General features: G+C 43.4%; 1 protein-coding gene across 3 annotated transcripts; it reads right to left on the bottom strand.

Moving 5' to 3' along the window:
- Positions 1-18529: 18529 nt before the first annotated feature.
- LOC147436905 (bifunctional protein FolD 2-like) lies at positions 18530-66288 on the bottom strand. Of its 3 annotated transcripts, XM_086486294.1 has the most exons (7): positions 66153-66179; positions 65974-66053; positions 65743-65846; positions 19767-20092; positions 19451-19687; positions 19199-19366; positions 18530-19116 (listed from the first exon to the last, which is right to left on the bottom strand). In XM_086486294.1, exons 1-7 carry the CDS (start codon positions 66162-66164, stop codon positions 18943-18945), a joined length of 1101 nt encoding a protein of 366 aa, XP_086342420.1. In that variant the 5' UTR covers positions 66165-66179; the 3' UTR covers positions 18530-18942. The 3 variants fall into 3 exon arrangements, with proteins under 3 accessions (XP_086342420.1, XP_086342418.1, XP_086342417.1); XM_086486292.1 differs by having other exon boundaries at positions 65743-66053; positions 66153-66288; XM_086486291.1 differs by having other exon boundaries at positions 65743-66268.
- Between the last annotated feature and the right edge of the window lie 5801 nt (positions 66289-72089).

Here is a 72089-nt window from a genome sequence, read left to right as displayed (position 1 = left end):
ATGACCATGGAATGCATAGAAGAGAGAGTGGGCATGCTCATGCATAGAGTAATGCAAGCACCATACACATAAATATAGTTATTATATAGTAAAGAAATTAGTACAAAATTAGAAGAAGGACAGAGCCACCATAGCCAAGCTCCAAGATTTTCTTCTCCAAAAGCTTTTCTTTTCACCGTATGAAGAGGGTAGTTCATCTATGTCAATGGAAGAGTGATGATATGTGCAACCAGAGGCACCAATTATGAAGCCTTTCTATTATGCATAGCCAAAGGCTACCCTAGTGTATTTCATTGCAAATCAGGGGGCTTAACAACCAATGGTAAGGCAACAACCATAGCCTAGGTAGAGGCTTGGGACTGCCAATTGTCATAACTGTGTAATGGATGACCATTGGAAGAATAGATATCCTCATTTTGATAAAACTTACTGCCACCAAAAGTCTATTGCTATGATTTTTGCAAGAAGGATGGACACTTTCTAGATAAATGTCCTAAATACCCAAATAATAAGGGTTATACTGTTGGCATTAGGAAGAGGGTAGGATTTATAAGGGCCTCTTTATTTTCTATGAGATTATTGAGTTAATTAACATTTTGACAAATAGGTGCATGTCATGTGTGCAAGAATGGTGGGTGTGTAAGAGAAGTGTAAGAGTGGTCAAAGGATGGACTTTCCCCCCAAAAATGAGGTGAAAATTTTTATGATTTTTGATCTTCCATAACTCCTACATATGATCTCCAATTTGATCAAATATTATAGATCTGCAATCTACATGTGGAGCTCTTTCCATAAATATGCTATATGATATGGTCTTACATGTTAGGTTTTAAATTTTATTTTTGGGGAAAAAAATTGAACTCAATTAAAGTAGGTGTTTTTTCTATTTGAATCAAGTAATCCTTTCATTGCTTTCTTAATACTAGATGTTTGACTCAAATTACCGAAAAATAAAGAGACCCTCCTAGAGCCCATTCTCTTCCTAATGGGAGTGACTCCATTAGTTCATCAGATAGTGAAATAATTGATGAATTGATTTCTACACTTCCTTGGTGGCAATGGTAATTCCAACCCCACTGTCTAGTATAGGCATGGATTTTTCCCAAGTATACTCCACACATAGGGTGGTGTTTCCCTCTTCACCTTCACAATAGTCCCCTACCTTGTTCACTAGAACAGCTTCTCCAATTTTTCTTGGAGACTATTCTTGTTTTAGTTACTCAACATGTTCTTAAGTTAGACACTTGATTCCCAATTTCTCTAGACTTTTATGAAAGCCACTCCATAGGTTAGGTTGAAGGTTTGACGGTTCTCCCCAAGTTGATGTACATTTTATTTCAGCAAACATTTTTAAATGCAAGTTTTTAATATACAAAGTCTCCTTGGATTTCTTCACTTTTATTGTCTTCTACACAAGAATTTTCTTCAACCCAAGTATTATGGTAGGGTTTTAAGAATATTTTCTTTTGGTCCCTAATGTTTTCAAACGCATATTGCATGTCCACTTCCATGGGTAGATGTTCTAAACACAACTCTTCAAATGGTGTAGATCCTAGAGTCTTACTACCATCATTTGCCTCTCTTACATTATCCCATAGATGATTAGGCTAGTCTTCTAGTACACGTGGATTTTTTTCTAAACCATCATCTATATCTAGCATAATAAGAGTTGGTTCTCTCTTAAGCTCAGGTCCTTTATCTTTTACTCCATCCACTTTTTCACTAGTGTCTAATGTATTGGTTTAGTTTCAACTAATGTAGGGGTACCTTTCTTTTGCATGTCTAAAAGTTCTTGACTTGGGTAAGTTTCAAGAGTCTTGTTTCCTTTTCCTCCATGATGGTTTTCTTTTTTGGCTTCTTTTATTTTGAGATGATTGTTTCCCTTTATCCAATTTTTTAGCAATTCTTGCCATTGAAGCTTAGCTTGAGATCTTTCTATACTTTAATGGCATTCTTGGGGTATAATTTCTATTAGAAATACCATTATGAAGTTTCAATTTGCAGATGGACATGTGGAAAGACCATTGGGGTTGCTTAAAGGTGTTATGGTCAATTTGTGTGGCATTGACTACCAGCGCACTTTTGCAATAGTGGATTTTGAAAATTTGGCTGTGATGTCAAATTAGGAAGACCATTCATGAGACAATTGCAAATGATTTAAGATTGGGGATATAATTGTATATACAATTAGGAAGACCATTCATGAGACAATTGCAAATGATTTAAGATTGGGGATATAATTGCAAATGATTTAAGATTGGGTATATACCTCCGACAAGTAGGATCAATCACAAGATTAAATTTAGAAGATCATTCTAACAAGGATGTGTCAAAGACTCCTATTTAGGAATTTGATTTGGTATCCAGAGAAAATATTAAGTTATTATCATGATTGAATGCAAACCACCACTTTGGATGTGTAGTACTTCATAACATAGTAGTTTAATGAGAGAAGATTGTATCTTGGATTGGGAAGTCAAGCATAAAGATTACATTCTAGAGTCATTCCTTGAGCACTATTTGAGCCATTTGAATTGACTTATATTTTAGCAGCAATGGATACATGTGTAGATAAATCCACACCCACTAGATTTTGCAACAAAGAGGGTTATGATATCATCCCAATTCACATGGTGTCCATAGCGAGTGATATCCCAACTAACTAACAATGAACATGATATCAATATCTAAGATACAAGAATCTCCATCAATGAATTGTCTTAGAAGGAACAACAATCTGAAGTTAACTTTTATAATATTGTAGACAAGGTAGTATCCAATCACTTCTAGTGGCTTAAATTAAGAAAAAGAGCAACTGAGAGTGCCCTTGTTGGCAAGGAATGGGGAAGAAAAGATTTTTGACTTTCCAAACAGATGATGTAGTTGACAAAAACACTACAAAAAGAAACAAAAGGTTAAATAAACAAGAACACATTCAATGCCTACTATGAGGGGCAAAACACGTTACTTGATGTTGGTAAGAATAGAGGATTGGGTTAAGGACAAAATAGCGGGGTGTTATTTATCACAACTGAGAAAACCTTGTAAGAAATCAAACAAGAAAGAAAAGTATTAAAAAAAAACTAAGAGGGCAACTAAGGTTGAAAGTAAACCTAAATTTTCAAAATTTAACGAAGACTAAAGTATAGGGAGTTGAAAAAGACCTTGAAAGAGGTCTGTATACATTAGAATTGGAATCATACAAAGATACATCAAGTGATACAAGTGTACCATCTTATTATAGAAATTATACATTTCAAAAGAGAAGGATTGTTACAAAAGGCTATTCCTGAAATGGCAAACCTCAAGTTTGCACAAATCTCAGAAATGTAAATACAACTAATATTAGGGATAATTATACTCTTCCAATCACATAACTTTTTTTGGAAAGAGTACTAGGCAAAGAAGCGTATAACCATTTTTACGATTTGGGGCATAACCAATCAGCTACACACCCTAAAGATCAATACAAAATAGTTTTTGCTATTGAATGGAACATTTTTTCTTATTGAGGCATGCCCTTCAGGTTGACCAAGACTACTTTCCAAAGAATCATGAGTCATGCTTTCAAAGGACACCTAAGAAATTTATATATAGGATGTTTGTGTACATTCTTCTTTGCAAGGGGATCACTTTGATCATCTGAAAAATTCTTTGAGAAATGATGCCTATATGGAATTTACTTGAATAGTGAGAAGTGTATGATGTCAACAAATTTTGAAACGGTCTAAGCCATCATAGATTTGGCTAGACCTACAATAGATTGAGAACTACATTCTATAGAAGATTTAGGTACATGGCATAGTGTCGATTCATCTCTATGCTTCAATGGACTAATGATTACAACAGGCACACACATTTTTAATGAAGTGATTAAACACCTTCTAGATGAGTTCATGATCATTCATAACAAGCACAGTTTGGTTGTAAAGATCGATGTGTCCGTAGCAATGTTTACTATGTTAATGTCAAGCCAAGGTAAACAAAAGAGATCTCTCTGTCTGTAATCCCAACCCACTGATAAAGTATAGTTATTATTACGTAACCCTGAGATTCTACAGAACCATGTCTAGGTATAGATAATACAAAATCTAACATACTTGCTCTATCTTTAGTATTGAGGATAGCCATGTAGGACAATCTATAGTGCAGAACATAGAAATTTTGCAAGCAAAAAAAGGGACTTGAACCCTCAACTCCAGACTTGGCAAGGCTATACTCTACCATTAAGCTATTTTTTACATGTAACCTTTATCTAGTAAGTGCCAACAAATGTTGTGCTAGGGGCTTTAGCCACTCAACCAAAGGGAAGAGGGATGATGGTTGTTCATTCTTGTAGCAGGCATTGGCTATGAATTAAAGAAGCAAAGCACGCATAGTAGATGATGCAAACCCTCAGCAATCAAAAGGATAATGGCTCAATCAAGCAAGATTTCAACAAGAAAAGCAAAATATACAAGAAATTGAAAAAAGAAAAAGTGATTCTTGAAAAATAAAATTCATTGCCAATGCAATAAAAATAATCGTTACTACAAAAATAACTCAGAAAAGACAATATGCAAATGGGACCTTAACAGTGAAAGAGCCATGTGCCTCGCATGCTCAAGGAGCACTTATTCAGCCAAACTATTCACATAAGTCAAATAGAACAAATAGGATCCATCTTTATGAAATCCAAAGTCACATAAGTTGTACATCAATACGCATGTCGCCTATCACTAAGCGTAGGTAACGTTTGATTAGGAGCCAAGGGGATTTGAGTGATTTGAAACACCTTTACTAGCCTTCTCAATCCTACCTTTAGACATTACTGTACAATTGATCCTCACGTTCTATGAATTTTATCTTTAATAGAAACAACAGAAAAGATGTAAAAAATTGTTGATTAATTCAACTTTTTCTTTTGCTTCTGCTTCTGCTTCTGCTTTTGCTTTTGCTAGATGCAATGAATAAAAGGCTGCTTTAGCTTTAGCAAGGTTGAAATGTTATTGAGTGCAATAACTTAGTAAAAGACAAGGTAACTAACATCATAAGACTAACTACTAGGTACAACGCTCTAAAGCGAGGACAACAAAACTTAAAATCTGCTATTAGCATTTGCAATTATGGGAAGGAGTTTCTTTCAGTCCACCTTTGCAGCTACAAGGCCTTGTACTAGGGATGCCAACTTGCCAATTTGCAATTATGGGAAGGAGTTTCTTTCAGTCCACCTTTGCAGCTACAAGGCCTTGTACTAGGGATACCAACTTGCCAACTGACAGAGAAGCCAACAAGTAAATGCTACGATAGGAATGATGGTAAAAAAACATCTCTTTGGGAAATCTTTTCCCATTCTATCATGGGATATTATAAAATGCTATCCCGCTAATCCTTGCATTTCATACGATTTGAGATGCAGAAGAGCGCCACACAAAAGCAACTGAGAATCAAACTTCAAAGGTCAATTGCAACAAGCTGGAATGAAAACTTAGAGATTTGGATTATTGGACTTACGTAGATGGATAGGGAACAACGAGATCTCACTGACAACAATTGCACCAAAATGGAACTTAATTAAAGGTCAAATCCCAGCTTCTGATTTTTTATCAAGAGAATCTCCCGCGATGAGCAACGTTTTTGCAAATATTCTCGTAGAATAATGAATTTTCTTCAAATGAAAGGTTGCATTCCATTCATAGCGGACTGGAGCACATCGGATTTTGTGTGTGTGACCACAGGGTAGACAGACATGCGAATAACCTCCCAACCATCCTATATATAGGCCCTTGGCCCTCTTCCATATATAGACCCCTTTACTGCATGTGAGTCTGGCACATTGCCAGGGCCGTGCCTGCGTAGTCCTACCCTTGGCATGACATTACTCTCCCCTTGGAGAAGCATTTCTTCCTCAAAAACACTAGTGGTGGTATCTTTATAAGAACACTAATGTTTTCCACCGTGGCATCCCTCATGGATCCAACAGTTCATTGGATCGGAACCCGGTTCAGTGGGAGGTTCAATGAAATCAAGAATAACATCTTGATTTTTCCACGTTGTTGTCCCTGTGCAACCGTCTTGATTAACCAACCCATAACCAACATAGTGTGGAACTCAATTTAGAACTCACTTGAGTATGCTACATGAGTTATCACAACTAAAAGGTGTCTAAATGCATTCCCAGGTTTCAAACTTTCTGAAGGTACTGGAACGTGCAATAAGACCTTTGCTCAACTTTCCATGAAAGCAACATGTTGATATAGTTATCAAGACCAACCAAGTCCATGACTTGCTTTTGTTTCTTGTCAGTAACCAACCTCATCCAAACTGATGGATCAAGGTTGATAACCTGAGAACAATAGGTAGAGACTAAAACTAGTTGCAGCATGCCTTTCATCATGCAAAACAAACTCCCAACCAGAACGGTAATCGATCCGGTTGTGTCGCTTCTTGCTAACATATGCATTTAGCATATCCTTTAGCGTGGTTAACTAACGTATGCACTTAGCATATCCTTTAGTAGTAAATAGAATGCTTGTAAGTTGCCCATCCAATGCAGGATGAATAGCAGAGAATAAGAGTGAGGTGCTTTCCCCAAAGTAAACTCATAGAGTTTAGATCATCCAGTCACCCATACTAAACCATCATTGTGTATGGCCGGGTGTGAACTCATAGTAAATCTGCAAGAGAGAGATTGCACTTGCAGTGCAAAAGGGTGCAAAAAGAGTAAAGTCCAGGAATTTGCATGCTGCTCCAAATAAATATGTGCTAAACACTAGGGCCCATAACACCTAGTGTGCATGCATTTAACACAAACATATCCGAACCGCAATTCCATGACGAGACTTTCCACGGTACGTACGTGAAAGCCTTGCAACGAAAGTTGGACCATAACAGAATGTGAAAACTCGATCACACCTAGGTACCAACCATGAGACATTCTCATTAATATAGCATACTTGGCTATTTGTAGAAACAACCATCTGTTACATGGTGGTTTCATAGCACTTGTAATCGCAACAAGTTTGTACTTAGTACCTGACAATTTTTGGCCACTGAAATTGTTCCTGATATTGTGTGCTCCAAATGGTCTAACAAACCGATGTGACCAGCACCTAGGGACTTCATCACAACACATCATTGAAAATTAGGCGCCCGTGTCAGTCCCAGAGACTCATATTCTTCACATGTGGAATATGTCTCAAATAAGGATGTTTGAAAAAAGGACATCCTTCAAGTACAAGATATACTTGTGTGTGGAGGTAACTGGAAACACTCAACAATGGAGTGAGAGGGATCCTCATTACCATTGCTCCACACTGGCTAAACCGAACTCCTTGCGTTCCTAGACCATGTTGTATCCCATGTGACAACATGTGCCAAATCGAACCCTACAAGTGGGTTCATAACAGCATAATGCAAAAATGTATATTGGACACTACGGCCCAAAATACTTTGTTCCAACATGCCCTTGGCATGGCTTTGAAATCTTCAATCGTATTTATACGACTTGAAAAAAACAAGCAAAGCATACTAAAAAATGGAATAACACCAAATCAATAGATGCGTACCTGGAGATTGAACGTAATGTTCACTCACCCGCCAATCCAAACCCTTTGGTTAGAATCTACGTAGTCAAACCCCTTAGCAAGACCCTTGATAGAAACTGCTCAACTAGCAGGTAACGGTAACTAACATAGTCGATCGCGTACAAAAATGATTGGAATCAACTGGAAAAGTTGAATGTGTCCACTACTGCATGGTAGATTGCGGACTTTTCCTTGAAAGTATAACAATAATAGATCAAACTATGATCCTCAATGCCTATGGGGTGATTTAGTAATCACCCATTGGGTCTTACCCCAAAACTATGCTTTCATAGACACTTGTAGTGCTATAGAGAGAGCGGGAGATCCACACAAGTGAAATGCCTAGTTCTTATGGACAACCATGCCGTTTGAAATTATTGCTGCATCTATACGCCGTGTTATAGATCAGCCTATACGAGTGTAAGTTTATCAAACACTCAGCTCAATCGTCGCATCAAAACATGTAGTGCTAACGAAATACCCATATGTAATGGCAAGACTCTTGCTTGGCCATTAACATCGATTGGGAGTCCACGGGGTAGATCTGTTCAAGCTGGAGAACAATCACCCAAGGAATGCCAACAATTAGGTCTTACCCAAGATCTGACAATGACTTAGCCAGCGTGTGTGGCTCATAGCCCTTATGGCAATTAGTGTTCAATCGATGAACTGATGAATACTAATTTAGATGGCGTCTTGCCCAATTTCTAGCTGAGAGTTAGAGCACCTTGGCTTAGGCTACTCCCAAACAAAACATGTTCAAAAGATTCTTAGAAAGTTTTCATTATTCTTTGAGAGAAATAAGAAAAAGAGAGAAGGAGAGCATGCGGGGCTGAGGAACTTTTCCTAAACTATTATGACTTGTAAAAATGGTGCCCATGCTCGTATGCATCTTATGCCTAGCGTGAAGCTTATTCTATAAACATGCAACAATCTCTCTTGATGATGCTCTCATTGAGAGAGGTAACAAAAATCACATCCATACGCACCTACCTTGTAGGGGTCGTGACTGTACGATGAAGACTTAAATATGGCACTTTGCTTGTGAATTGAGTCGGAGATTTAGGTTTTTTTTAGTGTGGTTGTGCATTGTCAGCAAAACCAGAAAGCATGTTTAAACAATCCAGAACTTTTCTTGTCCTTGATAGAGTGTCTGGTGTTATAGCGGAAGAGTAATCTATGAGGCAGTGAATTTCAGTCCACCTAACCAACATGCCTTGCATGCAAAATTGTAAGCCCTTGGCTACTATGACAGCCTCAAGCGTGAGAGCCGAAACCATAAGTGCCTTGCACAGTCTGCATTGGTAGTGATGCATCATAACGTGATGTCGCCACACATAAAATGGGAGCAAATTTCTAATCGTAACTGTTCTCCAAACTGGCGTGCTAATGCCCTTGATGCCAAGTCAATAGGAAGTATCGTGGCACACGTGTGAAGCCTTGCTTCATGTGAAATTGTCAAAGCACTTTGCTTTATGCGACAGACAACATGTTCCAAAGTAAACATGAAAACATGGAAACCAAACAAATTTAAAATTTGGCTAACGTGGTTATCTCGCTGTAACCAGTCATCTTGAAATTTTGATGGAGAAAAACTCGTTTCAATACGGCTCATAGCCCAGTCTGCTACACGAGAGAGAGTTGCCGCGTGTATCATATACACCCTCTGAAATAACCTATAGGTACATTAGAAATGCCCCAAGTTCGTATGCTCATAACAGAGTCCAAACGTGGGAAAACTCCACACAAAATGCCTAAAGTGAAACCGTGCTTCACATAAATACATCTATCCTCATTGTCAACAAAAGCTATTGTCGACAGATGCCATAGCAAAGAGAGTCAACCTTGTCGATCATGTAAAAAAATTGACCTTGTCACGCAATTTCAACTGAAATTGGCTAGTTTTGTATGTCTAGCATCTTTGCCGACTTGTGGAAGCAGGGGCAAGAAGTCAGCAATGCCGAGCTCTGTGCACCCTTCATTAAGTCGATCCATAGGGTGTGCCAATCTCCTTGAGATTCCATGGGCATCAAATTGTAACCTCAGATATGTGTGTGCTGTCGAGGTACGTTGGAGAAGCCTTACTTCTAATCAACATTGTTTGTACGCAATACGTGCTTGAGTCGGATGTACAACTAACCATTGGCCCTTGCCAAAAATGTATGCAACAAAATTTGAAGGCTTATGTAACTGTCACAAGCCGTGCTCGTGCTTGGAGGGCTCAAAGTACACTCCCCTCTTTTGCATGATAGAACTATGTAGCATGTTGTGAAACATTTGCCAAACAAATGGAAAATAGAAGCATACCGTATTAATCCTACGGCTTGACCTGCCCTGCTGTCAATGTCTGGCAGGATGTAGAAGCATGCATGGCAAGCTTGTCGGATCCTTGTTGATGCCCTGTTGAATCGCAGTCGTGCTCGAGTACTTAGTGTAGTGGGAGACGTAACTGTTGTAACCTTGGCTAGCTATGGTGGGTGGAGCCGGAGGATAGCCATGGTGTGGTGCTGAGCAGCAGATGCGAGAAAGAGAGAGAGAGAGAGAGAGAGAGAGCAAAGATTCAACACAGAGGAAAAATAACACACAACTCTCCTTTTTTTATTAATGGAAGCCTTTACATAGCCTTTGGAAGGTGATGTCTACCTCACCTTTTTTCACATGCAAACTTAACTAACTAATGGTCTGTCTGCATGCCTTGAGACTTGTTCTCACGGGCTGACCAATAAGGGCTTGAACCCAACAGTAACCATGGTCCCTACCATGGTAGGTTGTAGCCTTGCCAACGACATCCTTGTATGTCTGTAACAAGCTTTAAAGCGTTCACATGAGATCAATGCATCGAAGATCCTCAAATCAATGAGCATTATCATCTTTGTCGAGCCACAAACTCTAATTTTGCAGCATCAAAACTCCATGGCGCTGGTGGCATGCAATCCATGCATGCATGTTTGCATGACATGCTACATGGGTCCCTGCCCTTATCCGATGTGGGTGCCCCAAAATAGGGCACATGTTGTAAACTTGAAATGTGAAATACCAACTCACTGTTATCGGCAGCGATCGCAGCCTTGCGCCCATCAGCAAATCGAGGCCTGCGAGGAGTTGGGTTGCTCAACATGGAGCCCCACAGTGACACGAATTGCCCCACACAGCCCTGTGATACCGTAGACACCCGCATCTTCCAGTTTGGTGCAGGTCCGTCGGCGGCCTCCCTTCCCATAAGCAGAGTTTCCCACCAAAAACCATCTCCCTTCGAGTCTTGAGAACACCTCGATTCCGAGAAGGAGAAAGAACACTTCGATTCCGAGAGAAAGAAAGAACACAAAGCTTCTTCTAGAGCTTCGATCTTGCATGCTACTTGTCCCCTTCCTGTCGGAGCTTCCATGAACAGAGAGAGAGAGAGAGAGAGAGAGAGAGAGAGAGAGAGAGAGAGAACTTGCTTTCACGCACGGCCATGCATGCTTCCCTCTCCTTCTCCCCTAGCTCTGATACCAATGTGAGACCGCAGGGTAGACAGACATGTGAATAACCTCCCAACCATCCTATATATAGGCCATTGGCCTTCTATATAGACCCCTTTACTGCATTTATGTCCGGCACATTGCCAGGGCCGTGCCCGCCTAGTCCTACCCTTGGCATGACAGTGCGACCCTTGTTTGTTTGTAGCAGATGTGTCTATTCTATCCTTGCCTTCACATAAGAGGACTTAAACCCCTTGTAGCCCTGTGATATATGCGACTATACCATTTTCAAATCGATGTAGAGAAAATTAGGAAAAGGTATCTTCGCGGAGGGGTTCATATGTTTTGTTTGCATGTCGGGGATGCCTTATGTAATGTCGTAACGTAACTAATGGTCGCATGAGCCAAGGGAAGGGAGTTAGCTCGCTCCCTTCACGAAAAAAGGAATTGGATAAGTGTTGGAAGGGCTGAGAGGGCAGCACAAATAACATCGAGATTTCAAAAGTATGCACTTAAGATAGATCTAAAACAATACCCAAATCCCACCATAAATAGCAAACCCCATTATTCATATAATGAGACAAAGCTAGGAAAAGAAAATTTACTAAGCCCAAAATGAACCAATAGAAATAGTATACGAAGGTAAGGCTATGACAAATAACCTTCCAAAGGAAAATACCAACAAGAAACACAGCAGCTCTAGAGATTCTATAAAAATAGGAAGGGTCAAAATAAGCTGCTGCTTACAAATAGTAAGATAAAGCGGTAACGCGAGAAACCTTTCTACATCACTGGCAATGGTGCTGGCACCGAACTCCGAACGGAGCTCCCTTTTGAGGTTGCATTCTAACGTCAAGGAGTAGGTAAAACTGATCAAGTTTGGGGGCTTCTGGCTTTCAACATGGCCTCTGTTGTCGAAGCGTCATCGAGCCTGTCATGCAGGGTATGCAACATCTTGTAAAAGGGTTGCAGTGTTCTGGTGGTGGATCGGGCAGGGTTTTCCTAGAATGGATGGGTGATGCATGTTCGGTCATGTTGATGCTTCTCATGTGTGTTTGTTGGGCAAATGGAACTTTTGATGGATTGTTTCTCGACTGGTTTTGGCCCTCTTCGACGGTGCGGTGGACGTGCAGGGTGGAGGTGGCATCTTATCTCGTATGGTGGCATCCCCTTGCCGGGTCTCTCTGGACAATAGCGGGCCTCGTGCCTCAGGTGATGGAGTCTGGCTCCCCCTTCTGCGGACTTATGTTTCCCTCTTATGTTTTTGGGTGGCTTCCCGTCTAGCCTTGCTCTTGGTCATGTTGGGTGTATGGTTTGTTCATGTCGAGTGGCTCCCGTTCTTAGCCGATGTTTGATATGATCTCTTGGTGCCCTGGCACGATCTGTGCAAGGTTTCTCTGTATTCTTTTTTAGGATTAATATAATATCACTCATTATTGTGAGTTCTGGAAAAAAAAAGGATGAAGTGGTAACGGTCAATCAATTTACATCTTGTTGACTTTCTTTTATTCAAGAGGCAAGAATGCCTTAGCATGCATCCAAAGGACTTGTGTTGGTTCTACTTTGCTAACACCAACACAAGGTTTGGTTCTTGATATTTATGGATTTGCTTATTAAATAAATGAAAAAAAAACCATGTTTAACACTAACACAAACACAAGATTTTTATTCCTCTTCCTTACGTTTTGTAACATCAACTTATTCTTTTTGAATGTCTTTTCCATGCTTTTTGATTTGCCAAGGTTTTTGTTCTAATTACGAGTTAAATTTTGATTACAAATTCCTTGATTATTCTTTAACACAAATGATTATAGCGCTAAAAATCTTGAATACGATTATCCCATTTACTGGACCAAATCCTTGAAATTAATGAATGAAATGAAAGATATTAAACAATTCCAGGGAGCTATACCATTAAGTCAAACAAATAAGTTTTTTCTATAATTCTTAAAATCCCACACATTATGATGCACATGTTTACTTTTGTAAAACCCGGCTCGAGTTGGATAGTTTGATTGTATCAAAAATGATGGCAAACTATATCAGAAGATTTCAATATTATAATAGAGTCTTTATGAAATTTGAAAAGGATCTTTTTCGTTTGTAGACTATAGATCTTACTGCATTTGCATTCCATAAAGACAAACATAAAACCTTATGTGACGATTTCAGAGAATTTGACAATAGAAAATGTGAATTATTAAAAGTTATTAGTATAGATTACAAGGATTTTTGTAAATTAAATGGCTCTATTGTACCAAAAAAACAAGTAAAAAACTATTTGCAGATAAAAAGTGTTCAACAATATAAAGCCAATTGCTCCCTTAACATGCAAAAGTATTTTTTGGATTAGTCAGTTGTGTTACGGTTAGAGTCTTGCTCCACCAGAGTAAGCACCTTCGGATTCAGACTCTTGCACATTCTTATAATGCAATCTTGGGGTTATCTAGGCAAATGCTTTCATCCAGCATATGATGCAATTGTAGAGAAAAATTTGTGGCCAGGACCTCTCCAACCTTCCTCTCGATCATCGAGGCCTGCAAATCGCTTTAAATAAATAGTGGTGAACTCAATACACCAAGGTTGTTCACTCACCTACCTCATTTTAATAACCAGCATACATGCCTCCCTTTGGATAAGAGTGACTAGTAGGATCATTAACGGTACTAATACGCATACATGGGGGACCTCCATGCCTCCTCGCCAAAGCCTGAGAACGACTGTGTTCTTTGATCAATTTGGAAATCAAAGACATGAACCATGGGTTCCTCTCTAAATGCTTCAAAAATTGCACCATTTGTTGCCATAAATGCAACCTCGATGTATGGCCATATTTTATAAAGTTTCTACATAGCTAACTTTACTTCAATAGCGGGAAATCACCTACAGTTTAATGCCTTGTATATAGTGGACCTAGAGGCATGAAGCCTAACCCTGGTATTGACAAATCGTCTGTTGGTCTGTTTTTACTTGAGATTTGGCTTCCTATATTTTTGAATAAGTGCAAATTATTTGTCAGAGAACCACATGTTTTGTCACTCAGCTTGGTTTGTTTCATGATCCTGTTGGTTTTTTTTTGTGATCTTGGTCTTGTGTGTTAACTACGTTTTGAAATTGGCAAAGAATAAGAGCAGTATTCTAGCTACATTCTATTGACTCTTTCACATATGGAATCAGTGGGTAGGCCTAAATAATTGTCGATAAAGACGATAATTAACCGCTTAAACACTATTTCTCTTTGGCTGCTAACTTAAACCATTGCCTTTCCATCGCATCTTTCTCCATTCCATCTCAATTGGGTAGCACCGCTTCCCTTTCGTAGAGCTTGCTACTTTGGACCACCTTCATGAGTTGCATTTTGCTGCTGGCAATGCCTTCTTTGGTACAGTTAAGCGTTAGGTCATTACTTTAGCCTGCAGCACCCCGCTCTCTACCCTTGACCTCTCCTCCAAGGATCTTTCCGGCAACTTCCCCAGGTTTAGTTCCTTTCTTTACTGCAAGACCCTTACCCACTTTAACCTTTATAAAATTTCAAAGACAAACTACTCCGGCTTGATGCCAATGGCTCCCTTACCGTGCCTTTCGCATAACAACTTCTCTAGCGCTCTCTCCTCCAATGCCTTCCTCCATTGCGACGGCTTCTCATGGCTTGGCGTCTTAAATAACAGCCTTTCAAGTAGCCTCCTCATAGGTATCGGCCAATGCAGGACACTTAAACATCTTAACATTTCCTTTAATCTTATTTCTAGCGAAATCGCTTTGGAAGCCTTCCTCTTCATTATCTACCTCGAACTTCACAACTGCCATAACTGGTAGTTGCTCAGACCTAACTCTGTTAGATCTCTCTAAAAGAATTATGACAAGCCCAATTCCCACATCCCTCAGCTCATGCTAAAGCTTGCACCATGTCAACATCTCCTTGAACTCCTTCATTGGAAATATTCCCACCATCCTCAACCAATTGGTAAGTCTAGAGGTGCTTTCCGTCTCCATAAACAATCTCACGGGCATAATACCACCCGATTTTGAGGATTCTTTACACCAGCTTAAGGAGCTGGACCTTCGACAACAAGAAGAAACAAGATGATCCCAATTTCTGGCTCTGCATAAGCTTGTATTGAGCTTCAACAAGTTCATGGGGCCTCTTCATGCATCCCCCCCCAACTCTAGTAGGTTAAAGGTACTTTACCTTAGTGTAAATGCCTTCACAAGAAGCATTTTCGGCTTTGGGCCACTAAGGTACTTTACCTTAGTGTAAATGCCTTCACAAGAAGCATTTTTGGCTTTGGGCCACAAGGCGGTTAATCCACTAACAAAGCTAGGGAAGGAACAATATGTGGTACACAATGTCAAGCATAGAGCGGAAGAGCAATTACTCTACTATAAATAGGAAATCTACTGATATTAGAATGTTTCTTAGAGTTTGTAGTTAATGAATATCCTTTAAGCGTACCTTGTTCTAAGGAAGTTGTGGGCTTTTTTAACTAGATGTGAATTGAGGGCTAGCAAGGGCGATTGGAGAAAGATGCCATGCTTAGCGATGCTCTGGTCAATACATAGTGCCATTATGGAAGCACAAAAACTTCTTTGATGGACATCCTTTGCAAAATATCCTCCCTGTAATGTGTTGATTGCAGAATATGCCCAACATGACTAGGGTAAGAAGCTTTGATCTCCTTTAATCAGATGTGAAGTGAGGGTTTCTTGCTAAAAAAAGTCTCTTGAAGTGCTCTTATAGGAGGATATGCCCAACGAGGGCTGGCCGAGGCTGTTCCCGATTGCAATCACTTTTCTTAGGGTGCATGTAGTCACTTAGGTCTCCTCACTGACGGCCAAATACAAATTGCTTTTTGATAGCACGAGGGAAATATATGGCATCTTACCAACTGGACAAAGACTTCTACAATTGCATGGTTGACTTTTCACATAGATAAGGCATTTTTACAGATGTTTATCTACCCACGACAAAGAACATCACTTACTGGACCATTTACACATAACCCTTGGAAACAAGTTGGTGAGGCTATGAGAGTAATTCATGTTTGGCCACTCCGCCTTTGGTAGCATGTTCATTTCCAACAATGAGGCCATATAAAAGATTTAACGCAACTTGTGTGCATCAACGGGAGACATTCAATCACGCGGTGAGCAAGCACTACCATCTTCTAATTTTTGACACCGAGAACGTAGTGAATGTACACGCTGGAATTACAGGCTGCCATAGGAATGGTACGTTCCCACGTATTGTAAAATTGGGGAGGGCTTTGCAAAGTCCCCCATACAAGGAGACTTGCATGTTTTTTTTCAAACATAAAAAGAGAAGAACATCCAAAAGAGAACATATTACAAATGATTTGGATCATCGGTTTATATAAATTCCAACCCTTTTTATGGTTCGTTTGAGAGGTAGACCGATCACAATTAGATCATAGCGTACTAAAGATGGTACCATCTAAAAAATAACGTAATATGCTTTGATGAAAGCTAACAAGCTCTCTCTCTCTCTCTCTCTCTCTCTCTCTCTCTCTCTCTCTCTCTCTCTCTCTCTCCATTTTCTTCTTCAAGGATGCATGAACCTTCAAGTGACACAATGTAAACATATTCTTATACAAATGACAAGAATGCACACAATAGAGCAAGATTGAGTCAAAGAATTAATACGATCCAAAAGATGATTGGAAGCACTCTAGTCAGAGATTGTTAAAAGGAAAACGTAGTATTTGGCAATGATTTGGTTGCATATGCTTGCATTTTGAAGGTATCCACCACAATGCGTCATGGCCAAAAAAAAAAATGATAGAAAAGAAACAAGCAATGTTGGGTAATGTTTTGGTCAGCACGTATGCAGATTGCAATAATTTGTTGAAAACAAAACAAATTCTTGGTGCATTTTTTTCTCAAGAAACAATCTCTTGCAATTCAATGAGTGCAACATATGCCTTGAGCTTGTTCATGTAGTAGTTTGTGGAATTGCATTGATTTAGGATACAATCTTGAAAAGAGAGATCAAGAAGACTTGAGTTCTCTTCAACAAATTTAGAGAGCATCGTCTCCAATCAAAAACATACATTAATAATTTGAAGCAAAGTGTGAATAGGCAAGACGTTACACTTATCCTTCTATCTTGACTCAATTCTAATGTAGCTAGCAAAACACCCTAGAAAAGATTTCCTACATTATCAGATTCATGGTGTATAAATAAGATGTTCCTCTCTCACTTATACCTTTGATTGCTTCACTTTCATCCTCTCCCTCTACCTCCACTCCTACTTAGAATGTCAGTTCAAATGCAGCTGCTGAAGAAACACTCTAGTTTTTGTTAAGAGTGTATGTGGAATTCAACCCTCTATGGGCATCCTGAAGGACAGTCATCTTCCACCTAGTCAGTTCCCTTTTGTGATCTCTCTCTCTCTCTCTCTCTCTCTCTCTCTCTCTCTCTCTCTCTCTCTCCGACTCCTTAGAGGGACAAAGGTTTGGATTAGCGAGGAGCTAACAACAAGTCAACTAAAGATCAAAAAGAATGAGCTCAAGAAGATGCACAAAGCTCGCAAGCAAGGTAAATGGGCAATATACCACGGCGGTGAAACCATCGTCCAAGAGTTCCGAGCCCCTCAAAAGGCTCCACGCAACCCTTCTTAGATCCTGTTTCTTTCTTCCTTCTTGTTATCTTGATGATTGGACCCTCAATCCTTAACTGATATGTATGCGATCACGATAAATCAATCTATCTCTCTACACACAGTTTTGAGCATACGCCATCTCGAATGCAGCTATAGCAAGAGAGCTGTTGTGCTGTTGAATTAAGCTCTCTTTCTTGAATTCACACTAGGATCTCTCATTTCCTCCCTCATCAAGAAGATTCTTAAAGCTCTTGAGCACCTGACTATGGCTTGGGTAGATGCTTCTGCCAGCTAGGTCAAACCACCATAACTACGACCAGCAAGCAGCACTACAGCCACACACAAGGAAGTGGGAGCCCTATACATGGCCCTGCCATAGACTGCATATGAAAAATACTCCGGCCCGGTCTGCACCTAGGCGTCCTCACTCTTGTACTTGGATGCCCTCGCCCCTATGCACGATTTCACCATTCCACCAAGCTTCCTTCCGTAGCAATGTTCAAGAATAGTGTCGTCACTTTGTTAAAATAACAACTTCCGAGGCACAAAAGCAGGCCAATTAAATGCAAATGCACTGTCAAAGTCGAGGACATTCTTCAACCAGCTTTACGAAGTCTACCTTTCATAAGTTCAGAATCTTTACACAAGCTCTGCTCACATCAACTCCAGGCTAATGAAAAGATAAACAGTGCAAAAGCACACGTCAAAACTGTTTTCTGCAGTTGCATATGGATCACAATCTTCAAAGCCTTAGCAAGATTTGACAAACTGAAATGCTTGATGGCCGCACCAAATATACCTATCGCCAAATCTGCGAATTCTTAGCTTTTCGCACATCACATCTATTCACAGTCAATAAGTTCAAAATTAGAGGACTCCAATGCATCCAAAGATAAAACTCAATTTGACTGAAACAAGCTCTTGTAAGGCTCAGAAAATATCGAATCTCACAAGCTAAAGGTCAACTCCAAGGCCTATGCTCAGCACAATATATTCATCTTGATCTCCATGCATATATTTCTGATTCCATTTCCAAAACACTGCTTAGCAACTAATGCATTTTAAGCTAATGGCTTGCAATCATCAGCCTGAGCCCAGCTCCAATTTGAAGTGGTTTTTATAAAAATTAGGCATTCTATAACTTCAATATTTTTGCTCAACAATAAATATAATTACAGCCGCAAAGAACACCCAAAAGGTGCTGTGTGGACGAACTTCTCAAGTCCGCTTCCAGGTGGAAATAGAAGCTAGATGCGAGACAAAATTTGATTTGGTTTGACCAGCTGCACCACTATCTCAGTTAATGAGGCCGTATGCCCTCTTCGCAGAGTCCAATGTGTTAGACAAAAGCATGGCTATTGTCATTGGCCCCACACCACCCGGAACTGGAGTGATAGCAGAAGCTTTCATGCATGCCTCCTTAAAACATACATCCCCCACAAGTCTGTATCCCTTCTTTGCGGAAGGATCCTACACATAACAGAAGGGCACAAGGTCCTCGTTACATGAAGTTATCAAGAAAAAGCGTGCACCCACAACTACACAGACCTACCTCAATTGGATTAATCCCGACATCTATCACAACTGCACCAGGCTTAATCCAGTCTCCTCCAACCAAGTGAGCTACACCAACAGCTGCAATCACAATATCTGCTCTTCGTGTAACTTCTGCTGGGTTGGGAGTGTAAGAATGTACTACTGTGACAGTTGCTTGATGGCGCTAAAACACACAACAGATTTTTTATGGTAACTGGCTAAAATGTAATGCTGACTTGATGGGTGCTAACCAAGTAGCGGCACATACCTGAAGCAGCATTGCAGCTGGTGTCCCAACTACATTACTCCGCCCGATGACCACAGCATGCTTGCCTTTGATGTCCACATTTGATCGGAGTAACAGTTCAATGCAACCTTTTGGGGTGCATGGCACAAATAGGGGCGTTCTACCTTGCATAGCAAGCTTCCCAATGTTTAAAGGATGAAATCCATCCACATCTTTCTCAACACTCACAGCAGCCAAAACTTTTTCTTCATTCATATGCTGTAAACAGTAGATTTTCTTCAGTAATGACAATACTATGGCTCGTTCAATTTGGACATGGATAAGCAGAAAGGAATACCTTTGGCAGAGGGAGCTGGATAAGTATCCCATGAACAGATGGGTCCTCATTGAACTTGCGGACAACAGCAAGCACATCCTCTTCACTGGAACTTTCTGGTAAATCTTCTCCAAAGGATGCTATACCTACTTCTTTGCATGCTTTTTTTTTGCTCCGCACATATGTTTCAGAGTCCTTTCGTGACCCCACAAGTACTACAGCCAAGCCAGGGACCTTTCCACCAGTTTGAGACTTCAGTCTCGTAACCTCTTCAGTAACCTCTTGTCGAATCTTTTCAGCAATCATTTTTCCATCAATGATGGCAGCAGTTGGCTCGGTCTTTGTTACTGCAGGCACAAAATGTTTTACTGCTTTTGTTATTTTTAAAAATCAGAAACGTGGGAGCTACTCACAAAATAATTATTAACAGAGGGCAGAATACCCAACCTGGAATCTCAAAAGGCTGTAAACATTGTAAAATGCAATGAAAGCAATTATTCCTGAGCCAAACAGTCTATATCCAGAATAGAACATCTACTGTTACTTTGGACAATATCACGTTTTCAGGCTTAATTTGGGCGCAAGCTGTCAGTGGCACACTTCAGAGTGTTTATGTCCGGCCTTTGTTCATGTTCCAAAGGAGAGGCGGACGAAGTTGGACCCTTCAACACGGATGATCTTTGTTGGCTATTCTCGGGGTTGTTTGGATTCCCGCTTCATGATCAGATACCAGATCCACTATACTAAGTCATGATACTGTCACAAACTGATGATGTGGCATGCCCAACTGGAAGTGAAATGGCCGAGTGGACAAGAGGAACTGAACCTAGAAGATGGGCCAAGGGGCCTAAAGGGGTTTAGGGATTAAAAATCCTAATCCCTGCCAACTTAAAGAACTTATGAGCACCGACCGACGGGCCTAACCCAAAAATACTGAAGGCTTGATCTATGAGTGTCACGTGCACATGGCTCTATGTGCGACGTGGACATGCTTCATTGACTTCTAGAGCCAATTTTCTAGTTTTGGAACCCCTCTTGCATAAATGTTTGTACACGCGTTTTGACAGATGTTACACTATGGTGGGCATTTGGCATGATGTGCATGTAGTTCTAGGTTGGAGGAAGCCAACAAGCTAGTCCCTGCATCGATCGGATTCTCGGATGGGCAGATGTGCAATAGTTTCACCCGAAACTTAGCCTTGGTGTTGGGTTGGTAGACAGTTTGCCCTACCTAGCCCTTAGTAGATTAATAAACAGTGAAAATGTCCTATAAAGGGAACCAAGGAGCAAGCGTTTTGACAAATGTTGTTACACTACAGTGGGCATTTGGCATGACATGCATGTAGTTCTAGGTTAGAGGAATCCAACGAGCCATTCCATGCGTCGGTCGAATTCTCGGATGGGCAAATGTGCGATAGTTTCACCCGAAGGGGTTGGTAGACAATTTTCCCTAGCCCTTGGCAGATTAATAAGCAGTGAAAATGTCCTATAAAGGGAACCAACGAGCAAGAATCTCCTCTGAGAATGCATAGCGCTAGCAAAAGGAGTAGAGCAACCCCAGTGTTGTTGGGTGCTAGTTGTGGTGGGTGATGGCGTGGGCAGGCCATGGTGAGGTGCAGGTGCAAAAATGAGAGAGAGAGAGAGAGAGAGAGAGAGAGAGAGAGTCGATGCTGCAAGAGAGAAAAAGACACGCTATGATTCTTACATTTCTTTGTTAAAAAAAAGATTACAATATAAAAGGTGGCCATGCCATGCAAACTCCATTGAACTAGTGGTTTTAACTGCATGCATTATGAGGGTGTTCCCATAGGCTAGACACCAGACACACTGGACCACAATTGGGCTTGCATACCCAACACCCCTCTCCCCCCTCAAGCGCAAACCACTGACAATGGACTCGAGACAGACCATGGCAGAGTTCAATCACCTGAAACTATGAGTAGAAGCCCCCTCCCCCTTGACAATAACATAGGTGTGTGTGTGTGTACTTCTCTCAAACACCTATCAGTGTGAGACAAACCAGAACTCAGAACCAAACGTCAAAGGGTGGTCTTACCACTGATGTGTGGCAGTGTCTATAACCCGTACATTTTATTGACAAATGACTGACATAAAAGGAAACATAAAACAGAAGAAAAACTACATGACATCACTATCTACGAAAAGTTTTGGTGCTTCATCATCTTCATCACTTTCAACCTTGTTGATTTGTCGCTTATTCTTCTTAAAACATTTATCCGAAGGATGATTGGTCTTTCCACAGTGGATGCAAGGATTTTTGCTAAAACAATCCTTGGTTTTATGATTGCTATGTCCACATATCGCACAAGGTCTAGTGTTGGTAGTAGGCCTGGTTGAAGTTGCAGTCTTGGTTGAATTTGCAATCGAAGTGCAACCACGAGCAAGAGAACACCAAGGAAGCCTCGGGAAGGACTTGGCATGCTTAGACAGGGCTTTGGACACCTAGCAGTGGCAAAACAGGGATTGACAGCACGCTGAAATTCTGTTACAGCTCACCGAAAAGCTTCTAAAATACACGAGAATCTATCCTAGAGGTGTACTTTTGACCTACAAGGACTTTTGCGCCGTGATGCTGCCAAAATCAGGTCGGAAACCTGCGTTTTCAGCCCTTGAGAGCATGGTCACCACCTGAAATGGAAACGACAGAAATGAAAATGGAAAAACCGGTATTTCGGAATTCCGTCCAAGGCAAAAAGGGTCAAGAAACGGCTTTTTAAAAAATATATATATATAAACAATATATTTCATAAAACAAGTAGCCTAGGAGGGGCTATAGGTGTATTCCTAACCGAAACACAACAAAATATAATTGAGAAGTTTGAAAAAACTTAAGGCTTCAAAAAAAGAAACGGTAAACCGTAAACTTACAAGGTACAACTTAATAGACTATTTTCAAAGACTACAATGTCAAACCAAGGTACAACTTACAAGATACATCATACATGTCACAACTCAAAACTGTCCATACACTACAAGAGCCTATCTTTTCGTGTGTGCAGACACTTGTTGTTTGCCCATGAAACTACTCGCAAAAACAGCAATTTGAAAAAAATTTGTGTTTTTCTCTCCAGCTTTACTCTTTAAAAAAAAAGGTTCGTAACGGTGAGGAAACGGCGTTTCCGTTTTGGACCCCCGAAACGCCGTTTCTTGTTACTATGCTTGATAGGTTTGGATAGCTTGGTGAGAGTTTGATCTAAGTGTTTGGACCGTCCATTTTCAATTGAATAAAGAAATACCCATAGGGGCGCCAGTCTTTGGGGTCTACAAGGTGTCGAACTTCGTGTGCGCAGTGACATTCTAGTCGTTGGATGCATCTATGCTCTCTATTTTTCTCAATGCTCTCTGTAAAGTTAGCAGGTAATTGAATTAGTACTACCCTCTACTGTGTACAGGCCGGTTATACATTCTCCTCTTCTCTCTCTTTCTCCCTCTACACATCTCTACCGCAATCTCTCATTCCCTCTCTTCACAGAAAAGTAAAAGAACCTTGGTTTGAGGAGAACTTTATTGTAACTCCAGAGAGGGCATCTCTAGGGACCATTCCAATGCCTTTTCTTTTACCTCCTCCATTATCTCCATTTGCTACATCTATTGCACATTTACGACTTCCTCATTCTTTACCCTTGATTACCCCCACCCAGGGGATCCTGATGGAGGCTACAGGATGTGTAGCATTGCTGGAGTGCTTTAAACTTCCCAGATGGAGTCATGTTGCCGTGTCTTCCCGCAAGGGGAGCTATTTATTTCCAGCCTCTTCTTCAAAGGACCTCTCTTCACCCAGGGGATCCCGATGGAGGCTACACGATGTGTAGCATTGCTGGAGTGCTTTAACTTCCCAGATGGAGTCATGTTGTGTCTTCCCGCAAGGGGAGCTATTTATTTCCAGCCTCTTTTTCAGATAGAAGTGTTTGGACAGCAGTAGGATTTTCTTCAACAGTTCCGGAGTAGGTTTCTATGGCTGTCTTTTCTTGGAGGAGATAGATTGGCAGATTTGTTGTGTGTTTTACAAATGCACGTCTTTCTTTGGAATTGTTGGTGGAGCTACTGTCACAAAGTGATGACGTGTGCCCGAGACCATGCGGGAAACCCTAGCCCTGACTGCTGCTGAAAACCCTAATTCTGCAAACCCTAACCCTAAAACCTGCAAACCCTAAAATCTGCCAAAAATCCTAACCCTAACCCTAAAACCTGTCCTAAACCCTGACCCTAACCCTAGCAGCAGAGGAATTGAATTCCCAGATAATGCGCTGGCATGATGATGTGGCATTGTATGGAATCTCCGGATATTGCGTTGATTTTCAGCTTGAGCGACGCAAATTAACTGCTTTTTCTCTACGCACTTTGAGTGTGTGTGTGTGTGTGTGTGTGTGTGTGTGTGTGTGTGTGTGTGTGTGTGTGTGTGTGTGTGTGTGTGTGAGAGAGAGAGAGAGAGAGAGAGAGAGACATTGATTTATTTTCAATTGAGAGAGAGAGAGAGAGAGAGAGAGAGAGAGAGAGAGAGAGATTGCTTTATTTTCAATTGAGAGAGAGCCTGTGAGAGGAAAAAAAAAGAGTTGCTTTTAATTGGAAGCTTTTGGGGCTCTGCTTTTGGCATCCCTTGTAAACTTTAAATAAGCGGAGAGGGTTCTCACTCTGCAGAGCATCTGGACGCAGAGTCTGAGAGTGAAACCCTAACCGCTCTCTTGTACTTTGAACTGATTAATACATAAAGAAATACCAAAAGGGGCGTCAGTTTTTGGGGCCAATATCTCTAGGCACGGAACTCCGCCAAGCCAATGCAAATCTATTGTGATCTGTGAATTGTTTTGAAGTGGTTATTTGGTGCTGTCGTGATTGATTCTTGACTTGGAGTGTCCAAGTCTATTACAGTGGTATCAGAGCACGGCCGATTTCTCTTCTACGGGAAATCCGATCCCCAATTTTTTTTTCCCACGGCACCTATGGCTTCACACAAGGATCAGTCGACTCCCTCTGCATCTGGAGATACGGGCAGGGATCACAACGAAGATTCCGATAGAGAGTATGGCCCGCCTCGGTCTACTCAAGCGGAGCAAAGAGAGATGAGCATCGTCAATTGATCGGCGATGCAACAAAGATGATGCTCAGTTTTGCGAAGGACCCCAAGTTGGCAAAATATATGAGCGACACTTCTTTTCAGGAAGTGCATGCGCAGTGACACAAAACCACAACACCACCCCCGAAACCCGCTCTCAAGAAACGTTCTGATCACAAACAATATTCAGAGAAGAATTAGAAGAGGTGGTTAATGCACAGATTGATCAGCTTTTTGACGAGCAAAAGAAAGCCAAAAAGCACGCCAAAAATCAGAAGAAGGCACTGACTTCCTCGGTGATTTGGGTCGTCAGTCGACATTTGACCAAGCAAAGAAACAGAAGAAGCGTGTTTACTTTGAAGGAGTACCCAGTTCTTCTTCTTCTTCTTCTTCTGACAGTTCTTCTAGCTCTTCAGATTCGAGCGAAGAAGACAGAAAAGGCAAAAAGCGAAGCAAGAAACAACGCTTCGGAAAGGGAAGAAAAAGGCAAAGAAGTCTAAATCTCGCCCAGTGACTGACAGTTCTACAGAGGACTCGTCTACAGACAATTCAGACTCCGATGACGGCAACTTTTATGCGAACAAGAAGAATTTTTATAAAGCCAACCAGTATGACTTTCTGGAAGATAAAAGCAAGAAAGTTCGAGAGTTTAAGGAAGGTGGACACTCGATCAAATTTGACACTTTTTCAGGATACTCAGATGCTTCGAAGGCTTTGTCTTTTATACAACAGTTCGACATCGCTTTCGTGGGAGGACGCTACTCAGAGCACTCCAAGATTCGGAGAGTTGTCTCTTACTTTAAGGGGAATGCTCGAACTTGGTGGTCCACACTTCTTTTAAACAAGACTGCGCCAGTTAAATGGCTGAAATTTAAGCTTTTTATTTCTTCTTGGTTGACGCAAGAGTATGAACGCGATATACGAGCTGCTTGGAACCATCTTCGGATGACCAAGAGAGATACAATAAATGCTTACTGTGAGAGTATCTGGAGCTCTTTTCTACCCGCCTCTTCATTCAAGAAGATCTCGTTCAAAGAACAGATTGAGCGGTTCACCTTGGGTCTACCTACAGAGATCCGAGATCACTGCTTGGAACAGAAGTCAGTTTCTATTCAGGAGTTGATGAGTCATGCGAAGCGGGGCTTTGCCATTCACTCTGGCAGTCTGACCTACCCCATAGATGAGGCCATGACACAACTAGCTGAACAGACTTCTGGGAATGGAAGTAGAAAGAGAAAGAGCAACCCAAAGAAGGATGCACGACCCAAGCTTACTCCTCAGGAGCAAGCTCGCTTCCTCAAGGAGGGGAAGTGCTTTGGATGCGGGAAACATGGACATATCTCCGGGAAGTGCCCTAAAAAGGCACAGAAAGGACAGAATGATAAGGACGACGACAAGCCTGAGAGTTCGAGAGCAGCTAAGGAACATGGAAGAAAAGGCAAGATGAAAACAGGACTGGTTCCAGATTGTGTGGGTATCGATCCCAACACCATGGACGAGAGTACAGAACTTTGCCGAGATGGGGCAAAGTGAAAGATCAAGAGGCCCTAATCTTCTTTGATGGAGGAGCCAAGGCCAACTTCATTTCACCGGAATTTGCAGCACGGCTCGAGATCACTCCAGATCGGATGGGACCACTTGCGGAGGCAGTTCTAGCGGCACTCGGCAGGGACGTAGCCATTACACCTATCATTGGCAAACTTCGGTTGCATTGTCAGGGGTATTTGGGACATAAGGACTTTTTCATAATGCCTTTGGAGGGTTGTGATGTTCTCTTAGGGATTCCCTGGTACCACAAGAACGACGTCGTGGTCGATTATCAGGCGAGGAAAGCGACATTGACTACAGAGAAGGGCAGAACCATTGTACTTGATATTAAACTGAAGGGCGCCATTTCTAAATTAATGAAATCTAGTTGTTTGTTTACTCGATCTTTATGAAAGAATTGAGCCATAAGGATAGGACAAATATGTCTAAACTTGATAAAGAACGCCAAGATTTTCTCCTCTCACGCCGATTGCTTCTCAAAGGGCCGACCAGGCGAGTTACCACCTGCTCGTCCTAAAGATCATACTATTGATCTAATACCTAGAAGCACAACACCGAACCAGCCACCTTACCGTGTGAGCTGAGCACAGAATGAAGAGATTATGAACCAAGTGAAAGACCTCTTGAAAAAGGGTCTTGTCCAGCCTAGTACTTCACCGTATTGATCTCCAGTGTTGTTGGTTTTGAAGAAAGACGGATCTTGGAGAATGTGCATCGATTATAGAGCTCTCAACAAAATCACCATCAAGAACAAATTTCCGATTCCTAGGATCGATGATATACTCGACAGGTTACAGGGATCCTTGTGCTTTAGCACGATTGAACTGAAGAGTGGATATCATCAGATCAGGATCGCGCCGAGAGACGTCTACAAGACAGCTTTTCGGAAGACTTTTGGGTTATTTGAGTTTTTGGTGATGCCTTTTGGCTTAACCAATGCTCCTGCGACATTTAACCGGATGATGGACGGGATTTTTCGAGAGTACAGGCTATTTGTTGGTACTGTTTTCTTCACGAATAAGGCAGAACACAGAGATCATCTGCTTCAGGTCTTTCAGGCATTACGAGATCACAAGTTAGTGATTAATGCAAAGAAAAGTGAATTTTTCCTACGAGAGATACACTTTTTGGGACACATTGTCTCAGCAGCAGGAGTGCAAATGGATCTAGCCAAGATAGAGACTATCCGTGATTGGCCCAATTCGAAGAATGTCCATGAAGTTAGAAGCTTCTTGGGACTGTGTTCGTACTACAGGCGGTTCATTCGAAAGTTTGCAAAGGTTGCTTCCCCTTTGCATATCTTGACACAGAAAGGAGTCCCTTTCTCGTGGGGACCCACAGAGGTGACTGCCTTTTAGACATTGAAAGAGAAATTGACTACGGGACCAGTTTTGACTCTGCCAGACTTGCAGAAGTCATTTGAAGTATATTGTGATGCTTGTGGTCGTAGTTTGGGTGCGGTCTTAACGCAAGAAGGCCATGTCATTGCTTACTAGAGCCGATTGTTCTCAAGGCCGGAGATGACAGCACAGACTTATGAGAAAGAGCTTTTGGCGATTATCCATGCTCTTACTCAGTGGCGGCATTACCTACTCGGAGCGGATTTTATTGTCTTTACAGACCATCAGAGTTTGCGCTACTTCTTGTCATAGAAACAGCTTTTAGAAAAGCAGATGCGATGGGCGAACATCTTGTCACAGTTCACTTCCAGATTGTCCATGTGCAGGGACAGAAGAATGTGGTGGCAGATGCTTTGTCTCGAACAACGTTGGTTCTGGCTATCTCCGCGATACATCATAGGAGCTTCGAGGATATGGTCGACCAGTATGCCACAGATACAGATTTTGCAGACGTTTTCACACGGATACAGGATGGGGAGACAGTAGCAGGATACTCCATTCGGGAAGGCTATATATACCTAGATGAATCCAAGATATACCCAGATTCACCCTTGAAGGAAAGTGCAAGGTATGGACTCATGGTAGTCACCCACGAGACAATATAACCATCAGCTCCATCATGCATAGTATTGACTAAATACCACGACATCCCCACTAACGTCGTCAATGCCCAATAGTGGGTGTAGAACTAGGTACAAACATATGCTCCCAAACACAACATTCGGGAAGGCTACTTGATGAGAAAAAACATGTTGTGCGTTACACAGCCGTTGAGGGAAAAGGTTATGACTGAATGCCACTGTCCACCTTTTACGGATCACCGCGGCATTGCTACCACCATGAAAGGGGTAGAGAGATACTTCTTTTGGCCGAGACTCAAAAAGGATGTGGAAGAGTTTGTGCACAGTTGCTTAGTATGCCAGAAGGTCAAGTTTGACAGGCATAAAGCACAGGGATTGTTATAGCCTTTACCCATACCCACCCGCCCCTAGGAAAGTATTGCAATGGATTTCTTTTTTGATCTCCCGAGAACATAGAGTGGTCACGATGGTATCTAGACTGTTATTGACAGATTTAGCAAACAGGCTCATTTCATTCCAGTGAAGAAAACAGTCAAACCGGATCACTTAGCGAGACTGTTTGTGGCCCAGATCACCCCAGATTTACGAGTTTGTTTTGGAAGGCAATTTGGGAGAACATTGGCACGCGGTTGCAGTTCTCATCATTGTTCCACCCACAAACTGATGGGCAATCTGAGATTGCAAATTCCGTGGTTCTAGATTTATTGAAGTCTTATATCTCGGATCAGAAGACTCAATGGGAAAAGTACCTACTTTTGGTGGAATTTTCCTACAATAACACGATACACTCTTCGACGGGGAAGGCGCCATTTGAGATTATTGAAGGTGTTGCGAAGGTTCCACCCTTCCTAAGCACGAAAGATAAGATTTTTGAAGCGGATGAATATACGAGAGACTTAGATACGGCTTTTGCCAAGGTTCGCGAGACTTTGCAGAAGTCTCAAGAACGACAGAAAAAGGCAACAGATCGCCATCGTCGCGACTTGAAATTAAAGGAGGATGATTGGGTGCTCTTACATTTTGAGAATGCATGCCTGAGAAAGAAAAAGGGAAAGGAGAGGCTTTTTCCAAAGCTTAGTATGCGATATTACGGACCTTTCCAGATCACTGAAAAGATAAATGATGTCTCCTTCCGACTGAATCTGCCAGATACTTGGAGGATTCACAATGCATTCCATGTGAGTATCTTGAAACCTTTTAAAGGTGATGTGTCTAATGATGGGGAGCCTGTTGAAACCTTTTAAAGGTGATGTGTAGCCTGTTGAAACATTTTAAAGGTGATGTGTTTAATGATGGGGAGCCTGATGAGCAACCCAAAGTGGAAGAAAACGAGGAGATCCTGAATAGATTTTGGCACACAAGGATACGAAAAATAAACGTAAAGTCCGAAGGTGGTTCTTGGTTAAGTTCAAGAACTATCCTGCATTGGATGGGAAGTGGATGGAGGAGGAGGACCTAGCGAATACTCCTCAGATTGTGAAACTTTACCTCGATGCTTTCGCTCCTTTCTCAACAGATGCCTTGATTTAGATACTAGAGTCACTGATATCTCTTTGAGCTTCAGGGATACTGAAAGCTGACGGTATTCTGATGTATGACTTTATGAAATGGAATTCCTGATTATGATACTGATTTGTTCTTCACTTCTTGTAAGTGCAGGAACTGATAGACAAAATGACTGTAGCATTTTGGTTTGATTGATCTCGAATAGACATGGTTGCAATAGGGGTTAGTCAATCGGACATCGATGAGGTCCTGATTGGATCTAGATGCGAATGCTAACTACATTGCCGATAAATCATGGTCTAATATCTGAATGAATGTTGAATGTCATGTGATGTATTGTGATGTCTAGTGATGTCTTGTCATGTCGGGTGATATGACGGTCAATTTGTACATGTGCTAGATGTGTGTTCCTAGTACGTAGGTACTAACAGTCACTGTCTACTAAGACGGTTTATGGCTTTTGTCTCTTTTGCAGGCGTAATCAAGGGCAATTACAATGCTTTCAAGAGGGGGGTATGTCACAAAGTGATGACGTGTGCCCGACAGCATGCGGGAAACCCTAGCCCTGACTGCTGTTGAAAACCCTAATTCTGCAAACCCTAACCCTAAAACCTGCAAACCCTAAAATCTACCAAAAACCCTAACCCTAACTCCTAACCCTAACCCTAGTAGCAGAGGAACTGAATTTCCGGATAATGCGTTGGCGTGATGACGTGGCATCGTGAAGAATTTCCGGATATTGCGCTGATTTTCAGCTTGAGCGACGCAAATTGACTACTTTTTCTCTACGCACTGTGTGTGTGTGTGTGTGTGTGTGTGTGTGTGTGTGTGTGTGTGTGTGTGTGTGTGCGCGTGCGAGAGAGAGAGAGAGAGAGAGAGAGAGAGAGAGAGAGAGAGAGAGAGAGACATTGCTTTATTTTCAATTGAGAGAGAGCCTCTGAGAGGGGAAAAAAAGAGTTGCTTTTAACTGGAAGCTTTTGGGGCTCTGCTTTTGGCATCCCTTGTAAACTTTAAATAAGCGGAGAGGGTTCTCACTCTGCAGAGCATCTGGACGCAGAGTCTGAGAGTGAAACCCTAACCGCTCTCTTGTAGTTTGAACTGATTAATACGTAAAGAAATACCGAAACGGGCGCCAGTCTTTGGGGCCAATACCTCTAGGCACGGAACTCCGCCGAGACAATGCAAATCTATTGTGATCTGTGAATTGCATTAAAGTGGTTATTTGGTGCTGTCATATTGATTCTTGACTTGAAGTGTCCAAGTCTGTTACAGCTACTTGACCAATGGGTGGCAGGTTGATGATTCGTTTGCACTTTTGTACAAGCTTGTGGATTATGGATGACAAAGAGGGATCTCTTTCCTTCTTGAAGGAGATGATATTCTTTGATGTTTTTTTCCTTTTCCACCTGAGGATGGAAGTTCCAGTTCCCGCTTCAGTAGTCTCTTGTTCATTGGGTATGCAGCAGATTAGGTGCATGTTCCAGTGCATGTGTTGGAGTTCGCTTTGACAGGCAAAGGGGGATACTTCCTATCTCCAAAACCACTTCTTGTTTGATCATCCGACTTCATTAGACGTGTTTAGAGGCAGAGCTTGTGGTGTCAGATGCTTAGCCAACAATGAAAAAATTCGAGGAGGTTTTGTTGGAGTGTGGACTACTCCTATCTACATGTTCTCTCTTCACCAATGGTAGTGTGGCCCTATAGATTTGGTCATTCCTTTGCCCTTTTGTGAGCTTGTCAATACCATTTGTGAGATAGGTTTCCTATCTCTTATGGACGGTAGTCTTGATGTTTGACAACAGATTTGTCGAGATCCTTTGTAACTAAGTCAGACTTTGTAAATAATTAATTTATTTACGAGAAAAAAATTATCTAATTAGTTGTGTGCACACCAGAATAGACCTAGCAGTTCTAAGGCCTCAGGTGAGCCTAAATGCGGGCTTGAACACCTCAGAGGGACCTTAGCAGAAATTACCCTGAAGCCCTAGTGATTGGGAAATCGGGTCTTCAGAAAGGGGTAAGCAGTAGCCTCAGATTTTAGGCTCAGGAAAAATACGCGCGTCAGTACAAGCACATGAATGAGATGGGGTCCTTAGAACAGTGACCCTAAGGCTAATAAAGCTAATAAAGCCTTAGGGTAAGTTTCGTGAAATTAAATTTAACGGTCCGTGCCCGGGCGGGCGGCCAGACAAGTGTGAACAGGTAAAGGCGGTGCAGTGCCCGTGCGGCATTGCGCCGGCAGACCTTTGGTGTTCTCATAAAAGAATCATTGGTAGCATTTGTTAGTTAGTTGCACATTTTTAATTAATGAGCTAGAAGTTTTTAAAGTCAAAAGTTGAATGGTTTTTAAGTTTTTAAAGTAAGTGTGCCAAGTGGCACACTTACCAATGCAAACTAATTCTCTCACTCTCACTCTTACCCTCTCTCTCTTGCTAGCGCCCCCTCTCCCTGATGGCTATTAGGAGCCCCTCCTCCCCCATTTTCAGGGCTGGCAGTGCACCCACCCCCCCTAATGTGAGCGTGCTCTACGCGGTGGAGCCCTCCATTGAAGCTTGAGAGCAGCCCCTTGCGACATTTGTGGTAGCCTTGTGCTCCCATTGTCAAGAACAAGGGATCTCACAGTCATAGACACCTTCTGGTGAAGTTTCATCGCGAGAAGCTGCCGTAGACGCTCTCTTAGCAGAGTGCGGCTGCTGTAATTCTCTGTTTTCAGCCCCTAATCACCTAGATTAGGGCTGTTTTCAACAGATCAGCCATAGAAATTCTCTTCTCTCTCCTTATCCTAAGTCTACATCAAGTTTGGCGCGATTCCATCGCGAAGAAGACCTCTGTTTCGGCGTAGGGGTGTGCACAGGTAAGAATTTCAGGTTATGTGCAGAAAATTACAGCAAGCATGTGCGTGTGCATTTTGCTTGTTTCTCTTTTGTGTTCGATGCATGAATGAATGAGCATGAAGGCAACACATAACGGAAGATGGACTCTCCTCTGTGAGAGCTTCCGATGAGCTGTTTCGGAAGATAGACTCTCTTTTCGAGAGCTTCCAACCAGTCTCGCAGAAGAGGGGAAATCCCCTAAGCAGTAAGAAAGTGGAAACACTTTCTCAATCAGTAGTCAGAACAGAACAAAAGAAAGAATAGAGGACGGGCGTATGCCCCGTTCCTGTGCTTGTAAAGATTCTCCCTTAGTAATAAAGATATTCTCTTTATAGGGGGGGACCAGCCCATCTTCTGGTCCCCAATGAAGTGTCAAGTTTTCTCGCTCCCTCTAATTCTCTTGAGTATTTGAAGTGCAATTAAACGTCAGTTTACGCTTCCGTATTTTTGTGACAGTGGTATCAGAGCAAGGTCCTCTCTCTCTTCCTGAAGGGATTGACGACTCTTGGCAGACTGCAGAAATGGGAGGACGCGAGATAGAGTTATCTCTCCTTCAACAGCAGGTGGAAGAGTTGCAGAAAGCTCTCTCCCATCCAGAAGTCCAAAAGATTCTCCATACTCTTGAAAAAGGGAAGGAGAAAATGCCGATGGGGTCAAGAGAAATCCCGCAGAACCCAAAGGCGCCACAACCAAGAAAAGATCCTTTGATTGGAACTTCCCGCATGCACGAGAGGCAGAAGAAATCTCCAGAACGTCATGTGCGGTTTAATCCAAAAGTTCAAGAGCAGGATCCCCCTGATTCTCCTCAGTTCTCTTTCATGAAGGATCTGGAAGACATAGTTTCTCCGGAAGACATGTTTCTCGACGATCCGTCGCAGCAAGAAGTACATTCAAGGGAAAGGACTCCTGTCCCCAAGGAGTCTAAGCATCGAAAGAAGGAGCACCATAAGAAGAAGCACCACAGGCGGAAAACATTCAAGTCGGGAGATAAAGATGTGAAATTCGACACCTACAATGGACGGCGTGATAATGACAAAGCTTTGGCTTTCATACGCCAATTTGAAGTTGCATTTGCAGAAGGGAATTTCAAGGAAAGATCCAAGCTTCGCCATGTCAGTTTGTACCTGAAAGGCACCGCCAGCAATTGGTGGTTAACCCTTATCCTGGAAGATCGCAAACCCCAAGATTGGATTGCCTTCAAGAAGGAGTTCTACGCACAGTTCCTTCCTCCAGACTATGAGGAAGAGGTAAAGAAAGAATGGGACCGACTTTCACAGTCAGAGAACGAAACTGTTCCACGCTATGTGGATAGGTTTTGGGACGTTCTCTTGAAAGTCACTCCATTCAAGAAGATTGACGATTCGGAGAAGATGCGCAAGTTTGAAGCAGGTTTGCATGAAGCCCTGCAAAAGGCTATGAAGCTTTACCCTCGAGGTAACTTGCAGATACTTATGGAATCAGCCCGCATAGCTGATGGAATACATGACAAGGGTACTCCCAAGAAGATGGAGCAAAGCACTTACCATGCTAAGCAGAAGGCTCTCCATGAGCAGCCTACCTCTTCTACTTCTTCTCAAAAGAAGAAAAGAACCGCCTCCGAAGCAGAAGCAAAGCCAAATCAGCCCAAGAAAGGGAGATATCTCTCTCCTGCTGAATTGCGAACATACATTAGTGAAGGAAGATGCTTCAAGTGCGGACAAGTTGGTCATATGAAGGGTGACTGTCCTACCAAACCTCCACAACCACCCTCTTCCAATGCAGTCCCAGATGTACAGGGAAATACAACCAAGGATGGAAAAGAAAGAGCTCTTCTCAAAGCATGGGGTAGTATCAACAACCAGCGGGCTCTTATTTTGTTTGACCCTGGTAGCACAGACAACTTCATCTCTACCAAGCTAGCTAACGACCTGAACTTGCAACCCAATCGTTTCAGAGTCTCTATTCAAGCGCAATCTGCTTTCAAAGGGCAGAACTCAAACTCTACTCCAATCATAGGGAAGTTGAATCTAAAGGTCGAGGACTACAAGGATCAAGAGTCTTTCTTACTAGCTTCACTTGAAGGATGCGATGTTATCTTGGGAATGCCCTGGCACTACAAGATGCATCCCATTCCTGACTATGTTCAGAAAACCTTATGTTTTGCTCATAAAGGAAAGGAGTATCTTGTACTTGCAGATGCAGGTGATTGGCGTATTCCTATCGCCAACCACATTGCCGTCAAGAAAGAAATGAAAAAGTGTGTTTCAGTGTACTTGATTTTTGCAAGAGAGAGAGATGTGTCTGTTTCACAACTTTCTTCCTCTTTAGAGCAAAAAAGACTTAAGTTAATAGAAAGATATAAAGATTGTTTTGCAGATGAACTTCCAAATGAACTCCCACCTTCGCGACCTGAGGATCATACCATTGATTTGATCCCAGGAAGTTCTCCTCCAAATCAGCCCCCTTATCGAGTTAGTCTAATGCAGCAAGAGGAAATTCTCAAGCAGGTTAACGAACTTTTGGAGAAGGGCTTAATAAGGCCTAGTACTTCTCCATATTGTTCACCTGTCTTGCTAGTACAGAAAAAGGATGGCACATTCCGCATGTGCATAGACTATAGATCTCTAAACAAGATCACAATCAAGAATCGATTTCCAATCCCTCGGATTGACGACATTCTTGATAAGTTACAAGGAGCCAGTGTCTTTAGTCGTATAGACTTGAAGAGCGGTTATCATCAAATCCGCATAGCTCCTCAGGATGTGCATAAGACTTCATTTAGAACAACCTTCGGGTTGTATGAATTTCTAGTGATGCCTTTTGGGCTCACTAATGCACCAGCTACATTCAACAGAATGATGGATAGAATCTTCCACTCATACAGAAGCTTTACAGGCGTTTTCTTTGATGATGTCTTAATCTCCTCAGAGACGGAAGACGAACACTATAAGCATCTCGCCTTAGTGTTTGAAGAATTACGCAAACACAAATTATTTGTGAATGCTAAGAAGAGTGAGTTCTTTCTAAAAGAAATCCACTATTTGGGCCATATAGTATCTCACAACCACGTGAGAATGGACCCTGATAAGATTCAAGCAGTTGTAGAATGGCCTACGCCAACTACAGTACATGATGTACGAAGTTTCCTTGGCCTCTGTTCTTATTATCGGCCTTTCATTCGAGCTTTTGCCGCGATAGCAGGTCCCCTCCATGACCTGACAAAGAAGCGGATTCCATTCCATTGGAGGTTTGGACAAAAACAAGCTTTCGAAAAGCTTAAGTATCTACTCAGTCACGGACCTGTTCTCACCGTCCCTGATCTTCGCAAACCTTTCGAGGTATACTGCGATGCATCTGGAGATTGTGTAGGAGCAGTTCTGAACCAAGAGGGTCACGCGATAGCCTATGAAAGTCGGCGCCTTAAAGATGCAGAGTTGCATGCCTCCATATACGAAAGAGCTACTGGCAGTAATTCATGCTCTTTCCATTTGGAAACACTATCTATTAGGAGCTGATTTTATTATCAAGACAGATCATCAAAGTCTTCGCTACTTCCTCACACAAAGAAAGTTATCAGAAAAGCAGATGAGATGGGCCAACTTTCTTTCAATGTTTCATTTTCAGATTCTACACACTTCTGGAACAAAGAATGCAGTTGCAGATGCTCTCTCCAGGCGTCCAAAGATCAATGCACTAACAACAATTTATCATGAGGAACTAGAATCTCTCAGCGAGATGTATCCTCAAGATCCAGACTTCGCCACAATTTGGGCAGATCTTCAAGCTGGTCACTCAAAGCCACCTTATTCTATCAGGGATAATACACTCTATCGTCAACAAGCAATATGCATAGCTCAGCCCTTACGACAAAAGGTGATGGATGAAGCACATAATTCTCCTTATGCCGGGCATCGGGGAATTGCTTCCACCACTAGTGCCCTCGAAAGGTATTTCTTTTGGCCAACACTCCGTGCGGACATTGAAAAACATATACGTGAGTGTTTAGTATGCCAAAAAGTGAAATATGACAGACATAAAGTTTATGGCAAGCTTCAGCCGCTCCCTGTGCCTAACACGCCATGGGAAAGTATTGCCATGGATTTTATTACGGATCTTCCTAGATCCAAGAATGGAAATGATGCAATCTGGACTATAGTAGACAGGTTCAGTAAGCAAGCCCATTTTCTTCCAGTAAAGAAGACGATCAAAGCTGATCACATGGCTAGAATATTTCTAGCTCAGATTTTTAAACACCATGGATTGCCAAAGACTATTGTCAGCGATAGAGATCCCCGCATGACTAGTCTATTTTGGCAGGCATTGTTTGAAAACTTGGGAACTAAGCTTGATTTTTCATCAGCTTATCATCCTCAAACAGATGGTCAAAGCGAAATCGCTAATGCCACTGTTTTAGATCTCCTCAAGTGCTATGTTTCGGAACGACAATCCGAATGGGAACAGTACTTACCAATAGTTGAGTTTGCGTATAATAATACCATACATTCCTCAACTGGTAAAGCCCCTTTCGAAATTATTTATGGGAAGCCACTCTTACTTCCTATTATGGTGACCAAAGAAAACATCTTCGCCGCAGATGAATTTGTGCGCAATATTGATATTGCCCATCAACAAGTAAAGCAAGCGATTCTTCGAACTCAAGAGCAACAGAAGAGAAAAGCAGACAAGCACAGAAGGAATCTCAATCTTGAAAAAGGACAATATGTCCTGCTTCGGTTTGAGAAAGCTAGATTGAAAAAGCGGGTCGGCAAAGGGAAAGTTGTCAAACTTTCCCATAGATTTTACGGCCCTTTCAAAATTACAGATAAAGTCAATGATGTGACTTTCAGATTGGATTTGCCTTCTAACTGGCGCATCCACAATGCTTTTCATGTCAATCTCCTCCGACCATATGTTGGACCTCCTCCAGTGGCGCCCATACAAGAAGATCCTCCAGAAGTCGAAGAGACTGAGGAAATCTTTCAACCTGAACAGATAATACACCACTCGGAGAGACAACTCAAGTCGGGGAGTCTACATCGAAAGTATTTAGTCAAGTTCAAGAATTACACTCCTTTAGATGCAAAGTGGATGACTGAGTCCGATCTCAAGGACTACCCTGACATCTTGCACAGTTATGTTGACGCTCTACAGTTGAGGTCAACTGTTTAGAACCAAGAGGGATGTAACTAAGTCAGACTTTGTAAATAATTAATTTATTTACGAGAAAAAAATTATCTAATTAGTTGTGTGCACACCAGAATAGACCTAGCAGTTCTAAGGCCTCAGGTGAGCCTAAATGCGGGCTGGAACACCTCAGAGGGACCTTAGCAGAAATTACCCTGAAGCCCTAGTGATTGGGAAATCGGGTCTTCAGAAAGGGGTAAGCAGTAGCCTCAGATTTTAGGCTCAGGAAAAATACGCGCGTCAGTACAAGCACATGAATGAGATGGGGTCCTTAGAACAGTGACCCTAAGGCTAATAAAGCTAATAAAGCCTTAGGGTAAGTTTCGTGAAATTAAATTTAACGGTCCGTGCCCGGGCGGGCGGCCAGACAAGTGTGAACAGGTAAAGGCGGTGCAGTGCCCGTGCGGCATTGCGCCGGCAGACCTTTGGTGTTCTCATAAAAGAATCATTGGTAGCATTTGTTAGTTAGTTGCACATTTTTAATTAATGAGCTAGAAGTTTTTAAAGTCAAAAGTTGAATGGTTTTTAAGTTTTTAAAGTAAGTGTGCCAAGTGGCACACTTACCAATGCAAACTAATTCTCTCACTCTCACTCTTACCCTCTCTCTCTTGCTAGCACCCCCTCTCCCTGATGGCTATTTAGGAGCCCCTCCTCCCCCATTTTCAGGGCTGGCAGTGCACCTACCCCCCCTAATGTGAGCGTGCTCTACGCGGTGGAGCCCTCCATTGAAGCTTGAGAGCAGCCCCTTGCGACATATGTGGTAGCCTTGTGCTCCCATTGTCAAGAACAAGGGATCTCACAGTCATAGACACCTTCTGGTGAAGTTTCATCGCGAGAAGCTGCCGTAGACGCTCTCTTAGCAGAGTGCGGCTGCTGTAATTCTCTGTTTTCAGCCCCTAATCACCTAGATTAGGGCTGTTTTCAACAGATCAGCCATAGAAATTCTCTTCTCTCTCCTTATCCTAAGTCTACATCAAGTTTGGCGTGATTCCATCGCGAAGAAGACCTCTGTTTCGGCGTAGGGGTGTGCACAGGTAAGAATTTCAGGTTATGTGCAGAAAATTACAGCAAGCATGTGCGTGTGCATTTTGCTTGTTTCTCTTTTGTGTTCGATGCATGAATGAATGAGCATGAAGGCAACACATAACGGAAGATGGACTCTCCTCTGTGAGAGCTTCCGATGAGCTGTTTCGGAAGATAGACTCTCTTTTCGAGAGCTTCCAACCAGTCTCGCAGAAGAGGGGAAATCCCCTAAGCAGTAAGAAAGTGGAAACACTTTCTCAATCAGTAGTCAGAACAGAACAAAAGAAAGAATAGAGGACGGGCGTATGCCCCGTTCCTGTGCTTGTAAAGATTCTCCCTTAGTAATAAAGATATTCTCTTTATGGGGGGGGACCAGCCCATCTTCTGGTCCCCAATGAAGTGTCAAGTTTTCTCGCTCCCTCTAATTCTCTTGAGTATTTGAAGTGCAATTAAACGTCAGTTTACGCTTCCGTATTTTTGTGACATCCTTTGAATGACACGTTTGCACGTAGTGTCAGTAGTTGGTGGAGACGTCTTGTTCCTACTCCCGTAGTCAACAACATTTTGGTGGGGACATCTTGTTCTTACTCCCGCAGTCAACGACATTTTGGATGCTTCTTCCATACATACTTTTGGAGAGCTTCAACTTTGGGGTCGGTCCTTTGGGTGCAGATCTGGTCATTGCTAGCGAGCATAGCAAGTTGCGGTTTTATACCTAGCATTCTAGCATGTTTTAGATCAGCCCCAGCGTTCTTCATGGGCATGTTGCAATTCTCCTAGGTGGTTCCTTTACTCTTCTCTTGAGAATTGGTGTCATGTTGTGTATTGGATATTGATTGCAAAGTTTAGTAGTGGGTATAGTTCCCATTAGCGCAAGTAGAAAGGATAGTTTTGGTGAAGATTTTAAGGAAGCAAGATACAACAATGGAAGTATATGTGCTCTTCTTAGTCTGTATGGAGTTTAGCATATTGGCTTGGATTGTACATACAAGTTTGATCTTGGTAGATGCAGAGGAGTGGCGGTAATTAGGTTTGATCTCAAGGAGTTTAATCTCTAGGTCCTTCTTTGGAACCTGACGGCTTCTTTGGCAAACAAAATCCTCGGGTGACGACCTTTTAGATCTTCCTATTCTTAGAAGTCTGAGTTTACCGATGGTGTGATTCTCTTTGAGTCTCAAGTTCTATGAGATTCAAGTTACAAAGGAAGTAGTCTTACTCCAGGTTGTCTCAAATTTCTTGTTGGTGGTACTTATTCTCTTTCCCCAGGATTGAGACGGAAGGGGGCTTCCTATCTTAAGGGGAGCTCTCGGCTTTAGCTAGCTCTTGGGCTTTCAAGGATAATGTTTGCTCTGTTCCAACATGGGGTTGAGTCAGTTGTTACCTCAGAGCATACTTTTGAGGATACTTGCAAGTTATTATATTCAATCTACTATCGATGCTCCATTCAACGGAGTGCCATGCACGGTGTCTTCTAGTCCTTGGTTTCCATCCACAGGTATATTCACCTACCCCGAGTCATCCAATTACACTGGCAGAGACAGTTGGAGAGTTGTGGCAGTTATCCATGTCCGGGTGTTCTCCCTATAGAGGGGAATGCGAAGCCATCTTGGAAGTCACTTCTCACGGACTACTTCCGTGCCACCTTTGACATGCCTAGAGGAGATCTCACACTCGCCTCTCCTAGGCCGAGTGTCAATAATCTTGCAGATGACAAAAGTGGTGTAAGGTGCAACGGAAGTGAATGTTGAACTTTGCTCAAGATGAGTGCTCCAAACTGTGCTCAAGGGTTCCTTTTACTTGCAAAAGGGAGAGCCTTCCGTTCCTTTAGTGAGAAAGTGCAAATGATCACAAACAAAGTGAATAACACTGTGAATGAAGGTGCTGAGAGAGAGAGAGAGAGAGAGAGAGAGAGAGAGAGAGAGAGAAGAAGAATACAACACCAGAATGTTGTCAAACCCTTCTCCAAGGGCCCCTCTCTCTATGGCGAGAGAGGTGCATGCTATTGATTGCACAAATATGGTACAATGGTCTAGATGCAATGGACTTGCCAACGATGTCGACGACAATGATGACGGCGACAAGACGGGCTGAAATCTGAAAACGCTAGGGGCTGAATTCTGACACTTTGTCGACAAGGACGGCGATGGCGACGACGACGCGCTGAAAACACAGGTGCTGAAATCTGCGAACAGTGGGCTGAAACTGAAAGTGCTGGCTGATCTGACTGTGCGGCGAGGATCTGCTGCGGTTAGGTGAGATCTGCGAGGTTTGGGGCGATACTTGCGGAGTATAAGTGCTGAAAATAGAAAACGCTGATGCTAGGGCTGATTCTGTGAATCTGCTAACGCCAGGCAATCTGCTGCAAAAACACCAAGGCTGATCTGCTGTAGAAAACGTTGGCTGGTCTTAGCAAATTTGGCCTACCTAGTTTCCCAACAAAGTCACTATTAATAATAAGTGAAAAATGGATAAAATAGGGAAAATGGGTTCTGTGCACTGTAAAATGCTCATGATGGGTACTGACTGTACAAATGTTGATGATCATGCTGTGTGCAACCAAAGAATATGCAACTACTCTAAGTGCCTGGACATGCACGGCCTGCGCACAAGCTCACAAAGGTGCCAGAACACTTCCTAAGCTAACTTGAACCCTGGACTTGACGTAGCTTGTCCACATGCACATAGGGTTAGATGTGCACGTGACATCCCCTCCTTTTCAAAGTGAGGTACGGGTACCGAACTGTATGGCGTCGAAGGAGAGCGCCGACAATCTCTAGAATCCTGGGAAGGACTCTTCATCGGCCCATATTGATGCGTGGGTCGTGCGATACTTGGAACTTCATAAAGGTCTACAATGCTTGCTTCTTTGGGCCACGCCGAAAGCGACAAAAGTCATCTGTGGCTGCGTCACTGTTCCAACTGCGTCTATGGACGTAGGTCCACCTTCTTCAAGAATCTCCGAGGAGGAGAATTCATGAAACCACTTCCAACACAAAAACATGAACATACCCATTCCATGTAGAGTGATTGGAAAAATACTATGCTTCCTAAATGACTATGCATGCAATGGAGATGAACAAAGTGGCGGAGTGTCAAACCGTTCACCAAATACACACAAAAAATGGAATCGAAACTTTTCTTTCTGATCTAAATCTATCAACTGTGGCAAATCACAATGGAAATGCCAATGCTTGATGGTCAATCTTTCTTGTGCTCTTTCTAAGATTGTGTCATGCCAAGGAAGAGACATGGAATGTGAATTCCTTGAATGCAAACTTTTTTCCTTTTCGATAGTGATCCACATACATCCGTGCTCATCCATGAGTGAATCATGTGCATCGTACAATACGGCATGCCTATGAAAAGGGAACACGTAAAGACGGTGACGAAAATACAAGAAACCGTCACGAATGAAACACTCAAACAATGCGTGCCGACTAATCATGCGAACACACAATACTTCTTGAGTGGGTTCCTTAGATCTCGACTCGTGAGCCAAGATCAGTTCTTCATGATTGATCGTATCTGCAATGAGGTTAGCTTCACTAGAAAAAGCATCAACTAAACCATCATCCTTGTGAACAATCACATCTTTATCATGCAAATCATCATCCTTGTGAATAATCACATCCGTATCATGCAAAACATGTGTGTCATGCTTTGGAGAAGAAAAGATTGAGAGAGTCTCCTTCTCCTTTTTCTTTTCAAGCTTCGCCTGCACATTAGAAATGAGAGGTGAAGAATGAACAACTTCCTCCCCACGAATGACAATGGGAGAGTCACTGTTGGCATTGAAAGTGAGAGTATTGTCTGCCCAATCAATGAGAGGGTTATGCTCAGAAAACCATCAAATGCCAAGAATCATATCACATCCTGAAGGAGGAAATACTACAAATTTTCTGCCGAAGGAGGAAATCCTGAAGGAGGAAATACTACAAATTTTCTGCCGAAGGAGGAAATCCTGAAGGAGGAAATACTACAAATTTTCTGCCGAAGGACGCTTGTTGAACAGTGAATAACACATGGAGGCACTCTCGTGTAATGAGGGAGTCCATACGAGAGCGAAGCCCGACACCTCGAGAGAAGATGTCTTGCTAACCTCCAAGTGGGCTCTTTTGACAAGAGAGTCACCAATCACATCATGCATACTACCAAAATCAAACAAGACCACCATGTGTTGACCATTCACATAACACTTCATGAGAGACTCATCAATGAGCGGATCATGAGAAACTTGTGACACACGAGTGTTCTCGTTTATGGCATTGATAGAGGATGTGAGTTCTATGGGTTCTTTAGATTCATTAAATTCAATCTTAGGACATGTTTTCTTTATATGACCCTTGACGTGACAATGATAACATCGACCTTCCTTAGAATCAATGACTTGTTCTTTTGCCGTCATGTATCCTCCTATGATTCCTTGTGCAACTTTTTCATCTGGGGTGAGCTTAGGTTTAGCAAGTGTGTACGCTTTACCCTTAAATTCATTTTGAGTGTTCTTTTCCAAAAGACTAGTGGAAGATTGGCTAGAAGGGTTACCATTCTTACCGTTTTGAGGTTTCTGAGAAGTCTGACAGGTACTTTGAGACAACCTGTTCTCCTTAGGCTTCCCTTATTGTGCTTCATCTCCTGTGAGAGAGCAATTGCTACCGCCTTGTTGAGATCCACGGGGTCGAAGACTTCTATATCAAACTTGATATATTCATCCAACCCAAAAAGGAATGCCTCTTTGCGCTAATCATCCGATTTGTGTAATTGGGTACCGAGCTGTAAAACACGGATAGAAAAAGACATGACTGGCATACCATTTTGCTTGAGATTGTGCCAATCTTCTTTCAACCGTGCTAGGTACTGGGGTGGCATAAACCGCGCCTTGAGCTTGTCTTGGAAGTCGGCCCAATTGAAGGAAAGGGGCGCACCTTCTTCGGCTTCCTCTAGATGCGTGGTTAATTGTGCCTCTTGCCATGCGTGGGAGCAATTAATGACATCACCGGCAAGGTACATAGTTGCCATCAAAACCTTGCTATTTCTTGTCTTCTTAGTTGTCACAAAATAAGCATTAAATTGATGCAACCAAGAATAAATAACACTGGCATCCATCTTACCGTCATACTTACTGAATGTGATCTTCTCTGTGACGAGGTTGTTGGAGTCCAAGTCTCTGCTTGTGCTACTTAATGAACTACCAACATCTTTGACCGGCTCGGGTTTCGAGGTAAGCACTTGTAGGACCAACTCTTGCATGTGTTGGTCTCTCTACGCCTCACGCTCTAACTCCAAGGCCGCTCGTTTGTCTTCGGCCACCAAGCGCGCTTGCTCACGCTCACGCTCCAAGGCTAACCGTCTTTCTTCGCGCTCGCGATCCAATTCTGTCTTTCTTTCTTCGCGCTCGCGATCCAAGATTGCCTTTCTTTCCTCGGCCGCCAAGCGCGCTTGTTGACGCTCGCGATCCAAAGCTGCCTTTCTTTCTTCGCGCTCGCGCTCCAAGGCAGCGCGTTGTGCTTCTTGTTGTAACATCATGCCCATCATCGTCTTGACCAAAGCCTCCATAGGATTTGGTGCAACCCCTTGGCGTAGATGGGGAGGGGGGAGGGTCGAAAAAACCTCCTGGTGGGGAAAATTCTTCTTCGCCACCTCCATGCTCATCACCTTCACGCGAAGTATCCATTCCGCTTCGGGTGATGACCATACACTGAGATCTTGGGTACTTAAGTTCATGAGGAACTTGGGTTCTTGTGGTTCTTGGATTCTTGAGGTTCTTGAGTTCTTGAGATTCTTGAGGTCTTTCTTTAGCTTGCAATCTGTGTTAGAGAAGTCTTTTCTCTTACCCGAGCTCTTCTCTTTCCTGCGGACGCACCCCTTGGCGGCCTTGCGCTCACACCAAGGTTGCTTTTTCCCACCTCACGTCGATTGGTCGGCCGCTAAGTGCACGGTCCGCTCTCAATGAGTGAGAGAGGAACTAGGGAAGGCTAGACAAGCCCTTCTTTCTTGGGTTACCTTTTACTCTTCAAAAACACGATTAGGAATCGACATGCCCAAGTGGACTTGGGTTACGTGCAACCGCAACAAGCAAAAAAAAACTTGTGGTTCTTTCCTTGAGTGATACACAACACTGCCAAAGCTCTGATGCCAATGTAAGGTGCAGCGGAAGTGAATGTTGAACTTTGCTCAAGATGAGTGCTCCAAACTATGCTAAAGGGTTCCTTTTACTTACAGAAGGGAGAGCCTTCCGTTCCTTTAGTGAGAGAGTGCAAATGATCACAACTTCAGTGAATAACACTGTGAATAAGGTGCTGAGAGAGAGAGAGAGAGAGAGAGAGAGAGTGTCACGTGCACATCTAACCCTATGTGTACGTGGACAAGCTACTTCATGACAAGGGTTCAGTTAGCTTAGGAAGTGTTCTGGAACTTTTGTGAGTCTGTTCGCAGACCGTGCATGTCCGAGCACTTAAGAGTAGATGCATATCCTCTGGTTGCACACAACATGATCATCAGCATTATAGTCTACCCATCAGGAGCATTTTACAGTGTATAGAACCTATTTTCCCTATTTTAGCCAACAGTGACTTTGTTGGGAAACTGGGTAGGGCAATTTGGCTAAGTTAATATATAAGAAAGCTAGCCCTAGCACTTTTTGGCAGAAGAGCCAACAGGAGTCCATCAGCTCACAGGCACCTTCTCAGCAGGACCGGCAAGAGGCCTAGCGTTTTCCAGCCAACAGATCAAGACAGCTAGCGTTTCATCAACAGATCAAGCCTAGTGTTTTGCTACAGATTCAACCCCGGCGGTTTGCAGTTGCAGATCAGCCCTGGCGTCACAGATCCCAGCATTCAACCTAGTGTTTTTGCAAGCACAAGTCCAACCAGCGTTTTTGCAACTTGCAGTTCATGCTAGCGTTTCGCAGATTCCCGGCGACAAGCACCTCCCTTGCATCTGCGTTTTGCATTTTCAGCAGCCAGACTCTGTACCGCAGCCCCCAAACCTCGCAGATCTCACCTTCCCGCAACAGATCCTCGCTGCACGGTCAGATCAGCCAGTGTTTGTAGATTCAGCCCGCTATTCGCAGATTTCAGCATCTGCATTTTCAGCGCGTCGTCATCACATCGTCGTCATCGACCTCGTCACCGACATAGAGTCAAAATTCAGCAGATACAAGATTTGCAGATTTCAGCCCTTAGCGTTTTCAGTTTTCAGCCCGTCCCGTCGTCGTCGTCGACATCGTCGGCAAGTCCATTGCATTGTAGAGATTTGTGCAATCAATAGTAGACCGCTCTCGCCATAGAGAGTGGGGCCTTTGGAGGAGGGTTTGACAACATTCTAGTGTCGTATTCTTCTCTCTCTATCTCTCAGTCTCAGCACCTTCATTCACAATGTTTACCACTTCTCTCTCTATCTCCCTCACTAAAGGAATGGAAGGCTCTCCCTTCCGTAAGTACAAGGAGCCCTTGAGCACAGTTCGGAGCACTCATCTTAAGCAAAGTTGAACATTCACTTCAGCTGCACCTTACAGAGAGAGAAGAATACGACACCAGAATGTTGTCAAACCCTCCTCCAAGGGCCCCCCTCTCTATGGCGAGAGAGGTCTATGCTATTGATTGCACAAATCTGGTACAATGGTCTAGATGCAATGGACTTGCCGACGATGTCAATGACAATGATGATGGCGACGAGACGGGCTGAAATCTGAAAACGCTAGGGGTTGAAATCTGCAAATCTGCTGAATTCTAACACTTTGTCGGCGAGGACGGCGATGGCGACCACGAGACGACGACGTGTTGTAACAGACTTGGACACTCCAAGTCGAGATTCTACCGCGACACCACAAGAATTCACTTCAAACAGTTCACAGTTCACAATTGATTCGACACTGGCCCCGCGGAGTTCCGTGCCTACACATACTGGCCCCAAAGACTGGCGCCCCTTTCGATATTTCTTTTAATCTGCAACTCAAAGTACAAGTGAGTGGTCGGGACTCACTCTCAGACTCTACGTCCAGATGCTCTGAAAAGTGAGAGTCCAAGTCACTATTTTATAGGTTTACAAGGGATGCTAAAAGCAGAGACCAAAAGCTTCAAAATCAAAAGCTGTCCCAAAATAAAGCACTTTCAATTTTTTTCCTCTCACAAGTCCTCTTAGGGAAATAAAGCAAGGCTTAAAATTAAAAGCTCTCTCACTCTCTTGCGTAGCTACTGCGTAGCCAGAAAGCAGCCCAAAAACTGCCGTTGTCATCCGTACACTGTTGCCACGTGTCAGCAGCCACGCAAAACACGGGCGTCCGTACAGCAAGCAACGTCAGCATTTCTGCGCCGTACAGGGCATTTCTAAGAGCAGCCAACGGGTGTGTGTGACTAATGGGCAGCCACATCACTGAGTTGTGACATACCCCCCTCTTGAAAGCATTGTAATCGCCCTCGATTACAACTGCAAAACAAACAGAAGCCATAAATTGTCTTCGCAGACACTGACTGTTAGTACCGACACACTAGGAACACACATCTAGCACATGTACCAATCGACAGTCACATCACACAACATCACAGGACATCACATGACAAATCACATTCAACATTCATTCGGATCTCAGACCATGATTTATCGGCAATGCAATTAGCAATCGCATCTAGATCCACTCAAGACCTCGTCGATGCCCAATTGACTAATCCCTATTGCAACCATGTCTATCGAGATCATTCAGACCAAAATGTTGCAGTCATTTCGTCTATCAGTTCCTGCACTTAAACAAGTCAAGAACAAATCAAGATCATATTATTGGGAATTCCAATTCATAAAGTCATACAGCAGAATACTGTCAGCTCTCAGTATACCTGAAGCTAAGAGACATTAGTGACTCTAGTATCAAAAATCGAGGCATCTGTTGCTAAAGGAACACAGTAACTCCCCCTCTTGTGCATACCCACTGCATCAGATATCCGGCCAAGCTGAATTTGGGGTTCCATTTGGAATAGACTATGCTAAACCAAAAGCTTCAAGGTAACACAATCTGAGGAGTATCTGCTAGGTCCTCCTCCTCCATCCACTTCGCATCCAATGCAGAATAGTTCTTGAATTTAACCAAGAACCACCTTCTCACTTTACCCTTAATCTTTTTGTCCTTATGTGCCAATATCTGTTCTGGAACAAGGATCTCCTCGTTTTCCTCCACTTCGGGTTGCTTGTCAGACTCCCCATCTTCGGGCACATCGCCTTTAAAAGGCTTCAAGAGACTCACATGAAAAGCATTGTAAATCCTCAAAGTTTCGGAAGGAGACATCATTTATCTTTTCGGAGATCTAGAAAGGTCCGTAGTATCGCATACTAAGCTTTGGAAAAAGCCTCTCCTTTCCCTTTTTCTTTCTCAGGCGTGCCTTCTCAAAACGTAAGAGCACCCAATCGTTCTCCTTCAATTTCAAATCGCAACAATGGCGACCTGCTCCCTTTTTCTGTCTTTCCTGAGATTTTTGCAAAGCCTCGCAGACCTTGCCCCGTGTCCACGTTGCGCATGTACTCATCGGCTTCAAAAATCTTATCTTTCGTGCTTAGGAAGGATGGAACCTTCGTAGCACCTTCAATAATCTCAAATGGCGCCTTCCCCGTCGAAGAGTGTATCGTGTTGTTGTAGGCAAATTCCACCAAATGTAAATACTTTTCCCATTGAGTCTTCTAATCCGAGATGTAAGACTTCAATAAATCTAGTACCACTGAATTAGCAATCTCAGATTGCCCGTCAGTCTGCGGGTGGAAAGGTGGCGAGAACTGCAACTGCGTGGCAATGTTCTTCCAAATAGCCTTCCAAAACAAACTCGTGAATCTAGGGTCCCTGTCGGAGACAATCTTCTCGGGCATGCCATGCAATCTGAAGATCTGGGCCACAAACAGTCTCGCTAAGTGATCAGGTTTGACTGTTTTCTTCACTGGAACGAAATGAGCTTGCTTGCTAAATCTGTCAATAACAGTCCAGATACCATCATGACCACTCTGTGTTCACGAGAGATCAAAAATGAAATCCATTGCAATACTTTCCTAGGGGCGGGTGGGTATGGGCAAAGGCTATAACAATCCCTGTGCTTTATGCCTGTCAAACTTGACCTTCTTGCATACCAAGCAACTGCGCACAAACTCGTCCACATCCTTCTTGAGTCTCGGCCAAAAGAAGTATCTCTCTACCCCTTTCAAGGTGGTAGCAATGCCGCGGTGACCCGTAAAAGGCGGACAGTGGCATTCAGTCATAACCTTTTCCCTCAACGTCTGTGTAACGCACAACATGGTTTTCCTCATCAAGTAGCCATCCCGAATGGAATATCCCGCTACCTTCTCCCCATCCCGTATCCGTGTGAAAATGTCTGCAAAATCTGTATCTATGGCATAGTGATCGACCATATCCTCGAAGCTCCTATGATGTATTGCGGAAATAGCCAGAACCAACGGCTTCCGAGACAAAGCATCTGCCACCAGATTCTTTTGTCCCTGTACATGGACAATCTGGAAGTGAAACTGTGACAAGATGTTCGCCCACCGCATCTGCTTTTCCGATAGCTGCTTCTGTGACAAGAAGTAGCATAAACTCTGATGGTCTGTAGACAGTAAAATCCGCTCCAAGTAGGTAATGTCGCCACTGAGTAAGAGCATGGATAACCGCCACAAGCTCTTTCTCATAAATCTGTGTTGTCAATTCCAGCCTTGAGAACAATCGGCTCTCGTAGGCAATGACATGGCCTTCTTGCATTAAGACCGCACCCAGACTACGACCACAAGCATCACAATATACTTCAAATGACTTCTGCAAGTCCGGCAAAGTCAAAACTGGTCCTGTAGTCAATTTCTCTTTCAATGTCTGAAAGGCAGTCACCTCTGTGGGTCCCCACGACAAAGGGACTCCTTTCTGTGTCAAGATATGCAAAGGGGAAGCAGCCTTTGTAAACTTTCTAATGAACCGCCTATAGTACGAACACAAGCCCAAGAAGCTTCTAACTTCATGGACATTCTTCAAATCGGGTCAATCACGAATAGTCTCTATCTTGGCCAGGTCTATCTGCACCCCTGCTACTGACACAATGTGTCCCAAAAAGTGTATCTCTCGTAGGAAAAATTCACTTTTCTTCGCATTAATCACTAAGTTGTGATCTCATAATGCTTGAAAGACCTGAAGCAGATGTTCTCTATGTTCTGCCTCATCCTTGGAGAAAACAATGATGTCGTCAAAGAAAGTGCCAACAAATAGTCTGTACTCTCGAAAAATCCTGTCCATCATCTGCTTAAATGTCGCAGAAGCATTGGTTAGGCCAAAAGGCATCACCAAAAACTCAAATAACCCAAAAGTCGTCCGAAAGGCCGTCTTGTAGACGTCTTCCGACGCGATTCGGATCTGATAATATCCGTTCTTCAAGTCGATCCTGCTAAAACACGAGGATCCCTGTAGTCTGTCAAGTATATCATCGATTCTAGGAATCGGAAATCTGTTCTTGATGGTGATTTTGTTGAGAGCTCTATGATCGATGCACATTCTCCAAGATCCGTCTTTCTTCAAAACCAACAACACAGGAGAGCAATATGGTGAAGTACTAGGCTGGACAAGACCCTTTTCCAAGTGGTCTTTCACTTGGTTCATAATTTCTTCGTTCTGGGCTTGGCTCACACGGTAAGGTGGCCAGTTCGGTGGTGTGCTTCCAGGTATCAGATCAATGGTATGATCCTCAGGACGAGCGGGTGGTAACTCGCCTAGCAGGCCCTCTGAGAAGCAATCGGCATGAGTGTGGAGAAAATCTTTGCGTTCTTTATCAAGTTCAGACATATTTGTCCTAGTCTCATCATCGAGTAAACAAACAGACTGGATTTCATTAATTTGAAATGGCCGAAGCCGATACAATAGCGACAAACTCGCCCTTAAGTTTTACGTCAAGTACAATGGTTTTGCCCTTCTCTGTGGTCAAAGTCTCTTTTCTCGCCCGATAGTCGACCACGGCATTGTTCTTGTGGTACTAGGGAATCCCCAAAAGGGCATCACAACCTTCCAAAGGCATTATGTAGAAGTCCTCATGCCCCAAATACCCCAAACAATGCAACCGAAGTTTGCCAATGACACGTGTAATGGCTACGTCTCTGTCGGGTGCCGCTAGAACTGCCTCTGCTAGTGGTCCCATCCGATCGGGTGTGATCTCGAGCCGCACCGCCAATTCAGGTGAAATGAAGTTGACCTTGGCTCCTCCATCAAAGAAGATCAGGGCTTCTTGGTCTTTCACTTTGCCCCATGCTCGACAAAGTTTTGTACTCTCGTCCATCGTGCTTGGGTCAGTACCCACGTAATTTGGAACCAGTCCTGTTTTCATCTTGCCTCTTCGTCCACGTTCCTCAACTGCTCTCGAACCCTCTGGCCTGTCTTCATCCTTGTCATTCTGTTCTTTCGGTGCCTTTTTAGGGCACTTCGCGGAGATGTGCCCAGTTTCCCCGCACCCAAAGCACTTCTCCTCTTTGATGTAAAGAGCTCTCTCTTGAGGAGTGAGTTTGGGTCGTGCATCCTTTTCTTTGTTTTCTCGGTTGCTCTTCCTCTTTCTACTTTCATTTTTCGAAGTCTGTTCGGTCCTTTGCGTCATGATTTCATCTGTGGGGTAGGTCAAACTGCCTAAGTGAATGGCAAAGCCTCGTTTCGCATGACTCATCAGTTCGTGAATGGAATCTGACTTTTGCTCTAAGCAGTGATCTCGGATCTCTGTAGGAAGTCCCAAGGTAAACCGCTCAATCTGTTCTTTAAACGAGTTCTTAAATGAAGAGGCGGGTAGAAAAGAGCTCCAGAATCTCTCGCAATGTGCGTCCAATGTATCCTTCTTGGTCATCCGAAGATGGTTCCAAGCAATTCGTATGTCTCGTTCGTACTCTCGAATCAGCCAAGAAGAAATAAAAAGCCTTTTGAATTTCAGCCATTTAATTGGCGCCATCTTGTTTAATAGAAGCGTGGACCACCAAGTTCGAGCATTTCCCTTGAAGTAAGAGGTAGCCCTCCGAATCTTGGAGTGCTCTGAGTAACGCCCTCCAGAGAAAGCTATATCAAACTGCTGTATGAAAGACACAGCCTTTGAAGCATCTCTATAACCAGAAAATGTGTCAAATTTAATTGACTGTCCACCTTCCTTAAACTCTCATACTTTCTTGCTTTTATCTTCCAGAAAGTCAAATTGCTGTATGAAAGACAAAGCCTTCAAAGCATCTCTATAACGTGTCAAATTTAATTGATTGTCCACCTTCCTTAAACTCTCAGACTTTCTTGCTTTTATCTTCCAGAAAGTCATATTGGTTTGCTGTATAAAAATTCTTCTTCTTTGCATAGAAGCTACTGTCGTCAGAGTCCGAACTATCCGAAGACGAGTCCTCTGTAGAACTGTCAACCACTAGGATAGATTTAGGCTTCTTTGCCTATTTCTTGCCCTTTCCGAAGCTTTGCTTTTTGCTTCGCTTTTTGCCTTTTTTGTCTTCTTCGCTCGAGTCAAAGGAGCTAGAAGAACTCGAAGAAGAAGAAGAAGAAGAAGAAGACGTAGGTACTCCTTCAAATCGAACACGCTTCTCCGACGCAAATGTAGACTGATGACCCAAATAACCGGGGAAGTCAGTTCCTTTTTTTTGTTTTTTGTCGTGCTTTTCTGCTTTGTTCTGCGCGTCAAAAAGCTGAGCAATTCGTGCATCAACCACCTCTTCTAGTTCTTGCTCTGTCCTTGGAGTAGGAGGTTACTTCAGTGCCGGTTTGAGGGGTGGTTCTATGGTCTGCCGCCACTGTGAATGCACCTCGTCGAAGGAGGTCTGGCTCTTAAATTTTGCAAACTTCGGGTCCTTCGCAAAATTTAGCATCATCTTTGTTGCATCGCCGATCAATCGTCGACGCTCGCATCTCTTCGAGCTCCGCCGGAGTAGGCCGAGGCGGGCCGTACTCCTCGCGTGAATCTTCGTTGTGATATCTTCCCGCATCTCCGGATGCTGAGGAAGTCGACTGATCTCTGTCTGAAGCCATAAGCGCCGCTTAAAAAGGATCGGATTTCTCGGTAGGAGAGAAATCGGCCACGCTCTAATACCACTGTAACAGACTTGGACACTCCAAGTCGAGATTCTACCTCGACACCGCAAGAATTCACTTCAAAACAATTCACAATTCACAATTGATTCGACATTGGCCCCGCGGAGTTCCGTGCCTACACATACTGGCCCCAAAGACTGGCGCCCCTTTCGGTATTTCTTTTTGTATTAATCTGTAACTCAAAAGTACAAGTGAGTGGTTGGGACTCACTCTCAGACTCTGCGTCCAGATGCTCTGAGAAGTGAGAGCCCAAGCCACTATTTTATAGGTTTACAAGGGATGTTAAAAGCAGAGCGCAAAAGCTTCAAAATCAAAAGCTGTCCCAAAATAAAGCACTTTCAATTTTTTTCCTCTCACAAGCACTCTTAGGGAAATAAAGAAAGGCTTAAAATTAAAAGCTCTCTCTCTCTTGCGTAGCTAATGCGTAGCCAAAAAGCAGCCCAAAATCTGCCACTGCCATCTGTACACTGCTGCCACGTGTCAGCAACCCCGCAAAACGCGGGCGTCCGTACAGCAAGCCACGTCAACATTTCTACGCCGTACAAGGCATTTCCAGGAGCAGGCAACGGGTGTGTGAGTATTGGGCAGCCGCGTCACTGAGTTGTGACACGTGCTGAAAACGCAGGTGCTGAAATCTGCGAACAGCGGGAAAACGTTGGCTAATCTAACCGTGCGGCGAGGATCTGTTACAATTAGGTGAAATCTACGAGGTTTGGGGCGATACCCATCATGAGCATTTTACAGTGCACATAAACCCATTTTCCCTATTTTAGCCATTTTTCACTTGTGACTTTGTTGGAAAACTGGGTAGGGCGAATTTGCTAAGTTCTATAAAAGAAACCTAACGCTAGCACTATCTGTCAAAAGAGGCAACTGAAGTTCCTAGACTTGCAGTGCACCTTCTCAGTAAGACCGGCAGAACTCCCTAGCGTTTTCAGCCATCAAGACCAGCCAACGTTTTCTACAGCAGATCAACCTTGGCGTTTCTGCAGCAGATTGCCCGGTGTTAGCAGATTCACAGAATCAGCCTAGCGTTTTTGCAGTTTGCAGATTACTCTAGTGTTTTGCAGATTCTTGGCGACAGAATCAGCCCTAGCATCAACGTTTTCTATTTTCAGCGTTAGGATATCCGAGTGGCCTTCATGTCTTAGACTAGCTTGACTGAGTTTTGCAAGAACTCACGGAGAGGCCTAAAACCTAGAAGAAGAAGAAGAAGAAACAAGAGAAAACCCAACTTAAAAAGTCTCGTCGAGTGGCCTAAAGTAACTAGTGGGTTAAGGATTAATTATCCTAGCCCCCACCAACTTATGGAGCACTGGCCGAAGGGCCTAAAACCCAAAAGATAAGAGCTTGAACTTTGGAGCTGGTTTCCGTAAATCGCGCTAACATGCCACCTGGCATTGCTGTACAGATTTTAGCATTTGGCGATGCTGGCTGCTGACGTGAGGTATACAATGTTTTCTTTTTCATACACTCAAGACGCACGGTCCTACACGCAATGGAACGCCTACTATTCTGAGAGTGGGAGGAGAGCTACCAAAACACTACAAAACACACACTCAAACACAAGAAACCTTTTGGTTGGGTCATGGGTAGTGCAACAACAAGAATCTTTGATACCCATGTCAAGCAGAGCCGATGATAAACATAACACTAAATACCCCTTCCTTACCCAGTTGTGCTACTACTTAGTTCTCTGTTGTTTTGCTTAGAGAACTCAGAAAGTTCCTTGACCTTTTAGATAGAGAGAGAGACGGGGGGTGAAGGTTATATTACAAAGAGATAGAGCGAGAAGAAGATGACACCACGTTGGGGTCCCAACCAACTGCCCCACACCATCATCACAGAGGTATTTGCTTCTGAATTGCACGAACGACGTGCACAAGATACGCACCAAGATGCTCATGCAATCGTGACTATATCTTCCATGTAGATCCAACCGCTTGGCCATTTAGCACCGTGAAAGCGCAAAGCAGAAGATACCAATAGGTGCGCGTCGCGATGTAGTGCAGGATTGGGGCAAGAAGCAGGAGGCAAAGTGCAGCAGAGAGGAAGCGCTAGGGATCGAAGCAGAGAGAGAGAGAGAGAGAGAGAGAGAGAGAGAGAGAGAGAGAGAGAGAGAGAGCTCATGTTTTTGGGGAAAACTCAATAAATGAATTTTGGGTTTTCCCACTTTTATTATAAGTGACTTTAAAAAAATGTGTCCATGTTCATATTGAACCTAGACAAAGTATAAAAATGTACAAAAAAGGGTTATTTAGGCCTTTAACCCAACAACCTCCGGCATATATGACGCCTTTAAGTTAACCAACTCCCACCAGTTGTATGCAAGGCTCATGTTGAGCCTTAGCAAGACTCTTGGTGAGAACATCTGCAGGGTTATCCTGTGTATTCTTAGTCAAGGTGACTAGAACATCCTCCAATACCTGTCGTATGAAGTGGTACCGTATATCTATGTGTTTGGTACGCGCATGAAACATGGCATTTTTGGCTAAATAGACAGCACTCTGGCTATCACAACCCAACACGGGTGTATGAGCAGGCATGCCAAGTTCTTTTGCAAGTCTGCCCAACCAAATGGCCTCTTTTGAAGCCTCTGTGGCTGAAATATATTCAGCCTCAGTGGTACTCAATGCCACAATTTTCTGTAACCTAGAACACCAAGAGACTGCACCACCAACAATGGCAAATACATATCCACTAGTAGATTTCCTAGTATCCATGTCACCTGCCATGTCTCCATCACAATATCCCTGCAACTTTAAGTCACATTTGCCATAACAAATACACTTTGATTGTGTACCTTTCGAATATCTTAGAATGCATTTGACAGCTTCCCAATGCGCTTTGCTAGGATTCTACATGTATCGACTAACAACTCCCACTGCATAAGCAATGTCGGGACGAGTGGCAACCATAGCATACATAAGAGAACCACAAGCTGATGCATAAGAGATTCCCTTCATTGCTTTCAATGCCACCTTATCCTTTGGGCAATCTGCTTTGCTAAGCTTAGTGTATGGAGGTAAAGGTACCCCAAGAGACTTAGCATCAGCCATATTAAATCTGTCAAGTACTTTCTGAGTGCTGACGAAATTATTCGAGCATCCGCTGTCCACCAAAATATTGATGGAGCGACCATTGAGTAGTCCAAGAAGGCTTGCTTTGAGAGAGGCTCCAAAACTGAAGAATTGCACTGAGCATGCTTCATAAGAATACTCGTATCCTCTGAGACACGAATCGTATTGACCACAGATTTTCCTTTATCCTTAGCAGAATGTGGTTGTTCAAGATTCGATGATGTTTCCGCGTTGGAATTTCTTTTCGAGAGTTAGACGGATTTGGTCTCTTTGGACATTGATACCATCTATGGTCACCACTGCAAATTGTACATAATCCTTCCTTCTTTGAAGTCGAAGATGCATTTGACGAAGAGCCTTGCTGAGTATTGGAATGCCGATCTTGAGAAAAATCACGTTCTTTACCACGATCAAGTGGAGGAACATGTGAAGAAGATCTGCTTTCAGATTGTCGATCTTGAGAATAGAACCTTGAAGTTGAATAAGGTTGCGTTGCTTGCTGTCTGAAGTGAGACCGATGTTGCTGATTTTGGCTATAGCTATCTTTACGATCGCACTGTGAAAAGAGAGCGCTGTTTGAAGATCTGTCACCAGGGAGAAAATTCCGTGTAGGACACCGATTATCGCCAAGACGCTCCACATAGGAAATTGCAGCATCCAAGGTGGTAGGGTTGTATTTGTGCACATCATCCTTCAGGTTGGGTTCGAGTCCGTCGATAAAGTTGTGAAGTTTATCAGAGGGCCTAAGGGTCTCTATCTCCAGAGTTAGCCTTTGGAACTCTGTGATGTACGCGGCCACGGAACCTGTCTGGTTCAGGCGGCGAAGAGAGGACCGGGCATGAAAATCCGCATTGGCATGTTCGAACGCGCAAGCTTGCGAATAGCACGCCGGAATTTATCCCAAGAAGGTGTATGTTTACTATCAGCAACCCGTCGTTGCCACCAAAGAAATGTTGTATCCTTGAGCAGAGAACTAGCAAGTGCAACTTTTTTACTTTCGACCAAGTCTGTGTTTGATAAGTAAACCTCCATTTTGAACAACCAATGGTCCAACACGCGCTTGTTGCGGCGACCATTGTACGGTTCCGGCAGTTTAACATTTATAAAGTGATTGAAGTTCGCGATTGTCTTCCTCTTCAGTTGGATCTGATTCATTTGGTTCATCCACTGAAGCTTCAGAAGAAGGTGTTGAAGATGTTGCATTTGTAGTTCGAGAAACAACAGGTCGACTTCGAGAAGTGTTTTCTGTGTGCATCTCATCCAAGCGAGTGTGAAGTGATGCGAGGCTTATGGAAAGTGTGGTCATCTGCTCCTTAATAAGAGTAAGGGCATCGTCAGATTGACCACCTCCGTCCTGAGAATTCGGCATGGTTACGCCTTAAAGGGAATTCTCGAACAGGTGCAAGTTCTAAGTCGGGAACGGATTCTTTAGGAGGAAAAAGTTCACGCTCTGGAGTCGAGGAATGAGAAATAATTATCACGTCCGGTTATGACAAATCGGGAATCTCAATAACTTCCGGTTTTGGAGTATCCAGAATAATTATGACTTCGGTGTAGTAGGAATTTCCGCGAGAACGCTATCCGGAATCTCCTCTTTGTATGAAACTTAGGGGATGTCCACTTTGAATTCAACGTTTGCCATGGATACGGTGCCGATGGCGCACGGAGGAGAAGACTAGTGTGAGAGGAGGAACCAAGGGGAGGCAAGGTGGCAAATCTGGAAACTCACGCTAACTATCCTGTTGGGTTCTTCACTTTTTTATTAAGTAAGTTTTAATTGAAGGGTTCAAGTGAAAAGGGGCTTTCACATGGTTTTTAAAAAAATTAATTCTGGGCGGCCAACTTAAATCAAGTGCATGGCCGGGTGTTTTTAATTAAACCCTTGCGCTGAATTGGACAAGCTGCCAACGTTAAAAAACTGCCCAGCGTAAGAAATTCAGCAACGTAGAGCGTTTCCAGAATTCGATTCAGCGTGTCAGTGTTTCAGCGTTTCAGCATGATGCGCCAAGGGGTGCCTGGGGAAGGGGTGCGTGAAGAGCATGCAGTGTTTCAGCCCAGCCAGCACGCCAGCGATTCAGCCCTTCATTCACCCATGACAGCAGCGCATGATTTGGGGAAAGGGTGCACAAACTTCAAAGGGGCACAACCCTTGGAAAAGGTGCGAGCACGGAGAAAAAGGGGCATGTTTGTCGTATGCCCGTTCACGGGAAGGGGTGCGAGGGCAGGTTAGAAGGAGTACAACCCGAGCAAAGGTACACGAGGCTCTCCGGGTACGCTACGCACCCACATCTGTGTTCTGTCTTTATTTATAGAATTGAAACAGAAAAATTCAAGTTACCTCATGCTTGTATGCATATGCGTACCATCTTTCTTCTGCTTCCATGCAACTCCGGGAAGGGGTAGAGTGTAGCGGCGAGGGTGAGAGGCTCACAACCTTCGAGTCCCGGAAAAAATTTGTTCTGATACCACTGTGAGGATTCTAGATGCTAATCCTTAATTAAGTACTTAAACTCATGATTAAGACTTAAGAAACTGAAACTGAACTTGGAACAAGACTTAGAAGACTCTGTGTTTGATTGATTGAATGTGTGATACAAGGGCTCCATATATAGGAAACGAAGAGACATAAATGAAAAGACACGTCTCCTGGTGAAGAGACATGACTTTAGACATAAAGACACATCCTTTCGGCGAAGAGGTGCAACCATTGGGCGAAGAGTCGCACCCGTAGAGTGAAGGGGTGTGACCAGTCGTCGAAGGAGTGTGGCTTTTGGCGAAGAGACACGTCCTTTGGGTGAAGGGGTCTGACCATCCAAGCACAGGGGTCCTCCTTGGCATGGCACTTCGAGTATCTGTAACTAGGAGTAGATGTATTGCTATTAACATAGTCACAATCGTGACACTTTCTTCTCATCTTATCTTGCGTTTCCTTCTTCCTTTCCTGCTCTTTCTTGAAATACCTGCAATCGGGTTTCTTGTGACCCTTTCTGCCACATTGATAACAAGTGACATCCTTATCCTTTGTCTTGCTCTTACTTCTATTTTGAGTCATGTTGCCCGCATCACGCTTTTGATTTCTACCTCTTGCATTGTAGGCAGAACTGCCACCTTTCCCCACTAGACTTGCGTCTAATCTCTTCATTGAGAATAGACCCTCTCACACCGTCATACATAGGGTGGGACTGTTCCTCAAGGATGTCGACAACCAAAGTTTCCCAAGTATCTGGCAATGTCATAAGCAAGAAAATAGCTTTCAGCTTATCATCAAATTGCTGAAGCGCACTGTCCTGCAACTGACTCAACACACCTGTAAAAGCACTCAAATGCTTAGAAGCTGACTTCGAGTCATCAAGCTGCATATTCACCAACTTTCCCATCAAATGCACCTCGTTCACAGGCATGGTGTTTACATAATTGGACTTTAGCTTTTGCCATATTGCATAAGCAGAGTCCAAACGCTTGATGTCCGTCAAAATGTCATCATTGATAGCCATTTTGATGTAGGCCATAGCCTTCTTATTCAACCTGACCCACTCTTCGTCAGACAAACCTGGCGGCTTATTCTCTTCCAGTGCATCTTCACAATCCTTTAAGAAAAGGATACCTTGCATACGTTCTTGCCAGAGGTCGAAGCCTTGACCATACCGTTTGATTTCCATCAAACTTTTAGTGTCAGATGCGGAAGAGGAAGAAGCCATTTTAATTCAACCACAAGTGTATATACAAGAGAGATGCAATAGGCTGAAAATTTCAGCAAATAGGAGCGACCACAAGACTTTGCACACGATAGACCACAATTTCTTTACATGAAACTGTCCAAATCTGAAATTTCAACTGAAAAGTGCAATTTCAAGCATCTGTACTCAGCTTTTCACTCAATTTGTCACGACAAACATCAATACATGTGATCCCACAACTTTGGTACACCTGCGTATTGCTGTTTTAACATGTTATAACCTGTAAATCACCTGTTTTGACCTAAAAACAGCCTGTTTTGGTAGTTTGGGTGACCTTTTCGACTTCGGAAACAAGGAGCTTCGCAATGGAAGCGAAATTGATCGCGGGAGAGCAATTTTAACTCACTGTCCAGCAGAATGCGCGGGGCTGTTTTGAAACCCTAGGACTCTGATACCAGTTGAAAGCGCGGAGCAGAAGGTACCGGTAGGTGCGCGTCGCAATGTAGTGCAAGATTGGGGCAAGAAGCAAGACGCGGAGTGCAGCAGAGAGAAAGCGCTAGGGATCGAAGCAGGGAGAGAGAGAGAGAGAGAGAGAGAGAGAGAGAGAGAGAGCTCACGTTTTTGGAAAAAACTCAATTTATTATAAGTGACTTCAAAAAAAATGTGTCCAGGTTCCTGAACACTGAACAAAGTAAAAAAATGTACAAAAAGGGGTTATTTAGACCTTTAACCCAAATTCCAACACACCGGCTGTTCACTCTCTTTCTTACTGCAATCTACTCCTAGATGACGTAGCTACACCTTCCATGTAGATCCAACCGCTTGGCCACTTGGCACCGGCTGTTCACTCTCTTTCTTACTGCAATCTGCTCCTAGATGACGTGACTACACCTTCCATGTAGATCCAACTGCTTGGCCACTTGGCACCGGCTGTCCACTCTCTTTCTGACTGCAATCTTCTACTAGATGACACATCAAGCAACTCCTACTTCTAGAGTCACCTCTTGGGCCAATTTCAAATGACTTTTGAAGGCTAGATCCAACTTCTCCTTGGCTGAAATCGAGATCTACTGGACTGAACTGAATTTGCACTTTGCTGGGCTTCTACAGCGACAATCTCGCATCTATCTAAAAACTAAAAGCTCACAAATCTGATGGCTAATTTTCTGCGACAAAAACGCACACGCAAGGGCTGAATCTGGCAACTTCTACACAACAAATCTGCCACTATAGGGTCGCCCAAGAAGTAAAAGTCAATCACTCTTCTTCTGTTACTTTTCACTTGACTCATGAGTACCCCGACGGATCCCTTATGTAGTTTCTTAAGTTGAGGTAGGGCAATCTTCTTTAACATTGTTTCAAAATCATAAAATAATTAAATGACAAGTGACTTTTAAACTTCTCTCGTGCTAAATGGCTTATACTTTGGATCCAACTTGCTAAGTACGTACACGCACACATCAAATGAGCAATGCACATTGTAAGGTGCAACGGATGAATGTTGAACTTTACTCAAGATGAGTGCTCCGAACTGTGCTCAAGGTTCCTTTTACTTACGGAAGGGAGAGCCTTCCGTTCCTTTAATAAAAGAGTGCAATGGACACAAACAAAGTGAATGGACACTGTGCGTGAAAGTGTGTGACTGAGAGATAGAGAGAGAAGGGAATACGACACCAGAGACGTAAAACCTTCCTCCGAAGGCCCCACTCTCGATGGCGAGAGTGGTCTACTATTGATTGCACAAACTAGTACAAAGTGGATGCATGTGACTGATGCAAGTCTAGGCTAGGTTGATGACGACGACGGGATGACGAGACCGACTCAAGGGCTGAAAACTAATGCACTCTATCTGCTGTCCAAAACCGCCAATGGCTGAAATCTGCTGAAAACCAAAACGCTGATTTGGGGCTGATTCCTGCTGGCTGAAAACCACTGTTTAGGGGTGGTCAAACGCTGAAAATCTGTTGCTTTGCACTACTAAAAACGCCAGGGATGTACGCGATCATGGTATGCTGAAAAACGCCAGCAAGAGGAGTACTATGGCGATAAGACTTCTTCATGAAAACCGCTGGATGCAGGGAGTCTTGGCGATGAGGCCATGATCAAAAACGCTAGGAAGGTGAGGTTCTTGCTTGGAGGGAAAACGCCACCAAGGGGCGGGATCTTGCTGAGAGAGAGAGGGGGGACCTGCTGCCTGCGGCCTGTGTTCTCCTTGCACTTCTGCCAATTAGTGCTAGCCTAGGTTTGCTTATATACAAACTTACCCAATTTGCCCTACCTACTTTCCAACAAAAGTCACTTAAATTAATAAGTGAAAATGTCAAAAATAGGAAAAATTAGGTTAAATGCACTGGAAAATTCCCCTGAAGGATTCTAATGGATTCTTATGGGAATGCTTATGATCATGCTGTGTGCAACCAAAGGATATGCATCTACACTAAGTGCCTGGGCATGCACGGTCTGCAAACAAACTCACAAGAGTGCCAGAACACTTCTAATCTAGACTGACTGGACTGACAGAACCCTTGTTATGACGTAGTTTGTCCACGAACACATAGGGTTGGATGTGTCACGTGACATCCCCTCCTTTTCAAAGTGAGGTACTGGTACCGAACTGTATGGCGTCGAGGGAGATCGCCAATAGCATCTAGAATCCTGGAAGGGACTCTTCGCTGGTCCACTCGGATGTGTGGGTCGTGCGGTACTTGATACTCATAAAGGTCTGCAACGCTTGCTTCTTTGGGCCGCGCCGAAAGCGACAAAGTCTTATGTGGCTCCTTCAATGCTTCAACTTCGTTGAGAGTCATGCTTCTTTCTTCTTCAAGAATCTCCATGGCTGAAAATTCCTGAAATCCAACACAAAACCATGAACATACCTATTCCATGTAAAGTGAGTGGAAAAAATCATGTCGTCCTAATAGACTGTGCATGCAATGTAGATAACAAAGAGACGGAGTGCCAAACCATTCACCACACACACGCAAACAATGAGATCGAATCTTCTTCTTCTGATCTAAAGCAATCAACTGTGGCAATTCACAACGGAAATGCCCATGCTTGGTGCTAATACTTTCATGTGTTCTTTCTACAAATGTGTCATTGCCAAGGAAGAGACATGGAATGTGACTTCCTTACATACATACTTTTCAGCTTTTCATGAACAATCCGTATACATTCGTACTTACTCATGAGTGAAACTTGCTCGACGTACAATATGTCATGCCTAGGAAAAGGGATCACATAAAGACGCTGACGAAAATACAGGAAACGATCATGAATGAAACACTCAAAACAATGCGTGCTGACTAATCATGCGAATACATAGTACTTCCTGTGAGGGTTCTTTGGACCTAGGCTCGAGAGCCAAGATCAGTTCTTTCCGATTGATCGAATCTTCTTGTGGGGGTTCTGTGGACCTTGACTCGAGAGCCAAGATCGGTTCTTCGTGATTGATCAAATCTGCAATGAGGTTAGCTTCACTAGAGAAAGTATCAACTAACACATCATCCTTGTGAACAATCACATCATCTTCATGCAAATCATCATGCTTGTGAGAAATCACATCTTAATCATCATGCTCATCATTATCATGCAATTCATCATGCTTGTCGTTATCATTCAAATCATCATGCTTATCATCATGCAAATCATGTGTGTCATGCTTTGGAGAAGAAGAGACTGAGAGAGTCTCCTTTTCCCGAATCTCTTGCATCTTTGCCTACACTTGAGAAAAGAGTCGTAACATCTCTTGCATTCTTGCTTTGTTCTCGCGATCAAATCTTGTTAGTCTTTCTTTGTTCTCGCGCTCATGCTCACGCTCTATGGCTTCCATTTTTGCGTCGTATTCATGATCTATGGCTGCCATACTTTCTTCGTAGGCCTTTCTTTCTGCTTCTCTTGCTTCACGTTCGAACTTATTGTCCATAAACAACTGTGTCAACTCCTTCATAGGAGTTAGTGCAATCCTTGTCGTAGATGGGAAAGGGAGAGGGTCAGAAAAATCTCCTGGTGGGAAAAAAATTTCTTCGCCTCTCATGCTCATCACCTCCAAGGGAAGTATCCATTCCGCTTCGAGTGATGACCATCCACTGAAGTCGGGGGTTCTTGTGGTCTTGGGTATTAAGTTCACGAGGAACTTGGGTTCTTGGGGATTTTGCTTCTTGAGGTTCGTGAGTTCTTGAGGTTCTTGAGTTCTTGAGGGTCTTCTTTCGCTTGCAATCTGTGTTAGAGAAGAATCTTCTCTTCACCCGAGTTCTGCTCTTTTCCACGGGCGCACCCTTTGGCGGACTTGCGCTCACACCAAGGTTGCTTTTTCCCACCTCACATCGATTAGCCGGCCGCTAAGTGCACGGTCCGCTCTCAATGAGTGAAAAAAGGCACAAAGCCCTTCTTTCTTGGGATTCTTGTCACTCTTCAAAAACACAATTAGGAATTGACACGCCAAGTGAACTTGGGTTCGTGCGACCGCAACAAGCAAAAAAAAAAATATGTGGTTCTTGTGGTTCTTTCCTTGAGTGATACAGAACACTGCCAAAGCTCTGATACCAATGTAAGGTGCAGCGGAATGAATGTTGAACTTTGCTCAAGATGAGTGCTCCGAACTGTGCTCAAGGTTCCTTTTACTTACGGAAGGGAGAGCCTTCCGTTCCTTTAATAAAAGAGTGCAATGGACACAAACAAAGTGAATGGACACTGTGCGTGAAAGTGTGTGACTGAGAGATAGAGAAGAGAATACGACACCAGAGATGTTGTAAAAACCTCCTCCGAAGGCCCCACTCTCGAGGGCGAAAGTGGTCTACTATTGATTGCACAAACTGGTACAAAGTGGATGCATGTGACTGATGCAAGTCTAGGCTAGGTCGATGTCGACGATGGGGATGACGACACTGACTCAAGGGCTGAAAACTGATGCACTCTATCTGCTGTCCAAAACCGCCAATGGCTGAAATCTGCTGAAAACCAAAACGCTGGTTTGGGGCTGATTCCTACTGGCTGAAAACCGCTGTTTTGGGGCGGTCAAACGCTGAAAATCTGCTGCTATGCACTGCTGAAAACGCCAGGGATGTGGGTGGGCGATCATGGTATGCTGAAAAACTCCAGAAAGGGGAGTACTATGGCGATGAGACTTCTTGATGAAAAACGTTGGATGCAGGGAGTCTTGGCGATGAGGCTATGGCTGAAAACGCCAGGTGGCTGGGGTCTTCATGGAGAGGATGACTTGATGAAAAACGCTAGGAAGCTGAGGTTCTTGCTCAATGATCCGAGCCTAAACAAGCCAAAAATGCATGTCCACTAACCTAGAACCCACTGCTGGTTTCCCGACCATGACTCATACAACCATTTGTGCAAAGAGGGTTGTGCAAGGGTCCAAGAAGAGAGACCTCTCAACCACCCACCACGCCTATCAACCATGAAGAATTCAGAAAACAAAAGCAAAACAGTAGATAACAAGCATGCAAGCATAGCACACAATCACCCACACACAACACATGCATACATGCAAAACACACCAAACAACCAGACAATCAACCAAGCAGAAGTAGTCACCACACACACGAGCGTGCGCGCGCACGCACCAAGGCACACATACAACGAGCAAACAAGGCGTGCGTGCCCGCGCACACACACATGCACACCGAGGCACACATACAGCCAGTAAACAAGGCAACAAAAGAAAGAACCTGCGTCGGGATCAGACAGAAAGGAATAAAAACGTCGTAGGTGCCAAGTTCTCAGAAGAGGAAGGGGGGGGGGGGGGATGGGGTGTGCGCGCGCACCAAGGCACACATACAACCAGTAAACAAGGCAACAAAAGAAAGAACCTGCGTCGGGATCAGACAGAAAGGAATGAAAACGTCGTAGGTGCCAAGTTCTCAGAAGAGGAAAGGGGGGGGGGGATGGGTCTCTCTCTCTCTCTCTCTCTCTCTCTCTCTCTCTCTCTCTCTCTCTCTCTCTGCATCCACACTATAATCTTTTACAGTTTCCGCAGAGGAGAGAAATTAAAAGCACTTACAATCTTCATCCAAAATGGCTCGGCAGGGCTGAATATCATCACGATCTCTCCAGATTTCCGGAGAATTCCACCCAAGAAGAGGAGGGAGGGCACCATGGAAACTACTGGCACCCAAAGAACTCAATTTTTCAAAAGAACGAGGCCTAAAGTGAGTTGTTGTCTGGTATCCAGTAGAGTGACTGCAAGCAGCAAAATAATGATGAGGTTTCGGGCCTGAGTCCCAACAGCAACCAGTGTAAATCTGTTGAGCTCGAGGTAGTGAGCTTGATATCTTCTCTAGCATCTTTTCTGAGATTCTTCTTGAAGTTGCCCTGCTTAAGAGGAGCACGCACATCAGCAGAGGTAGGCTACAGTACCGCTCACATGCTCCCGTGTTATGTCGCTTTGAATTTCAGACATTTTTCCCTTACCCTGTCACCCATCACGCTGGCTTCCTACTCCTCTCTCCAGCCCGGGTTCCTTCGGCCAAATGAAGGGAGATACGGCGCTCATGCGTGTGTGTGAACTTCTGTGTTCGCAACTTCGCGCTTTTGTATATGATCATCCCACTTGTAAATCAATCCCAAAGATTTACCCAAAAAAAGTGTGTGTGTGTGTGTGTGTGTGTGTGTGTGTGTGTGTGTGTGAGAGAGAGAGAGAGAGAGAGAGAGAGGGACTCGGCAAATTTTTACACTGCTCGAAAAAATGCATTGTAGGGTAAAAGGGCCAGTAGGAGCTACAATTTTTGTAAAAGAAATGAAGAGGAGAATAAAATCAGATGCGAGGTGTCTTAATTAGGAGGAGAAGGCGAACTTGACTCACTCGCCTCTCTCTCTCTCTCTCTCTCTCTCTCTCTCTCTCTCTCTCTCTCTCTCTCTATGCAATTGACAACTGGAGTCTCTCTCCCTTCTTTCGCATGATAATCAATCTCTCTCTCTCTCTCTCTCTCTCTCTCTCTCTCTCTCTCTCTCTCTCTCTCTCTCTCTCTCTCTGCAATTGACAGCTGGAGTCTCTCTCCCTTCCTTCGCATGATAATCAATCTCTCTCTCTCTCTCTCTCTCTCTCTGTGTGTGTGTGTGTGTGTGTGTGTGTGTGTGTGTGTGTGTGTTTGTGTGTGTGTGTGGCAACCCCTTCCCGTAGGAATCAGCAAATGCCATCTTTGTGCAAAGACGTAGAAGGTGGGAGAGGCGCAGGTGTAGGGGAGTAGGCCGCTCAGCCAAAGGAGATGCGGGGGGGGATGATGGGGAAGGTGGGCAACCTTGCATAGGCGAGGGATGGCGAAGGCAAGCTGAGGCACAAATGACGAAGGGCGAGGGCGTAGATGGCGAACGTGGGCTGAGGCGCAGATGACGAATGGTTTTAGGGGGAATCTTCTTAGTAATACTTTTTTTAAAAGAGGAGCCAGTAGGGCCAATATAAGGCCACTTAAGAGAGGCAATGAATTGCGGCCACTGCTCTACATTGTTTTCAGCTTGGGGATGCATTGGAGAACTGAATGCAAGGGCTGTCTAGGATAGGAGCAACGTCACGAGCTATGAGGCACACAAGCCGCCAAACAAAATCTTTCGTGTAACAAAAATGGCCTCGAGTAGGAAGACAACGAGGGGTTTAACTTGAAACAAGGGTCGAACTCGAGATCAGATGGCAAGGATTTCATCGCGTCTTGCTTTAACTAGTCCACCACTCGGTTGAATGTGTCTCACTACTAGAGTAAAATAAATTTATTGAGAGTAGAGTCCCTGTTAGATGCATTGTGGAGATACTATCAGAGAATACATCAAATAAATGTAATTTTGTCCTCTTTCTAATATAAAATCTCTCTCGCCCTTTACGGCTGAAAAAAAAATTTAAAAGAGGCGGATTGGTCCCAATACAAGGACCCGGTTTTTTATCGGCCCCTTTACCCTAGGCCCCTATCACACATGTCCAACGGACCTTATTGCTTTTGGGTTGGTCTTTTTTTCACAGCTCAAGGCATTTTCGATCAACGCATCCACACACGGTGGGCCGCTGTATCCATTAGGTCATGCGCAGTGCACTCAACCAATCACATGCAATTTTCTTCACAAAAGCGAGGGAGGCGTGGCTTGGGGGCAGCCAGCTCGCAAGATGGCCATGACCTGGCAGTCAGCTCGCACATTGCTACTGCGTCCACCAGATGGGTGTGACAGGAAAGGCAAGGGGCACCGAGACTAATTCACCCACCTCAGCAGTAAGCTTCTCCATTCGGATGTGTTTGACACAAACCTTAGGCCGAATTCAGATGAGGCGGTGTACTAGGCAAGTGTTGATCTTTCATTGGGCAGAGGCGCGTTATTAGACCCACCAAAAATTGGGTGATCCCCCCCCCCCTCTGGAAAGATGAGCACGTTTCACACGTTTTGAACTTGCATCACACAACTGGGACACACTAGCTCTACCATTACGCTATCACCCATTGGCCACCATGAGTGCCATCACTTTTGAATAAAGTTCCACCTCTACTTCATGTGAATAGGCAGCCCGGAGGCAAGTGCCTTGAGTCCATGCGAGCTTCGCAGTTCTTAGGTGAACATGTATGCCATAGTGTTGTGTGCTCTTGAAAGCACAATAAAGTCAATGACTTCCTCTCCCAAATGTAGTCTTATAAAGTGCATTCTTTGCAAGATGTCAAGGCATGTGTGAAAGCAAGGGTTGCTCTCTAGATGTGGCAACCTATTATAGAAAGCTCTAAAGGGTGGGTCACCTATGCTTGCATATTGAAGGCATGCGTGAATAAATACGCAAGACGATGACCTAGGCAACCAAATTCTTGACGAGATTGTTAGTCAGTGGTCATTTGAAAAAAAGTATCATGCTTTTGTTGATACTTTGGTCTACATGTATGCCTATCGTGGTCTGATTTTGATAGCACAATGAGTTCTTGACAACCTTCTTGGCCTTAAGATGTTGTCTTTTAGAACACAATGATTGTTGGATATGAGCAGCAAGGCAAAAGCAAAGAATCTCTTAAGTGGATGTATAATCACATATGCTTGAGAACATGTGGCATTATGCACAGCGTTGACGTGGGCCAACAAATTCATGATGAGATTTTTGTTGAGGGAAACATATGTCGCTTTTCCAAGTGTGTCGTACTCTTAAAACAAATAAAAGTTCCAGAGAAGGTTCCTATTTGGGATGCAATTGTTGGAAATATAGCTGCAAGAATGCAAGCGAAGATGGAAAAGATGAGGTTAATCCCAAGAGCACACAAGACAAGAAGTAGTATTACTTAGCTATGCCTACACAAAGATAAGGCTTGCCCTAGAGTGATGGGTGTATATACAAGTTGTGGGGGGGGGGAGTTCTAAAGAGGGGGGAAAGTGCGTCGATAGTCTTCAATGTGTTCACACCCATCATTACCATAATATGGTAACAAATCCTCCCTAGGAGTGATGCAGTGAACATGAGTTGGAACTCATGTATAGGGAATTGCCATACCCATTGCGATCAATCCACAAAGGGGTGTAAACCCAAAGCTTTGCAAAAAACTTTGAACTTCTCACAAGGCAAAGCCTTTGTGAGAAGGTCAGCAAACTTATTTAGTGTATGCACATCAACCAAGCCGACCTCTCCTGTAGAGAGTCTCCCTCCCACATAATGATAATGTACCTCAATGTGCCTTATGTGAGCATGGAATATTGGGTTCTTCTTGCAATTGCCAAAGCATTATGACTATCAATGTAGATCGTGGTGGCGGAGTGATGTCCAACACCCAAGTCAATCAAAAGGTGTCTGAGCCAAACGTACTCGACCGTACCTGTGAATGCTACCATGTAGTCAACCTTAGAACTAGAAGTGGCCAATTGGATGCTTCTTGCTTGACCAAAATATGCATGAGATGTGAGCAGTCGTGCATCATAGCAACCAACCCAATCTGATTTTGAAAAGGCATGTACTTCTAGTGACAATGATCCCTCATGGGATAAAACAACGCAAGATATATAGTGCCACTTGTAGAGCACTAAGAAGAATCTTCCAATTCTTTGAACTGGAAAAGAGGCATTGTTGGCACGTGTGATAGTATTCCCATCAGGCCCAAGATAAGTGAACAAATCACTATGAGACAATGGTGCTTAGTTGCACCATTGTCAAAGTACCACACGTGATCCACAAATTTTGCAATATATGCATCATGAACAGATGGGTCATTACGCCATTGTACACTAAAAGCCCATTCTTTATCTTGCACAACAATTGTAGAATCTACATCAGAAGAAACAACTACAATGAGTGCATTTGCCCTCTTTCTTGAGAGCCTCTTTAGCTTTAAGCTTAGGGCATTGCTTGATGAGATGATCATTTGCCTTATAGTAATTACATTTCAGTTTCTTTTTGCATTTATCACCAGACGTCTTAGGCTTATTGTTGTTTGAAGAAGCAACAATTGTGGGGAGAGGCTTGCTACTTGGCAACAATGGCATTCTTCTTTTGCTATACAGCCACACATGCCTATTCAAAAACATTCTACTTAGCCCTTTAAAAAAAATTTAAGCCTCTTGTCCTTATATAGAGACAAGTCCATCGAACTTCAGCTCATCTTTATCTTATGTCACAAGCCTAAAGGTAGAGGCAAAAGTCTAATAAGAATGTGGAAAAGCATCAAGAACTATCTACACAAGATGACGTCAAGAATACTCTTACCAATGGCAATTGACTGCTCATTGAGATATTTGATTCCCATAAGAAATACACCCATATCAACCTCGCATGCATAACCTTGTAGTCTAGCTCCTTATGCAAGTAAGCAAATTTTGTCAAATTCATATCTGCATACAAAGAAGCTAGCATATTCCATTCCTATATGTTCATGCTCAACGAATGTGTGAACTAATGGAATGCTTAATCAATGCATGAACTTGCACATCCTTAGCATCCCACCTTGTCTACTCAGTAGTGGGTAAAAGAACTCTAGCAGCAGAACTACGAGAATCTACATCATCATCCACAGAACCTGTATCCACAAAACTTGGTCTTACATCATAACCCTACACAATGTTCCAAACACCCTTTTCAACAAGGACATGTTGCATCATGTATACACAAAGTGGGTAGTTGTCCCCATCCCATTTGTCATCAGCAAACAATATGTGCAAAACATCCATGTTGTCAATGATGGGTGATGATCGTGTGCTTGATGCAAGAACTACCTGTACCGAAGAAAAACTGAACAAAACCAACCTATGTTATATAGCACAATCCCTAGACGTTCCTATTTTGCAAAAATCTGCACTATCAAAAAACTTGCACAAAAGGGAAAATTGTGTGTGCAATACTGTCAGTAGTGGAAACGGATGTCAAATAGATATTGAGAACACATTAACATTTAAGGGTATTTGGGTGTTGGAATTAGGGTTGCAGAAAAACATACACAGCTTGGAGAAGACGAAGGAAGCTCAAGGCACACAACAGAGAGTATGTTACTTAGTAGGAATGGGCATATATACAATGCACGGGGGGGGGGGGGGGGGGGGGGACCTCCCAAAGAGGGAAAAAATGCGCCGGCGGTCTTAAGTGTGCTCACATAATGCACCACAATGTGCTTTGTGCGAGCATGAAAAATTGGGTTCCTCGCAACTGCCAATGCACTCTGACTCTCAGTGTAGATAGTGTTGGCAGTGTCCTCTCCAACACCCAAATCAGCCATAAGGCGTCTTGCCATACACACTCAACCGTAGCTGTGAAGATTGCCTTGTACTCAGCCTCACAACTAGAACTGGCCACAGTAGGTTTCTTCTTGCTCAACCATGATATACATGAACTGCCAAGCATGAAACAAAAACCACTCATGGACACTCGCGTGTCAAAACAACTAGCCCAATCTGAGTCCGAAAAAACATGTAAGTCTGGTAGCCATGATCCCCCCTTGGGATAAAACAAGCCAAGATGTAAAGTGCCACTCAAGTAGCGAAAAATCCTCTTGACAGCCTGCCAATGCTTAGACCCTAGGCTATGCATAAATCTGCTGACCTGTGAGACTGCAAACTGAATATCCGGCCTCGTGTTGCATACATAAATGAGGCATCCAACATCATTTTGGTAAAAAGTGACATCTGTAGGATCACCAGCATCATGAAGACTCAATTTCAAACATGTTTCCATGGGAGTGGCAATAGTTTTTCAATCCTCAAGTCCAAACTTACATAGCAATGTCTCTACGTAACTTTTCTGACATAAGGCAATACCACCATCACACTGCTTAAACTGTATACCCAAGTAAAACAACCCCAAATCTTTCATCTTGAAAGTAGCATTCAAATCAGCCTTAAATTTAGCAATATGTCTCCCATTTGGTCCAGTGATTTGCAAATCATCCACATAAAGAACCACAATGAGAAGTACATCAC

This window comes from Adiantum capillus-veneris, chromosome 17, assembly GCF_014529385.1.
Source record: "Adiantum capillus-veneris isolate H3 chromosome 17, ASM1452938v2, whole genome shotgun sequence".
NCBI classification, from domain to species: Eukaryota; Viridiplantae; Streptophyta; class Polypodiopsida; order Polypodiales; family Pteridaceae; genus Adiantum; species Adiantum capillus-veneris.
Note: the sequence above shows the minus strand (reverse complement) of the source record. Positions and strands in the feature narration are given on the sequence as shown.

Coding starts and splice junctions, on each gene's coding strand:
- LOC147436905 (XM_086486291.1), bottom strand. CDS start 66,076: ATGTGCGTGCTCCTCTTAAGCAGGGCAACTTCAAGAAGAATCTCAGAA. Junction 20,093..65,742: donor AGCCATTTTGGATGAAGATT/GTAAGTGCTTTT, acceptor TTGTGCCTGCAG/TAACAAAGACCGAGCCAACT. Junction 19,688..19,766: donor TCCAGCTCCCTCTGCCAAAG/GTATTCCTTTCT, acceptor TACTGTTTACAG/CATATGAATGAAGAAAAAGT.